A 71,537-nucleotide genomic window follows, 5' to 3' on the forward strand; every position below is an offset into this window, starting at 1 on the left:
AAGAGTTTAGAACTTCAAAATTTTGAAAAATGTACGTATTTTTATTTTTTGTTCAGAAATATGAAAAAAATCGTAAATTTTGAAAAATGTCTCCTTTTCAAATTTGTTTGCACATTAAAAAAATGTTGTTCTTTTCTAGATTTATTCATAAATTCAAAAAATGTTGGCGTTTTGAAAAAAAATGATTGTGGTTTCCATTTTGTTCCTTTTTTTAAAAAAGTTTGCATTTTCAAAAAATTGTTCACAATTTCAAGAAATGTTCTCGTTTTCATTTTTTTCCAAGAATTTGCACGTTTTCATTTTTCAGGAATTTCGAAAATGTGCATGTTTTCATTTTTTTCAGGTGTTTCAAAATTGTTCAGTTTCAAATTTTGTTCACAAATTTTAAAAATGTTCAGGCGGTTCAAAACATGTTCCTGTTATAAAAAATTGTTTGCAAATTTCAGAAATATGCACGTTTTTATTTTTTTAGGAGTTTCAGAATTGTTCAGTTTCAAATTTTGTTCACATATTCAAAAAATGTTATTGTTTTCACATTTTTAAAAATATGTGCATGTTTTCAAATTCTGTCTTGGAATTGCCAAAAATGTTCCCGTTTAAAAAATGTTCCTGATTTTCGAAAATATTTCTGTTTTAAAATTTTGTTCGCAAAATTAGCAATTTGTTTCTGTTTCACACATGCCTTCGTTTTTTTCAATAAAAATGATTTTGAAATTCAAGATATAATTTGGATCTGCGTTGCGGGTTGGTTCTTTAATCTTAGTGCTGCAATAGAACCTGTAATGACTACTAGCTCAACTGGTTTGCCATGTCAGGTATAGCATGACGTCCTGGTTTTGAAATCCCGCGACGACGGCTTTTTTTTTAGCTACAGCGCGCTGTCGTTTGCTATATTGACGGGCCGGCCCAGTAGGACACCCGCTTGTGCGAAACCGTGCCTTTTTGCCGCAGCGAGCGGTGAGTAGGAGCTCCCCGTTCCAAGGGCCATGGCGGCGAACGGAACCATACCAGCCGGCGGCGGCGTAACGATGTTTCTGGTTTGGGCTATGGGCCTTTCCCGTTCCCTCCTAGTGGCTTGAAGAAATGAAGATTTATTTAACGATGGGCGTGTGAGCAGGCCCAAACTCAATGTAATTTGTATGCTTATAGCCCAAACTATAGGTACATTGATTTGCCTCAGAGCTCCTATTCCTCCTATTCAGGGCCTTAAGCGCCAAAGTGCAAAAGTGTCATTCTAATCCTGAACTCAAACGCTCCAGCTATAATAGTAAAATGCAAAAAAATAGAAAATACTTCAAACAACTCTAATTTTTTGACAGAAAATATTGCTTAGTTTTATGCATACGTGCGAAGCGTTTTGATGAAATCAGCTCTCCGAATTTCTTTAAAAAGAGTCTTTTAGAGCATTGATTATTTTTTGCTCAAAGCTTTAGCAAACTTTTTTCTTGGCATAAATTTACAGGTATGTAGAACATTCAACAATGTCTCTTGTCAGAAACATCATTTCTTCTATATTTTTTGTTATTAATGTTCAATAGGGTGCATTTGAGCTTGGGATGAGAAACTCCATGTCAAAGTGCGAAAGTACCGTGTTGCTAGAAAGCGCAGAAAGAACTATAGAAATCACCCCAAATCTACTCCAATGGAGCCATAACTAGTAAACTCGAATTTGGTATAATATTTACCCTTGGGACTCTAAAACCATATGAACCATACCCTTGAGCGGTTTTGAAAATATTTGGTGGTTTTTACCATATATGGGGACATTTATGCCTTTTTAGTTATATATAATCCAGACGTTTCTGTTGAAAATCATAGCTCCTAGAGTTGAAAAAAAACAACTATTTTTTTCAAAATTTTAAAATATCTTGAACTGAGATGAAAATTCGTGAAATTCAAAAACATTTCATTTATTTCAAAACAAAAGTTCATGCATTTAAATTTCATAAATTTTATAAGATGTTTATGAATATTAAAAAATCATATATGGTAGCTTATAGAGAAAAGGAAGAAAAAAGCAAGTAAAAAATGAAATGCCTGTAATTTTGTCTAGGTCTATCCTTGCCCTGGCGCTATTGGGACGACCCGAGACTAAATTGCATGCAGGAGGCCAGAGCAGCGGGGCCCGTCGGGACCAAGCATTGGTCGAGAGGAGATGTGCGACACCGCAAATAGATTCGCTCGAGACGGAGGGTGCTATACTGTGCATCTTGCCTTCCCGCCGGTGTTGTGGGAGTATACGACAAGGAGGTGAATGTGGATGCCTGCGTGGTAAAGTTTAGTTTTAACGCGCGTCGGCTGGTTCCGCGCGCTCCAGCGGTGGCAGGAACTTACCGCGCGCGGGAGAAAGCGGCACGCGGCGCGGTAGATTTGGCGCGCCGCTTCGCGTGCGCCTATGAAATCCCGCGCTCGCCACGCGCCCTCCCCTTGCAACCTCGCCGCTTCGCCACCTCGCCGCTTCGCCGCTTTCCGCGCCACCACCGCGCCACCATGCTGCCGCGCCGCCGGGTTCTTCGGGCTACTGCGGCGTCCGCGAGCGCCCCAACGGCTGGTACTCCGCCGAGATCCGGTCCGGCGACGTCCGGCTCGGCCTCGGGTCGTTCTGGAGCGCGCACGAGGCGGCCCGCGCGTACGACGCGACGGCTTGGCGCTTGGAGAGGCCCCGGTCGCAGATGAACTTCCGGGACGTCTTCACGCGCGAGGAGGCGCAACGCGTCGCCCCTCCGCCGCGTCTCATCATCGAAATGGACCGTGCCGACCACGCTCGGCGGCAGCGCCGCCTCCTCATCGCCGAGGAGGACGAGCGAGCCATGGCGGAGTGGCGCCGTCGCCACCCGGAGGACGTCGCCGACGAGCGTGCTACTGGGCGGAGAGGACGGCAAGGCGCCGCGTGGAGCGGGCGGACCGACGTCGGCGGAAGGCATTGGCGAATGCGCAGTCCGATATCGTTGCAGCAGGTGGGAGGTCGATCTTCACGTCAGACGATGAACGTTGGGACGACATGTGGCTCGATACCTCGGACAACACCGACGAGGATGATGATGATGGTGATGATGGTAGCGACTTGGAGTAGTTTCTATCTATGTATGCCGTAGTAGTTTCTATCTAGTTGCACCGTAATTTTATCTATCTATGCTTTCGAACTATCTATCTAGTTGCACCGATGGAAAATACCTTTATATCTTTTTTATCTATGCAATTTAAAAAATGTTGTAGAATGAGCGCGCGTGCTGCATTTTTTGCGCGCTGCATTTTAGCACGGCTGCTGGAGCCAGCGCTGCGCGCTGCGCCAAACCAGGCGATAGGCGCGCGGCAAAGCAGTTTTTAGCGCGCGGCACGTTCGGCGCCTGTTGGAGATGCTCTAATCGACGATTGTTTCCTCTTTCCATGAGTGTGCGCCTAGTGCTGGTAAGCTCACTCATCAAGTTGTTGTTTTTTTCCATCAAACTTATTCATAGACTTGAGAACAACAATAATTGTACACATGCCATAGGTTTACACTTCAGCCCTGAATTGTACCCCGTAACTGACCATACATTTACTTATTTATTTATTATGGCATAAGAGTAACCCCAAAAGCTTCCTTAGAAAACTTCACGTAAAAATGGTTTTATGCTCATACTTTTGTCAGTTCCCGTAAACTTCTCCCTCTACATGCTTTTTAATATATATTTTAATTAAAATATAATATTATAGAAGCCGCCAGTTAGTGACACGCGTGACAGCGTCGGTGAGGGGCGGTGTGGTGGTTGCTGGCGCCAGGTGATGCGGCGGCGGGCGGCGGCATGGTCGCGTGACGGCCGCTGGCGTGGGATGGTGCAGGCGTGCCTTCGGTGGAGGCAGCAACGGCTCATGGCCACCCGTAACCAACCATAGGTTTGCACTTCAGTCTGTAACTACTACAGTACGAAAACAAAACAGTCTACAAGTGCACACGTAAGTGCTCATATGCTCATCTAAGTGAACGCATGTACACACATCATATCTCTATAAGGGTCTCCGAAAGACTGAGTCGACACATCGTTTTAAAATTAACAAAGTCGATACAGACGTCTTTATAGTCGACCGGAACATCTTGTCCCACTGAGTTAAATTGCAAAGGTTGCCAATGGCCAACATCGCCTCCAAGATAGCGCATCCGGCTCACGCGTTGTAATACTTAGGGTTTGGAAAACTGCACAACACCCGTTAAGGGTGTGGCTATCTCATATATATAAGGGGTACGGTACAATATACAAGACCTATACAGAGGCTACATGTAAATACAGTCTAACACCCTCCCTAAATCTTAACTATGTCCTGAAGTACAAAGTACGTTAAGATTGCGCCTGCAGCCTACAAACTGAGTTGTGAAAGAGGCTTCGTGAAGATGTCAGCAAGTTGATCTTTTGAAGAGATGAACTTGATGTGGAGTAGCTTCTGTGCAACACGTTCCTGCACAAAGTGATAGTCAACTTCAATGTGTTTTGTCCGAGCATGAAACACTGGATTAGATGATAGATATGTAGCACCAATGTTGTCACACCAAAGAACAGGTGGCTGAGTTTGAGAAACTCCCAATTCTCTCAATAAGGACTGTACACATATGATCTCGGCTGTAGCATTTGCAACTGCTTTGTATTCAGCTTCAGTGCTACTCCTGGACACTGTAGCTTGTTTACGAGCAGCCCAGGCGATCAAGTTAGGACCAAAGAAGACAACATGTCCCCTCGTGGATCGCCTGTCATCTGGATTACCAGCCCAGTCTGCATCTGAAAAAGCAGAAAGCGTAGGAGACGGTGCTGGCTGAAGGAGTAAACCATATGAGGCAGTAAAGCAAACATAGCGAAGAATGCGCTTCACCGTTGTCCAATGAGAAGTCCGAGGAGCATGAAGAAACTGACAGACACGATTGACTGCATATGAGATGTCAGGCCGAGTGATAGTCAGGTACTGTAGACCACCAACAACGCTACGATACTCAGTGGCATCATCAGAGGTGAGAGGATCTCCATCAAAAGCAGATAGACGATCAGTAGCAGACATAGGAGTCATGACATGTTTGCACTTCAGCATACCTGCCCGTCGCAACAAGTCCATCGAGTACTTATGCTGCGTGAGTGTCAAACCGACAGGAGAACGTGAAACTTCCAGGCCAAGGAAGTAATGCAATGCTCCTAAATCCTTCACCGCAAAATCACCACTCAAGGAAGAGATCAGACGACCAGCAGCAGCATCCGAGGAGCTAATGAGGATAATGTCATCAACATATACAAGAAGATACATCGTCACCTGAGGCCGATGCAGAAGGAAGAGCGAGGTGTCAGCAGTGGAGGGAACAAAACCAAGTGACCGAAGAACAGAGCCCAATCTGGCATGCCAAGCACGAGGAGCCTGCTTCAGCCCATAGAGCGCCTTGACCAGGCGACACAGATGATGAGGGCGAGCAGGATCAACGAACCCCGGGGGCTGACGCATGTAAACCTCCTCATCCAAAACACCATGAAGAAAAGCATTCTGAACATCCAGCTGACGAAGAAACCAGCCCCGAGTAACAGCCAAGGACAACAGAAGCCGTATAGTCGTCGGTTTGATCATCGGACTGAACGTATCCTTGTAGTCAAGACCATACCTTTGCTTGAACCCTTTCGCCACTAACCGTGCCTTATAGCGTTCAATAGAACCATCAGCATGCTTCTTAACTTTGAAGACCCACTTGGAATCAATAATATTGACACCAGAGACCGGGGAAACGAGCTGCCAAGTACCATTTGTCAACAATGCCTGATACTCTTGCTCCATAGCTTGACGCCAATGAGGAATCCCGAGAGCAACCTGGAAGTGACGCGGTTCAGCCAAAGGATCTTCCTCGACGTGAGCAACACAGGCCGCAAGCCAGGCCACCGTCCCATCTTTGCGTTGCTTGGGACACACAATACTGGATCGGCTGCGTGTATGCAGTCGAAGAGCAACAGAAGCAGGTGGTGCAGCAAGTGGCGACGGCACTGGCGATGAAGAAGCAGCCGACGAAGCAGCTGGTGACGGAGCATTTGCGCCAGGCGAGGACGAGGCCGACCTAGGCGAGGCCGAACCAGGCGAGGCAGCAATCGACCGGGCGGGCGAGCCAGTCGGCTCGAGGCCGACCAAGTCGCGGGAGGCCGGCCCAGGCGAGACCATCGGCTCAGGGGAGGCCGGCCCAGGCGAGATCGCCGACTCAGAGGAGGCCAGCTCAAGGGAGGCTGGCCCAGGCGAGACCGGCCCAGGCTCAGGGGAGGCCGGCGCAGGGAAGGCCGACACGGGCAAAGCCGATGCTGAAGAGCCCGGTCCAGACGTGCATGGCGCATGCACGAGACCGCTCCCAACGTCAGGTGCAGTCGACAGCTCCGGCTCCTCCAGCAACTCAAGGCGAGCTCCACGACCCGTTCCTGCAGCATGATTAGGCAACAACGCAGGAGAGTATGCAATATCAACAAATTGAGCAGGCAGTGGAGAGGTGGAATGCGAGGAGGAGACTGGAGGTGCGGGAGTTGTGGACAAAGACGAGAACGGGAATACACTCTCGTCAAACACAACATCACGCGAGATGTAGACACGGTTGGATGGAATATGAAGACATTTGTACCCTTTGTGAAGAGAGCTATACCCAAGAAAAACACAAAGTTTTGACCGAAGCTCAAGCTTACGCTTATTGTAAGGACGAAGATGAGGCCAGCATGCACAACCAAAAACTTTGAGAAATGTATAATCTATAACCTCATTAAGCAACAATTCAAGTGGTGTTTTCATCCCAAGGAGTCGTGTAGGAAGCCTATTTATGAGAAAACAGGCAGTGGAAAACGCATCACTCCAAAACCGAAAAGGTGCCGATGGATGAGCAAGTAAAGTGAGACCAGTTTCGACAATGTGACGATGCTTACGTTCAGCCGTGCCATTCTGCTGATGTGTATGAGGACAAGACACGCGGTGCGAAATCCCAAGCTTATTAAAAAAAGAATTAAGGTTGTGATATTCATCCCCCCAATCTGACTGTACATGGATAATCTTATGCTTAAGAAGACGCTCAATGTGAGCTTGAAATTGTAGAAACACATCGAACACATCAGATTTACGCTTGATAAGATAAAGCCAAGTAAACCGATTATAAGCATCAATAAAACTGACATAATAATTATGACCGCTCACAGAAGTTTGGGCATGCCCCCATACATCAGAAAAGAAAGCTCAAGTGGAGTTTTGATGACACGACTCGAATCTGAAAACGAAAGCTGATGACTCTTGCCTTGCTGACAGGCATCACAGACTGTGGCAGCATCTTTATTGGACACAACGGGAAGACTATGACGATGAAGAACACTACGAACTATGGGAGTGGCAGGATGACCAAGACGTGCATGCCAATGAGTAGGCGACACACGGACACCACTGGGCGCTTGAGGAGCAGAAGGCAGATCAAGTGCATATAGTCCATCGCGCAGGCAACCTCTAAGCAGAACGTCTCTCGTGGCCCGATCCTTGATAAAAAAATAAAAAGGATGAAACTCAGTGAAAACATTGTTATCACGAGTAAGCTGAGGAACAGACAATAAGCTACGAGTAGCAGAAGGAACTCTAAGGACATTACGAAGATGGAGAGATTTTTGTTTATGAGTTAACAGAGAGGCCTGACCAACATGTGATATGTGCATACCTGCTCCACTGGCGGTGTGAACCTGATCATGTCCACGGTATGGCTCCTGGACGGAGAGTTTGCCCATCTCGCCTGCCAGATGATTCGTAGCGCCCGTGTCCATATACCAAGTTGGATCAATGGGATATGATGGAGTGTGGCCTGCTTGACGAGCAGGCTCGTGAGTGGCCAAGGCAGCTTGTTTCTCGTTGCCTTTGCCATTGCTGCCGACGCCGAGAAAGTCCTGCTTGAAGCGGCGATGACAGCGGGAAGCAATGTGACCTGGAAGGCTGCACAGCTGGCAGGGAAGTTGGACGCCACATGAAGGGCAGCAGGCACACGAGCGGCCACCCCCGGTCGTGGGCAAGGAGGCAGCGACAGGCGACCGCTGAGCCTGTGAAGTCAGTGGTACTGATTTGCCACCTGCAGATGACTTGAAGGGCTTCCCTTTTCCATGAGTGGCAACATTGGCAGCAATAAAACTCGGGTTGGTACGGTGGGACTTGACGCGCTGTTCCGTGGCGAGGAGGCGGGCGTAGAGCTCACGAGGTTCAAGCGGAGTATCACGACCATTGATGTTCTCAGCAAGGTTATCATAGTCGTCGTCCAGGCCGTTCATGACGAAAGTGGTGAAGTCCTCTTTGCGAAGCGGTTGACACTGGGAGGCCAAAGTGTCTGCGAGACGCGTCATCTTGCCGAAGTAGTCGGTAATGCTGAGGTCAAGAAGCTTGGCCTCCCCCAGCTCCGTACGAAGAGTGTGAGCACGGGCCTGCTGCTGAGATGCGAAGCTGGTGTGAAGGGCAGACCATGCCTCCTGGGACGTGGCAGCGAAGAGGACCAAGGAGGACACCGCCTCGGTGAGTGACGACTGGATCGCAGAAAGGATGGCCTGATCCTGAGCCACCCACGCATGATACGCCGGGTGATGTGGTGGAGGACACGGCAAGGAACCGTCGACGTAGCCCTCCAGGTAGCGACTGCGGAGAAGTGGCAGCACCTGTGCACGCCACGACAGATAATTATCCGTCGTCAGTTTCACTGGGATGAGATGCGCGAAGTAGAACGGCACACTGGCCACGGCATGATCAGCGGCAAGAGGCGACGTGTAGTAGCTCATGTGGGATGAACCACCAGGTGCACCAGGACCCAGCGCTGTGGAGGAAGTAGCAGGCGGCGTAGAAGCTCCAGGATAGGGCGCAGTCATTGCCGGCAAGTAGTAGCCGCCGTAGGGCAACGGCGGTGGCGGGGTGCCGTAGGGCACGGCCGGCGCCCTGCCCGACCCGGCGGTCGCGGCGCCAAGTGCAGCCGCATAGGGTTGCGGGGTTGGAGCCGTGTAGGATGCCGCGGGGACGGTGGCATGTGGTGCAGCCGCAACGGCCGCGTAAGGCGAGGCGCCATACGCTGCGTTGTACGCGGAGGCAGGTGCAGGCGTCGCCCGTAGGGGCCTGCTGGCGGCGGAGGAGCAGCCCCGTAAGGCCCGTAGGACACCGAGTCGGCAGGAACAGGCGCCGCCCCGTAGGGGCCTGCTGGCGGCGGAGGAGCAGCCCCGTAGGGCGCCGATCCCATCCAGGAACCAGCGTACGAAGGATCTCCCAACGCAGGCGGAGGCGCGGCCGGTGATGGCGGCGGCGGCTGATCTGAGGAGGCTCCCACCATGGAGGACTGGCCGGTGTAGACCGAGACCAGGGGGCGCGAGGAGAGGAACGACGATGCAGGCGCCGTGATAGAGACCGGCGCGACGGCGGCGACGGAGGTCGATGCGATCGCGGCGGCGGCGGCAGCGGAAGACATAGGACCGGTTAGGGTTGATACCATGTAAGACTTAGAGTTTGGGAAACTGCACGACACCCATTAAGGATCTGGCTATCTCATATATATAAGGGGTACACAAAGGTGTACGGTACAATATACAAGACCTATACAGAGGCTACATGTAAATACAGTCTAACACGCGTTACCAGTCTAAGTACCCAACTAACTGAACCATGGCCGGACGACAAGAGCGTGCATGATCGACATGATGAGTCGGGCCTCATCAGTGGTCGACCGAGAGACCGAGGATGATGGAAATACGCGTTTGTGGACGATGGCTGCCCGGCCGTATGTGCAGCAGTCAAATGTTCCGGCCATAAGACTCGCTCACTGTACACTGAGACACTGACTCCCCTCCATCAGACCAAGCAAGATTTTTGGAGTCACCGGGAAATTGTGAAGTCGACGACAGTGATACTTTGACTGTGGACGGGTGACACGGACACTAGCGTCGCAGATTCTGCATGAAACAAAAGCTTCCAACGGCATGGTTACCTTATTGCCCCTTAGGGCATCTTCAACGGGGCCCGTAATTTTTTTAATGCATCTATTCATGAACAAGGGGACCAGTTCACCGACACGGAAAAGGCCATGTCGGAGGCCGCCATCCAACTATAGCCGCATGCATTTTAAATCCTTTTTCAACACACCGGATGGAATTCATACAAAAACGACCGGATTTCATATAAACATGACGATTTTTATGTAAACTGGACGAAAATGTTTACATTTGGGACATATTTTAACTAAAGTAAAACTATGTGCACGTACAGTCGCGCGGAGCTTCACTCCCACGACATGGATACACTACACTTGTCTATGGTCGCGGCGGATCCTTTTGTCTTCCCCATGCCTGGCAGCCCGCTCACCGGACTGCTGGGAGCCCCGGAGGTACCAAAGGGCGGCTCGCTTCCCCGCCGCTCATCGGAGTGGAACCACCGGTTAATGCTTCAGCCGGAGGGGAAGGGGGCGCCTCCGCTTTCGTGAAGCCTATACGGGGGCCGACGATGGTCTGCACTGAAGAAAGAACCGGGTAAGACACCGGCTATGTATGTCGGCGCCGCCTCGGCGGTGGCCTTCCCGGGACTTCAGCGGCGGTGGCATCCCGTGTTCTATTTTTTCTCGAAGTTGGCGGCGGACGCGGACGCGCTGGCCACTGACTCGGTGATCACTGCGTAGCCGGCTTCTTTCTCTACCTGCACGACGCAGTTACGCGCGCATTGACGGCAATGACGCGGTCGGAGGCACGGGAGTGGCGGTACGACGCGGCATCATCCACGACAGCGATGATGCCCGTGCCGCCGTGCTCCCCGTCGGGTCAGCCTGGAGAAACTTGCTACTCCTCCGCGAGCTGGCGTGATGCGGCGAGTTGTTGAACCACGCGCCGGCTTGGGGCGGCAATTTGCTCCATCGTGCTAGGCGAGGAAATTGGAGCAGCTAGATGTCTCGCTCGAATCTGGCGGGCCACCCAGCCGGCTTTTATGCCGGAGAACTGCTCTTCTGCTCGTCGGATGCCATCAAAAGGGTGAAAAAATGGTGAAAGGAGGAGATGGGGAGCGGCGGACCTAGTGGTGCGATTCTTGCCCTGTGTCTTGACTCATTTAAATAGAGGCCGGATGGGAGGAGTTCGTCCAGCGTTGTGTTTAATGTCGCCCCGCTTGTGAACGGACGTATGGCCGAAGTAGATTTCTTGGCTTTCATGCGGGTTTAATGGAGGCGTTCCAATGCGGCGAGGCCGTGTGTTCAGCCAGGCGTGCAGCGGGTGACACCCTCGGCCAGCGCGCCGCTTCAATGGCGGAGACAGTGAGAGGTTGCATCCGCCCTGAGCCGTCTACAATGTAGAGTGACACGCTCTACAGCGTCATGAATGCGGGCAGCTGGCGCCGAGCAGGAAGCACACACGGGATGAATGTGTGGCTTTGGGTGGGACAAGACGTTCAGAAGCGGGCGTGGGGACCGGTCCGGACTCCCGCAACCCCTGTTTGTCTTCGGTTTTTGAAAAAAAGTATATCCGGATCGCATCGCGGACCAATACAAAACAGTATTGAAATGGCTTTGGCCTTCCGGACAGCGCGATCAGACGCGTGTAGGAGGTTTTCGGGGGGCGTTGGGATGCCCTTATTCAGTTTGCACACTCCACTTGCAATACTCTGCTACTAGAACGTTGCAAGAAGATGGACCCGTTTCATTTCCCTGGACCTGCTGCAGCAGTCATGTTCCGCTCACCCATGCTCCTACTGCTCACCTTCCTCCTCTCTAGCACCACCACTATAGCTGCCGAAATCCCGCCGTCGTGCGAGCCAGCGTCGTGCGGCGACCTCCGCATCACGTACCCCTTCTGGCTCGGCGGCACGCACCCGCCCGAGTGTGGCTACCACGCCTTCCGGGTCACCTGCGACCACCGCGCCGGCAGCAAGGCCTTACTCCAGCACTCAGTTTCCACGTACCAGATCCTCGACATCTCCTATCAAGACAGCTCGTTGCGGATCAAAAACGTTGAGCTCTCGGACGGCATGTGCAACCCCAAGCTCCATGCGAACGCCTCCTCCAACCTCGGCCTCGCGCCCTTCGGCATCAGCGCCGCCAACCAGGAGCTCTTCTTCCTCTACAACTGCAGCGCCCTGCCGCCTCCGCCTACATGGGCGCCCATGTACTGCGCCACTGGATCCAAGCGGCCGCTCAACAATTCGTTTGCGTGGCTTGCTGGGGCATACAAGCTAGACGACATTTCGAGGCAGGTGCACTGGAACTGCACGGCGTCCATGATGCCAGTGCTCGGGTACAAGGGGGCGACCGGGGTGGACTACCAGCGGCTGATGGAGGGCGGGTTCCTTCTTGAGTACACGGCCGGCGACTGTGTGGCGTGCATGGAGAGCCGAGGAATTTGCCGGACTAATATCACCAACGATATCTTCGAGTGCCACTGCCCCGACGGAATTTCTTCGTCCAACATCTGCGGTGAGCTTCACAAATTTAATCAGTAAAAAACATGCACCGCTTTAGTTCTGTAGCCTAAGTACTCTTTGGTTTTGGACCACTAATTAAGTTATGGTATAGAGGAGTTCTACAAGAAAAATAAACATTGCCTGCTAATTACTACTACAATATGCATACTGAATTGTACACTAGTGCAATTTCAACAGAGCTACCGCTCTAGTACAGAATCGTGAGTAAGTACAGAGGACATTTGCAGAAAAAAAAAATAACAGAGCTAATTGCTATGTTGACCGAGATGTACCGTCCATTCAAGTGTCATTCAAACGCATACCTACAAATCACTGTTTATGCAATAGCTTACATTGGCTATCAAATCTACAGACATATAACTAATAAGTAGCCCTTCTGTAAAGAAATATAAGATCGTTTAGGGAGTATGTTTTAGTCAAACAGGTCTCTGAGTGAAATAGTTGCTCAATCAAAAGAAAGTAGCATATGTAGTCCATGTTCTATTGTTCGTCACTATCGTGCAATGTATTCCTTTTTGTATATTACACCCACAGAATATTGAAGGTTTATATATGATGCTTGTCTCTTTCCTTTGAAAAAACAACCGACGTAATACTATTGGACGGCATTGATTTTACTCACAAAACTTTATGTTATATTCCAGCTATCATGGAGACCGGCACGAAGATTGTACTAATAGGTATGCTAGAATATTTGTCATTTTTTCAGATGTAATATTTAAATATCAGTAATTCACTAACAGTGATTTTGTGTATGAAATGGTAACTTTAGAATTATCATGTCAGTAACAATTGAAATTTGATCTAAAATTAAAATCTGCAACAAACTCTCAGTTTGTTCATAATACAAGACCGTTAAATTTATCGTATTTACCCGTTGCTTGGTTTTGACACGGTGTAAAGGAAAAAAAACTATTAATGGCCTTGGAAATCATAATGACTGTAATATAGCTTGTATTTAAAGGAAGTAACATCTGCTTGCGTCTCAGTTTTGGCAGTAACAGCTGCAACCTTGATCTCCCTCTGTTTTTATCTGCTGAGGCATATAAAGGTAAGACTATGGATTCCCCTTAGCAAGAAGACTAGCAGCAACACCGAAAAGAATTATGAGGCCATGATTGCAGCATATGGATCCCTAGCTCCTACAAGATACATCTACTCGGAGGTAATGAAGATAACATATTCTTGTAAGAAACAACTTGGAAAAGGTGGTTATGGTGTGGTTTTCAAAGGAAGGCTACAGGATGGTCGTTTGGTTGCTGTGAAATTCTTGCATGATTGCAAAGGAAACGGAGAAGAGTTTGTGAATGAGGTTCTGAGCATTGGAAGGACCTCTCATGTTAATGTTGTTAGCTTATTTGGGTTTTGTTTCGAGGGATCAAAGCGAGCTCTTATATATGAGTATATGCCTAATGGTTCCTTGGATAAGTACATTTACTCACAAAACCCCAAAGAAATTTTAGGATGGGAGAGGCTCTATGTAATAGCAATCGGGATTGCTCGTGGCCTTGAGTACTTACACCATAGATGTAATACTCGTATTGTCCATTTCGATATGAAGCCTCAAAATATCCTTCTAGACAAGGATTTTAGCCCAAAGATTGCTGATTTTGGTCTAGCTAAATTATGTCATACAAAGGAGAGTGAGCTTTCAATGACCGGTACTAGAGGAACAATTGGGTTCATCGCTCCGGAAATCCACTCTCGAACCTTTGGAGTTGTTTCAACAAAATCAGATGTTTATAGTTATGTAATGATGTTGTTGGAGATGGTTGGAGGTAGGAGAAATGTCAAATCAATTGTGAACAAATCTAGCGAAAAGTATTTTCCAGATTGGATTTACGACCACTTTGCCCAAGATGAAGGATTAAAAGTATGTGAAGTTACAAGCGAAGTTGAGGAAATTGCGAGAAAGATGACCTTAATTGGCTTGTGGTGCATACAAGTATTACCTATATATCGCCCTACTATAACAAAAGTTCTAGAAATGTTTGAGAAAAGCTTGGATGATTTGGACATGCCACCAAAGCAGAGCTTCTATGAACTACTGTAAGATGTTTCTCCCATACTTTTTTCCTTTGTTTTTCTGTGCCATTATAATTATGCAATAACTTGACCTACACGGTTATCTATCTTTCCAGTGAGAGTCCAACTAATAATATGGAAGTACAAAGTGTATGGTCTGAGACTGAGGAGGTAAGGCTTGCGAATTCAAAAATCCTATAACGAGCTTGTGACTTCATCACTAGCAAAAAGAAATTGCTAAAGTTTTGTGCAGATAAGAATTGTTTTGATAGAGGGTTCCTACTCTTCGTCGAGTCAATTTAATACGAGACATCTTCTTTGCCCCCTACAGATTGAAACATTGGAGATACGCCATGTCAAGGGTATGCCCCCCACAAGGGATATTGCCTAGGAGGTGCCATGCGTCGAGGAGGGGCACACGATGAGGGTAAGCCCCGTGAAGAGGGTATGTTACTGTCACGGCTATGGAATATTTCACCTATGCAGCACCACCAACAAAGATTACTCGCCAGAGGATATTGTGTCAGGATAATCCTCTGTGAGTAGCTGTAAAGACCACAATTGCCCGCATAATCCACCCCCTCCATCCTCTCCATTTATCCAGTGGGTTCCCCCAAGTTTACAGTCTAGTCACGATTGTAAACACACGTTGTGAATCCACAAGTGGCACGGTGATTTCCAATTATTTAGCTGTACTACAGTACATCGGGAAATTAAACCAGCGCAACAGAATTCTACATTGTATCACAAAATATATTTGCATGACCTAGAGTTGAGGGCATCCGCATCAAAAAAAGAATATCAGTTTTGTGTTCTCAAGTTCTAGCCACTAATGGTAGACAAGCTACCAAGACCTTCAGAACTAGAAATTTTCTCGAGATCACAATAAACACAATTTTGACCCTAGTTGTGGCCCCTAATTTTTCAGATGTGAATAGTGTATATTGTTGGAAATATGCCCTGGAGGCAATAATATTTGTATTATTATATTTCCAAATTCATAATTATAGTGTTTATATTATACACTATAACTGATATGATCCTGGAATATGTGATTCAGTGGAAAACTCATATGCACGTGTGGAATGATAAACGGTTAAATAAAAGGTTCCTAGTTTTGCCTCTATAGGACTAGCTCAAGTGTTGTTGGTGATCATGTTTTCCGGATCTTAGGATATCATTGAGTGTAACGATAGTCATAAAAAACATTGAGATTATGACGTTGGAAGAACGATTATACTGAATCGACCAAAACTTGTCTGTTATAAATTGAGTTAATATTGTCTGTAACGAATTGTAATCACATGGAGTGTTAACGTGTGAATTTTCTCCTTAGAACATGAGAGTATTGTAGTCACTTCTTACAGTACAGTGGGCTTTGGGGTTTCTCAAACGTAACATGTAACAAGGTGATCATAACAATAACTTACAGGTTCATTAGAAAGTTTGACAAGGGACTAAATAGCTCGAGAGTGGGATTTGCTCCCCTCAGGATGGAGAGATATTCTTAGAGCCCTCTTAGTGTGACGGCATCCATCATCGTCTGGCCAGACACAGGTGACGTAAAATACTGGAATATATTAACGAGAAAGAAGAACAAAACCAGTAACAAGGATAACGGTATAACACTACTGGAATCAGCTAATTTGCCATCTGCCAGCTCTTTGCCGTCTGCTAGCTGACGGCAAAGAAGCTCTTTTCCATCAGCTACCCAAAAGCAGACGACAAAGAAATGGCAGACGGCAAAGAAGCTCTTTGCCATCTGCGAGCTCTTTGCCGTCCGCTGGCGGACGGCAAAGAGAGAGGTGGCCCCCACCCCCCGCCCAAAAGCAGACGGCAAAGAAAGGGCGGACGACAAAGAGAGGCGGACGGCAAAGAGGAGACTACCTAACGGCCCGTACCTCCCCGCCCGTTACTCTTTGTTCTCTCCTCGCCGACGCGCCCCGCCACCACTTCCCACCCCACCACCGCCGCCGCCGCCCGCCGTGCGCCGCCGGCCCCACCACTCGCCGCTGCCCGGTCGCCCCACCACCCCGCCGCCCCACCGCCCCCCGCCCCGTCGCCACTGCCGCCCGGCGCCGTCGCCCCACCACCCGTCGCCCCCGCCGCCCCGTCGCCCCCGCCGCCCCGGGGCCCCGCCGTCCCGCCGCCCCACCGCCCCGTCGCCCCGGCCCCCCGCCGCCCCGACGCCCCGCGCCCCACCGCCCCGGGCCCGGCGCCGCCGCCCCAGGCCGCCCCGCACCCCTCCTCCACCGGCCACCTCCTCCACCGCCCCGCCCCCTCCTCCACCGGCCACCTCCTCCACCGGCCCTGCCCCAGGTGAGCTCTACCTCCTCTTTTTTTCCTTTTTTTTTTCTGTTTTTTTAGTTTTAGGTTTATGTTTAGTTTAGTTTTAGTTTTAGTTTTAGTTTTAGTTTTAGGTTTAGTTTTAGTTTAGTTTTAGGTTTAGATTTAGTTTTTTCCTTTTTTTTCTGTTTTATTAGTTTTAGGTTTATGTTTAGTTTAGATTTAGTTTTAGTTTTAGTTTTAGTTTTAGATTTAGGTTTAGTTTTAGGTTTAGTTTAGTTTGAGGAAAGAAGAAGAAGAAGAGAAAAAGAGGAGAGGAGGAGAAGAAGAAGAGGAAAAAGGAAAGGAAGAAGAAGAAGAGGAGGAGGAGAAGAAAAAAGAAGAAGAGGAAGAAGAAGAAGAAAAAAGAGGAGAGGAGGATAAGAAGAAGAGGAAAAAGGAAAGGAGGAAGAAGAAGAAGAAGAAGAAGAAAAAGAAGGAAAAAAAGGAAGAATAGGAAGAAGAAGAAAAGGAAAAAAGAGGAAAAAACCCCGACCCGACACGGCACCCCAACCCCGACCCGGCACCCCGACACGACACCCCGACCCCTAGACCCCGAACACCACACCCCGACCCCGACCCCACCCCGACACCCCGACCCCGAGCCTGACCCGACACCCCGACCCCGACACCGACACGGCACCCCGACCCCGACCCGGCACCCCGACCCGACACCCCGACCCCGAGACCCCGACCCCGACACCGACACGACACCCCGACACCGACACCCTGACACCACACCCACCGTTACCCCGACACCGACACGGCACCCCGACCCCGACCCGACACCCCGACCCCGAGACCCCGACCCCGAGCCTGACCCGACACCCCGACCCCGACACCGACACGGCACCCCGACCCCGACCCGGCACCCCGACCCGACACCCGACCCCGAGACCCCGACCCCGACCCCGACCCCGACCCCGACACCCCGACCCCGAGCCTGACCCGACACCCCGACCCCGACACCGACACGGCACCCCGACCCCGACCCGACACCCCGACCCCGAGACCCCGACCCCGACACGGCACCCCGACACCGACACGACACCCCGACCCCCGACACCTCCCGAAAAGGTGTTCTTTGGCCTTCCAGAAGCCGACGGGGTCATATATTTGTGAATTATTAGTTAGGTCATATATTTTTCGATTTTGTTATGAAAAACATCATATATAATTGTGTTGATCGGGTAGTTTTAAATGTGCAGTTGTTTCATCGCTGCGAGGTTTGGTGTTCGACGACCTCGCCGTGCGTTTGACGAGCTCTGCCCCTTCGTTCGTGGCTGAGCACAAATGACATGTCCTCCTCCCCCATTAATTATTTGATCTATTCCGATGAAACTTGATAGCTAGCTATATATGTATCTTGAATCATCAGTATGTGTAACCAATATGTGTCTCCCGTTCGAAAGCGTCATAGTTATAAATATGCATGCATTTGCATATTTATAACCTTGATTCTTTCGAATTGTCCAACGCTATCCATGGACAGCCCGAGTATGTTTAGATTGGGTTCGTTTTCCCATATGCTTTGCTCCGGATCCGACGCATAAATTTCGTCAGTGCCTCCCCTGTTGTTCTCCGGATACACATCCTCTCTGTTTATTGCAGAGACGTGTATCAGGAGAACAGCGGGGAGGTGCTGCCGAAATTTTGCGTAGGATCCGGAGCATAGCATGGGAAAATGAACCCAATCTAAACATACTCGGGTGGGATTAGGACCTATCATTACCTATTAGAGTGTAGGTTGCATGGACGTAATAAAATTGACAAAGTAGATCAACTGATGAATATATACATGGTGAATTATATATATATATATATTTGTTGTGTGTCTAGTAGCACTGAAAGTCAAGATGAGTGATCGTGCGTGGATGTACACTGGTCACACTGGTCAGAACAAATGAAGCACTGAATGGTTCACAAAAACCAAGGGGTTTGTGCGAGCCGCATTTGCAAATGGCCAGAGGAAAACCTGGTGCCCCTGTTTACGGTGCGGCAATTGGGAAAAGAGGACAGAGGCTGAAATGGGCAAACACCTGCAGAAGAGTGGTTTTACGCCCGATTATACGGTGTGGACATTTCATGGTGAGTCTGCCCAACGTGACCGAGCTGAGGTGGATCGTCGTCGCACCGACGAGCATGGTACCGGGATGGAAAACATGGTGCAAGACTTTGATGATGCTCAGGATTCGGACGAGGAGATGGAGGAATCTGCAAAGGCCTTCAAGGAAATGTTGGAGTCTTCAAAACGTCCGCTCCATGAGCACATTGAGCTTTGTCAGTTGGATGCCATCTCACAAGTAATTGCTCTGAAGGCTCAGTTCAACTTGGGCAGAGAATGCTACGATGCAATGATGACAGTATTTGGACGCTTTCTACCCAAAGGCCATGTAATGCCTGCAAACCTGTACCAGTCGGACAAAATCCTCCGTGCACTGAAGATGCCCTATGATAAGATACATGCCTGTGAGAAAGGATGTGTCTTGTTTAGGCTTGACTATGCGGACTTGAACTATTGTCCCATTTGCAAGTCTTCCAGGTATGTTGTGGTAGACAACGGTATGGGTGAGAAGACACAGACCAAAATCCCCGTTAGTGTTCTTCGGTATATGCCAATCGTACCAAGACTTCAACGTCTTTTCATGGTCGAAGAGACGGCCAGACAGATGACATGGCACAAAACGGGCAAAAGAACCGAACTAGATGCAGATGGGAATCTGATGATTGTACACACATCGGATGGTGTTGCGTGGAAAAAGTTTGATGAATTACATGGTGACAAAGCGGCAGATCCGAGGCATCCTCGAGTCGGCATCAGCACGGATGGGTTCAGTGTGTTTGGTATGACGGCAGCCCAATACAGTTGTTGGCCCGTATTTGTCTTTCCACTCAATCTCCCCCCCGGACAGATTATGCAAAGAAAGAACATTTTCCTGACGTTGATAATTCCAGGGCCCAACTATCCGGGGAAAAATATGAATGTGTACATGCAACCGCTTAAGGACGAATTGCAAGAAGCCTGGGATAATGGGTTCAAGACATACGACGCCTATAGCAAACGGAACTTCATAATGCGTGTCTGGTACATGTACTCGACGCATGACTTGCCGGCGTATGCGCTATTCGTTGGCTGGTGTGTGCATGGAAGGTTCCCGTGCCCCACATGCAAGGGAGCTCTTGAGTTTCGTTGGCTTCAGGCCGGTCGCAAGTTTTCTTGCTTCGACATGCATAGACAGTTCCTGAATCCTCGCCATAAGTTCAGGAAAGACAAGAAGAACTTCATCAGAGGTAGAGTTGTCAAAAACTCTGCACCACCTGCATTGACAGGCCAACAGACCCTGGATCAGTTAAACGCTCTCGAGCCAGATCCAGAGCGTCCAGGGTACTTCAAGGGGTATAATTCTAAGCACGCCTGGACTCACAAAACATGCTTATGGGATCTGCCTTACTTCAAAGACCTCCTTTGCCCACACAACATCGACGTGATGCACACTGAGAAGAATATCGCCGAGGCACTTTTTGGTACATTGTTCGGCATAGATGGGAAGTCAAAGGATAATACTAAGGCTAGAGTCGATCTGGAGGCGCTATGTGATAGGCCGTTACAAAACATGAAAGAACCGAAAGGAAAGCAGAACTGGACGAAGCCAAAGGCATGGTTCAATCTTGGAAGGCCAGCTATGAGGGAAATTATCTTGTGGGTGAAAATGCAGTTGATGTTCCCCGATGGGTATGCAGCGAATCTACAGAGGGGAGCCAGTCTTGATAAATTGAAGATATTTGGTCTCAAGAGTCATGATTGGCACATATGGATTGAGCGGGTAATGCCGGTGATGTTGCGTGGCTTCATCCCTGAGGATGAATGGCTAGTACTGGCAGAACTCAGCTATTTCTTCCGTGTTCTTTGTGCGAAAGAACTATCGCCTGGCGTGCTAGAAGAAATGGAAGAGTTGGCGCCGGAGTTGATCTGCAAGTTAGAGAAGATCTTTCCACCGGGCTTCTTTAATCCAATGCAACATTTGATTTTGCATCTCCCGACCGAGGCAAGATTGGGGGGGCCGTGCAAAATCGTTGGTGCTACCCAACTGAGAGGATGCAGAAGACGCTTCGACAAAAATGTAAAAATAAACGTAGAATTGAAGCATCGATGGCTGAGGCATTCATCACTGAGGAGGCGGCAAACTTCGTGACAGCACACTACGAAGCCAAAAATCGTCATTTGCATAATCCGAAGCCTCGGTACAATGCTGACGACCCTAAAAAGGGTGGATCCAACCTCAGCCTATTCAAAGGGAATCTCGCACCAGCCAGTGTTTCAAATCTAGTATCTTTGGATAACGAACAATGGCGGACCATTTCGTTGTATATCTTCAACAACCTGATAGAAGTGCGGCCGTACATCGAGTAAGTTCTCGGTACATAGTTTCACAACTTCTATTTCCTTTGAACTGCTCTTATTCCTGGATATTTCATACAGTCGATACGTCGCCTTATTCTCGTATGGAGCGGTGATCCAAAAGGATTCTGTCGAAGAGTATGAGCTTCTCGCAAAGCAAGGAGGCGGCTATCCCGGTTTCATCTCTTGGTTCAAACAAACGGTAATTTCTATTAGACTTTAGGCTAATTTGTAGGCGGCTATCCCGGTTTCATTCGCTAATTTGTGCGTAATGCAACAATCCTTTCATATTAAACTTGTAGGCTAATTCAGAGTCTATGGACGCCGAATTGAGACAAGTCGCTAATGGTTTTGACTATAAGGTCCGTTCATTTGACAAATACGACATCAACGGGTATCGCTTTCGTACCTATGGCAAAGAGCTATCTATGGCCGACCGAAAGTCTACAAATTGTTGTGTATCTGCTATCGGCGAAGGAGGTACCGAGTATTATGGGAGAGTTGAAGCAATTTATGAACTTCTATTCTATGGTGAAAACCCACCGAATGTCGTAGTCTTCAAATGTTATTGGTTTCAGCCGAAGGAGACTAGAAGGACTCATGAACATATAGGGCTAGTTGAAATCAACCAAAGCACCCATTTAGATGTTCCTGATGTCTATATTACGGCTCAACAGGCGACCCAAGTATTCTATCTACCGTGGGCCTGCCAAACTAATCCAAATCTGAAAGGTTGGGATGTCGTTTATGAAGTGCCGCCACGTGCTAGACTATCTCCCCCAAAGGAAGAGGATTATGAACCTCACATTAACCCAGACACATATGAAGGAGAATTCTTCCAAGAGACACGTCTTTCCAAAAAGCGTTTCAAGAACCGCTATACTTCACCCCAAAACATTGAAGTAGACAGCGACAGTGAATCCGACATCACCCCAGAGGAGGAACAAGAAGAGCCGGAACAAGAAGAGGTTACTGCTGCGGATGACCTGTCATTGCTTGACCGATTACGTCAAGGTGGCCTTCCACATGTTGATGCCACTGAACCCTATGAGCCCGTCATTGATTATAGTGATGATGATGATTATGCATTTATTGATGATACTGATCGAGATTATTAGTAGTGTCAGGTATTAAATTTTTTTATGTTGTACTTGATGATGATACACTTAAGTGATACACATATTATTATTCATGTCGGTCTTTTTTTATGTTGTACTAATTTCGTTTACTGTTTGTCATGGCAGGTGTTGAAAGATGGTGGGCGCTGGTCGGGAGCGCGCCAAGGCCCCTTCTTCGTCGGCGCGTGGTCTGAGGTCTTCCATTCCAGACGCACCTCTCCGCCGAGCGTTGCTGGACAGTATGGCCACACCGCCGGGCCCTTCTTCGTCGACCGCGGTGCCCAGCAGGGGACGAGGTAGGAAGAGAGGAGGTGGGGCACGTGGTCGCGGGAGAGGAGGTAGGGTGACTGCTACGGCGCCTTCCTCGCCGCCACCCCCAGCTGTTTCACCCGAGCACGTGACTGCTAGGGTGGACTCGTCCGAGGAGGAGGCTACACGGACTCCGGTCCACGAGCCTCCGGTCCACGGGTCTTGGGCCCACGAGCCTCGGGTCGACTGGCCTTCGGCCCACGAGAGTTCGGCCCACGAGACCCCGGAGGAGCACACGTCCGGATGGGGTACCTGGCCGGATCAGCCCGAGGAGCCGAGTGGCCATGCTGATGATGGCGGGGAGCCGACTGATCTTGAGGAGGAGGGGGGCACCGTCTACCAGCGTGGTGCTACACGGCTCCCGTCCGTGCCGGCGACCCGCGAGCAGAGGTGGTTGATTTTCCCTGATGGGGAGAGGTACGTAAGTGCATTTAATATTTTTGTACCTTCTGCATTCACGTTTCTTCAAATAACTAATGCGTTGGCCTTGTCATGCTGCAGGGGTTGGGACCACCATCATAGTGTCCGCCGGCCCAACTCCGTCCTTGGAGTTCTTTGCCGGCAAAACTTCCCGGGGTTTGTCACGTTGCCTGGTGAGGGTCGGCTTCCAGAGCTTGGATTGAGCTGGGAGCACTACGTGGCTGCCCCGGCCCCGCCGGATGAGATTATCGACGGTGTCGTGTGCGACACGAGGGCAGACATGGTGATCAGAAAGTTCTGGGTAATTTCTCCTTTACACATTTAAAAATCTTCAACTAGCTAGTTATTAATTGTACTAATCAATATTGTCTCATTTGATTGCAGACATTCTACAGGTGTGAGGAGGGATACGAGGAGGACGCGGCACATGTTATCGAGAACGTCTGCAAGCGCCTACTCCAGAACTTACGGCACGAGGCTCGGGTGCAGGCTGTTCGAGACTACTACGCCTTGCGTGGTATCAAGAAGACCAAGCCGGCGTGCCGCGATAAGTTCCTGAGTAAGGAGCAGTACATGAAGGTAATTCTTAAGGCCTTCTACTTAAGTTCCTTCATTTAGTAATTCTTAGCCGTAGCGCTCAAGTTTCTATTTGCTAACTTAGGCGCCTCCGAGATGGTGTGCGGATCGGATGGATTGTTGGGAGGTGTTGGTCGATGAGTGGTGCTCAAAAGAATGGCTAGCCCTCCACAACGAGGCCAAGGACAAACGTGCCCAAATGGAAGGTGTGCCACACCATCAAGGCAGCTCCAACTTATATCAGTTCGGGCGCAACTGGGTATGTGGTTTGCTTCATGATTCATGCAATTCATTCATCATGCTAGCTTGAGCCCTTTAATTACTAATTTACATTGTTTCTCTCTTTCAGGCACGCCACAATAAGGTGGATAAGGTGCCAGAGGTGTACGACCTGTATGCCATGGCCCACACTGCCTCTTTCAAGAAAGTCAAGGCTTTCTCTCAGTCTGACCTCGATGATGCAAACAACTTCACCAACATCTCCTCCCACAACAAGCTCGTGAGATATAGAGATGAGGGGAAGGCGAGGAAAGGGGAGGACTTTAACCCGAGCCAGGGTCCCATTGATCCAGAGCTGGTGATGATATCTGGTGGCGGGAGGTCCCATGGCTCCATAGCCATTGGAGATGGACTTATCCGTTGTCCTAGCACTCTCCCGGAGATCAAGGCGCGCCAGTCGAGCTCCGCTCCTGAGATAAGGCCTCGTGAACGGCCAGTGCAACTCGCCATCAAGGTTAGTGATAGGTACTCAGTTATCTTTCTCCATTACATTGTGTGCGCTTCCATCAATGATTACAAATGGTCATGTGAGTGGTGTTGCAGGCTGCTATATAGAGTGAGAGAGATAGAACGGAGAAACTTCTGGCGGAGGCGGCGGAGAGGCAGCGGGAGTTGGAGGAGAGGACGACAAAGATGATGGAGGAGGAGAGGGCACGGAATGACATGCAGGCAAGGGCCATGTACGAGCTCCTTGTGGTAAGTTTCTTCTGTAGATTAGGCAAAACATTCATGTAGTGTTTTTCTCATTACTAACTAGTATGACTGAGTCGTCAAAACCAAATGTGCAGTCTATGTGCGAGAAGACCGGTCAGACCGCTCCGCCGATGCCAGTGATTGCTCCTGGGGCCATGGTGAGTTTAATTTGAATGGACATTACTTGCTAGTCTTAACATTTGAGTGTCATCATGCTAACAAGACATTGGAAATGATCTTTGGTGCAGCGTAACTCCAGACAAGCATCGCACGATCCTTCTCCAGCTACCGACACGAGCCAGCCCGCTCCTACACCTCCTGGATCTTGGTAAGTTTATCTAGTGTTTTGCTTAACACATGCATAAAGACCTAGACTTAGCTTTATTTCCTCCAATGCTTACCATAATGACCTAGACTTAGCTTCTTCTCCTCCAAAATGACTTAATAAGCTTACTGACCTCCAAAACCATCCATTTTACCTAAGTTAGCTCTAAAACGATCTGTACTTAGCTTACTTATGTCAAAAATTGCATAATTAGCTTAGTTAGCTCATAAACGATCCATTCTACCTAAGTTAGCTCTAAAATGACCCATTTTACCTAGGTTAGCTTATAAATGATCCAGTTCATCCAAGTGAGCTAAAAAATGACCCATTTTACCTAGATTAGCTCCTAAATGATCCATTTTACCTACGTTAGCTTTAAAATGACCCATTTCACCTAGGTTAACTCCAAAATGACACATCTTACCTAGGTTATCTCATAAACGATCCATTTCAACTAATTTAGCTCATAAACGATCCATTTCACCAAGTTAGCTAAAAAAGATCCATTTCACCTAAATTAGCTCTTAAATGATCCATTTCACCTAAGTTAGCTCAAAAAGATCCATTTCAACTAAATTAGCTCATAAATGATCCATTTCACCTAAGTTAGCTAAAAAACGATCCATTTCAACTAAGTTAGCTCATAAATGATCCATTTCACCTAAGTGAGCTAAAAAACGATCCATTTCACCTTAGTTACCTAAAAAACGATCCATTTGACCTTAGTTAGCTCATAAACGACCCATTTCAACTAAGTTAGCTCATAAATGATCCATTTCACCTTAGCTAGCTCATAAACGACCCATTTCAACTTAGTTAGCTCATATATGATCCATTTCACGTAAGTTAGCTCATAAATGACATACTCTTCTTGTTCTAGTCTTCTTCTTGTTCTACTCTTCTTGTTCTAGTCTTCTTCTTGTTCTACTCTTCTTGTTCCAGTCTTCTTATTCTAGTCACCTATTTCTAACTTTCTTATTTTTCATTTTGCAGATTTCATTCACTTGACGAAAGCTTGCATAGATGGAGTGCTCCTTATCCCTTTCTCTGTTTCTTTTGTATCGTTGAACTATGCATGTATCGTTGGATGAAACTATTGTAATATATATGGTTGGATGCCTCTATGTTGAACTTGCTATGTATGATGGAACTATGCATGTAATATATTTGGTTGGATGGAACTATGCATGTATGATGAAGTTATGTGTTGGATATCTTATATGTTTGCTCTGTAATTGCCTTGTGAAATATATCTATATATGTCATATATATTTGCTGTGAAAATTGTTGGATTTAATAAAAAAAGAAAAAAGAGCCAATATGCAGGCTCTTTGCCGTCTGCCACCGACGGCAACGGGCTCTTTGCCGTCTGCCGCGGACGGCAAAGAAGACACGTGGCATCCAGCTGTGCTTCCTGGGAGCTGACCCATTTGGTCAGTTTGCCTACAGTGGCAGACGGCAAAGAGTAAACGAGTTTGCCATCAGCGGCGGACGGCAAAGGCCTGCCATGTAGTGACGTGTAGATGACATCATACGGCGGACGGCAAAGACACTAGAAAGTTTGCCGTCCGCGGCGGACGGCAAAGGCCTGCCGTTAGCCACTTAACGGACTGAGAGCACAATTATTGCCGTCCGCTCTCTTTGCCGTCCGCGGCAGACGGCAAAGGGCCTTTGCCGTCAGCCGCCAGGAAGCAGACGACAAAGTAGCTGTTTACCGTAGCCTACTTTGCCGGAGCCTTTTGCCGTCCGCCGTTCATGCCTTTGCCGTCCGCCGTGTAGCTGATTCGTGTAGTGTAATGAGCATAGTGATGACTCAGTAGGATACCGATGCGTCCTGGGTTTTGTGAAGTATCGTGAAGGAAAGGGAACATCACATGGTAACCATAGGTTCACTCAAAAGTCATTCATGTGCTCATAGGGATCGATATGGACGTCCACGGTCCAGCTGTTGGTCATTGAACGAAAGGTTTTGTTCATGTCTATGAATTATCGAACCTATGGGGTCACAAGCTTAAGGAAATCACAGTCTGCTAAGTGTTAGTAGGATGGGAGTGATGAGGATATATTTTTGGAATTGCTTCATTAATATTCGGAATAGTTCTGGGAGGATCCGGAAGAGTTTCGGGGTCACTCCAAGGGTTTCAGAGAGTATCGGGTAATATCGGGTATTACTGATAAATAAATAAATAAATAAATAAATAAATAAATAAATATATATATAGGTGAAAAATGTTTCCAAGGATGTTAAATTAAATATATAATGGTCTGAAAGTATTTAGAACAATTTTATATTTAATTTAATATCAGTTGGCCTAAAAAGGCCAAGTGGAGGAAGGCAACTTGGGCCACAAAGGCCCAAGTGGGGAGGCGCCCCCTCCCCCTATAGAAGGAGGCCGAATTGGGGAAGGGGGGGACTCACCTTCCCTCTTTGGCCGACACAAGGGGAGGGGAGTCCTTCTCCTCCTCTTGTCAGCCCTCTCTCTCCTCTAACCTATATATACTTGAGGATTTATGCTCTTTTGAACACACAAGATATGGAGCCTCCTCTAGTTTTCTCGTTCTAATTCTAGTTGGTGCTAGTTGACTAATTAGAGCTGGACTAATCCTATAATTCTCATAATTAGATTCTGCATGTGGTTGTAATCTCCTCCCTCTAATTTTTCAGCAATGATTAGCTCTCGACGGCGAAGGGTTGCCGGATCGCGAAGGCCGCACGCTTGCAACCAAGTAGACAGGTCGTGCTTTCAGACTTCAGTTTGAGGGACTGTTCGTGGGTGGTTCCTGGGATTGTTGCTTTGCTCCCCAAAAGCATTAACGCCATCTGCACTTAAACAAAACCATACGTTCCTTGCGTCACCTGCAAAGTCCCCCCACTTTCTCTCGATTTTCTCCACTGCGACCCGTCAGCGGGTGCTCTCAACTTCCCGTCTTTCTTACGGTCTTCTTTGTGCCATCACAACAACTTGGCATGCTCTTTGTTTCTGAACAAATGTTTCAACCATGGTATTATAAGAGAATACCACATCACCTTGGCAGGAACCCTCTTCCTGGGGCGCTCGCCCTCAACATCGCCAGGGTCATCTCGTCTGATCTTATACCACAATGCACAGCATACCGGGCATGCGTTCAATTCCTCGTACTCACCGATGTAGAGGATGCAATCGTTAGGGCATGCATGTATCTTCTGCACCTCCAATCCTAGAGGGAAGAGAACCTTCTTTGCTTCGTACGTACTGTCGGGCAATTCATTATCCTTTGGAAGCTTCTTCCTCATTATTTTCAGTAGCGTGCCAAATCCCTTGTCAGATACACCATTGTCTGCCTTCTATTGCAGCAATTTCGGTGTGGTACCGAGTTTTGTGTTGTTATCTTTGTAATTTTGGTACAACCCTTTTTTGTGATCCTCTAACATGCGATCAAATTTCAACTTCTCCCTTTCACTTTCGCATTCTCTCTGTGCATCAACAATGACACGGCGAAGATCGTCATCGGGCACATTGTCTGGTGCCTCTTGATTGAAGCTTCCCCCGTTGCAGTATCACCGTATTCAGGGAATATAGGATAGTTGTCATCATCCTCTTCTTCTTCGTTGTCTTTCATCATAATCCCTCTTTCTCCGTGCTTGGTCCAAACATTATAGTGTAGCATTAAGCCCTTCTCAAGCAAGTGCAAGTGAAGGGTTTTCGAGTTAGAGTAATCCTTCGTATTCTCACAGACAATACATGGACAATGCATAAAACCATTCTACTTGTTTGCCTCAGGCACTTCGAAAAATTTATGCAGGCCCTCAATGTACTCGGAGGTGCGTCAGTCACTGTACATCCATTGTCGGTTCATCTGCGTGCATTATATAATTAAGTGTATCAAAAAACTATTACAGAATATCATGAATAGAGAAGTGACCAAATTAATACAAGTTCATCATCACATTAAAATCAAAGTACAGTGGTGATCAAATGTTATTACTGAAAAATAGATACTTAAAGTTCATACATATAGTTCTCATAGAACAACATATAGCTCTCTAGAGCATCTAATTAAAACATACATTGAAACTAATATACAACTATGTAAAACATTTAAATGCAACAATAAATGTGATCAAAATTGCAACTAAGGTAACAATTGATCCGACAGCATAATGATACCAATCCTCATTATCAATAGCATATTTTCTAATCTGGCTAATCTTCACGCGCATTGCATCCATCTGGATCTTGTGATTATCGACGACATCGATAACATGCAACTCCAATTTCATCTTCTCCTTTTCAATTCTTTTCAATTGTTCTTTCAAATATTTATTTTCTTTTTCAACCAAATTTAACCACTCGACAACAGGGTCGGTTGAAATTTCTGGTTCACATACCTCCTTGATAAAAACATCTATGTCACGTTGGTCGGCATAATTGTCATAAACACTAAACAAAACAAATAGTTATAAAAGATAATATATCACATCCGAATCATAGACCGATCGAGGGCCGACGGGGGCGGATACCAAAACCATGGCACTATATAATAACAAACAATAATAAAAAGTAAGAAAATTATACAAGTAGCTATCTGCATCATAAAATTAAGAATTATTTTTTTTAAAGAAGATAAGAACAAGAGGCTCACCACGGTGGTGCCGACGATGAGATCAGCGCGGGCAATCGATGACGGTGAGGATGGGAACGGGACGGCACCCTACACATGTGCAGACTCTAAGAAGTTAATTTAAGCTCAAATTGTGCATCTGAATTAAAAGAATTCCCACGTAAACTCGTACACTAAAACCCACAAACCACTCTACTTCTAGAGCATTTGAAATGAGCTAAACTAGCAGTGAGAGATGAAAGGATGAAGTTGCTAACCCTTTAGAACACTTGTGTAGTTGGTGCACCGCCAAATCTAGACAAATCTTGGGGAAAATGGAGCTTGGAGGTCGATCTTGGAGAGGAGAAAGCTTAAATGTGGCTCGGGCATTTCATCGAACACCGCATGTGCATAGGAGGTGAGAGCAGAGCAGCACACAACTCCCACACGCCGGCCGACCAAAAAACAGAGGAGTGAGCGGGCAGGGGCGAGCATATATATAGGCATCTCTTTAGTCCCGGTTTGTGGCTAGAACCGGGACAGAAAACTGACCTTGTGTCCCGGTTCCAGCCACCAACCGGGACTAAAGGGGTTGCGCCAGGAGCGAGGACCTTTAGTCCCGATAAAGGGGCTGCGCCAGGTGCGAGGGTCATTAGTCCTGATTCTTGTCTAGAACCGAGACTTAAAGGGGTCAGACGAACCGGGACTGATGCCTGCCGTGGCCCGGCTTGCGTCCTGGCCTCACGAACCGGGACTAATGCACCCACGAAGACTAATGCACTGATATAGTCTGAACCAAAGCCCTGTTTTCTACTAGTGGTCATAACCACATAGGCGTTGACCTTTTGTCCATCGGCGACAACAAGAGGAGGAGACAACTGGCTATGGCCTGGATCGCCACCCAAGTCGGCCTAGAGCAATGCGGCCATGCAAGGATCAACTAAATATACCAATATACCCTACATACTAACCGTTGGATCAACTAAATACTACCCACTATTTTGAGTAGTATGATGTACCGTAAAAAAATCTCTTAACTAGATGGGTGCGTGATAAAACAAATGTTCCCGAAACTCTTTAGTTTTGATTGAAGTCAATCTTTTCCAAGTTGCACAGCCCCTATCATTGTCATTCTTTATATATATATCTGGCAATGCAACGCAAAAATCACGTAGAGGATGGCGCTAGCTAAATATGCTAGACATAAATATAGATTTGTATGTATTGATGTTACGTGCTGACTTGTCATGGTTTTACTCGTCTAATTAACTGTCTGTTGTTTTCCTATCTTCCTCCCAAGACAGAAAAAGCGATCTAGCTTTCCGCTGCCAGGGACTCGCGCTCCTTCCCCGTTCCCCGGCGGATCCCCTCCGCCGATGACCTCGGTCGTCGTTGGTGAGCGGGGTCGTGGATCCATACATGTGGATAGTTTTAGGCGAAAGTAGCTTAGTATTTTAGGTTGCTCATCGTCTTGGCTTCGCTGGCGGCGATGGCGGCGCTGAATAAAATTTCTTCAGATCCTAGTCCGATGAGACGATTGGTCCTATCGATGGGGGTGTATTTGAAATCCAGTATTTTCAAGCAAGGATGATGTGGGACGGCCACATCCTCGTGGTGGACATGTGTCCTCGGGCTCCTCCGTTGCGACGACGTCTGCTCCAGCGTTGGCGCGGAGCTTGAGAGGTAGTCCAGGAGCGGTTGCAGATTGTGGTCTGCATCGACGACATCTGCAACAAGGAATGTGTGCTGGGTTCATGGTTGATGGATGGCAGGTGTGGTCTCCTCCGTCGGCGTCTTAGTCGTGGTGGGGTGCCAGACCAGGAGTTCGATGCCGTGTCCGGGGTATTGCCCCGGTCTTATTCGTTCAACGGCAATGGCTTCACTTTTCGGGAGCCACCTTGAAGGTCCGCAAAGCTGCATATCAGCGATGTTGCCGCGCCGAGCTCGGGTGAGGAGGTGATCCGTCATTCTATTCTTCGGTGGCTGTTGTGGTGGTGCCGGAGGCAAGTGCTAGACGTTGGTGTCAAACTCAGAGATGTTCCGCTATCTTTTCAGTTTTGTCATGTCGGTCCTTATGTGACTTGTATTTTGATTTTTATCATATGAATGAGACACGTATTATGATGTAAAAAATAATTAACCGTCCGTTCCCCTCCTCTTTTTTTTGTGTCGAATTCAGGAACTTTATTAACGTAAGTTCATAGTGTTACAATCCGCCCGCAGGCAAGAAAACAGAAACTCAGGGCTTGCATCAAGCCAACTCTCGGTGGCATCAAGTGTGTTGGCTAGACGAGCACACTGATGCGCCGGAATATTAACTTCCCTATTGACATGAGTAACAGAAAGTGAAGCAAAGGTATCACCGATTTCCTCTAATTCGTCCAAGATAGGCGCTGCAACTGATCGAGTGTTGCTGCACGATTTTCATAGATTAACTAGCTCCAAGCAGTCAATCTCCATGATCATATGTGAGAAACCACAAAGTTGCGGCAGGTTGCCCGTAGGTGTACGTGTAGCATCACTCCGGTGGTAGCTAACCAACACTCACGCACAAAGTAAAAACAAACTCACCCGCAAAAAAAAAAGTAAAAACAAACCCAGTAGTCTCACACACGGAAACATAGACAAGTCCACGAAATAAAGTGACAGCGCGACACCCAAACACCATCCGTGTGTTCTTCCACGCAATGTACGCAACACGCAATGTACGTCGCCATGCACCCCTCGTTGCTACGAGCACTCCTCTACGTCCTGGCAAAGCTTCGTACTGCTGCACCACACGACGACGGCGGCGGCAGCCGTGGCGACTTGCGCGCCCAAGGCGTGTGATGTACGTCGCCATTGAGTAGCTGTTCTAGTTCGGCGGCCTACCTAGAGCCACGCCTTACTTCGAGGTGACGGAAGTATATATGCATCTGCCCCGCAGTTCACGGCACCAAGACTGAGGCTATTCAAGACCATTCCATAATCAATGTTTTAAATAGCCGGCTATAGCTCCGCTATAGCCCGCTATATAGCCTTTTCAGCAAGGTGCCGCTAAATAATCCTATGTACAAATAGCCCGCTATAGCCTGCTATAGCCCGTCATAGCTCCGCTATAGCTGATTTTGACCTCCGCCGCTATTTGACAATAGCCCGCTATTTAAAACATTGTCCACAATATCCACTTGTCTGAAAAGTCCTGCACCCACTTGATCTGCGCCCACCCACTAATAATTTGTCCAAGGTCTTTCCTCGCCCCGTCAACTGGGTAATATGCATTGGCGTATGACGATTGCCAAAGACTCAACTGCTCCGTCCATATAGTATCATTCATTCGTAACCAGGCAAGGTCACTAATTCCGTTTGCCCCTCTGTTTGTTGCTGCAACAAATTTCCAAGGCTTATTCTCCTATGGCTACGGGCTGCTGGTTCTTAGCCTTCTTCTGGGTTTGGTCGCTGCTTCGTGCTCATTCTGGCGGCTGAGGAGCAGCAAAGGGGTGGCTGCTCGGCAAACAGCTGCGGCAATCTCACCATCTCCTACCCATTCTGGCTCCCCGACATGGAGACTACAAGATCGTGTGGTCCCTTGGATTTTGAGGTCAGTTGCATCGACGGCAGTGTTCCTGTTCTACGGAGCTCTGGATTCAATGACTTTACGATCATGGACGTCTCCTACGAGGAACGCAGTATGCATGTCGTTGATGTAAAGATAGAAGAAGACTTCAACGTCTCGAAGAGCTGCCATTTCCCGAGATGGAACACCTCTGGCAAACTGGCACTTCCGTTTAAGGTCAACCCAGCCAACATGAACCTCATCTTCTATAACTGCACCAAGACGATGGCGCATCAGGGCCGGGCGCTGGCGGAGATGAGATGTGTGAACACGAGTAACACATTTGTTCGCTCGGGAGTGCGTTATGATGCAATCGGGGACTACGCCGACTATGCTTTGGAGGGCTGTGATGCTATCGTCATGCCGGTGATGGGCTCGTTCGGCGAGGCGAACAGGAGCGATTACGAGCGGCTCATCAGCGATGGCTTCCTCTTGACATGGGATCTCCCTCTCCCTACTCCTGCACCTGCACGTAAGTTCACCTGCCAAATTATCTTTAAACAATGCTTTGTAGTAAGTTCAATCGTCAAAAAATCCTCTTGACATGGGAGAGTAGAGGACACCTGCTGGTGGTAATATCACTCGTCAAATTGTTTTTCTTTTCTATCAAACTTATTTATCGTTTTGAGAAGAGCGTCTTTAATGAGCAACTTCTATAAGCTTCTTAGCTTTAGGAATCAAATCATGATCTTCTTTTTCTTCTCCCACATCCCCTCTCTTTGCTTTGAAGCGTTGAACTGTTATCCACGGTATAGCTCAATCAGGACTAATTAAAGCCCCCCTCGCATGCACTGGGAGTACCTATGTACCTCTGATACTCTTAGAAGAAAGGACACCGATTTAGGTGCCTTTTGTTGTTTCGAGTTTGAGATCAGGAATGCGCTTCCCTCTTGGATCTATCATGTGTCTGCGAGTTTCCACAGAACATGTTCTAGATTTTATTGCACAGTACTATAATGTATCGATGGCCGCTGGGTGTGCTTGTCCTTCCTAAGAAGTCATGGCATACAAATAAACTGCCATTGACAAAATAATAAATTTGTCATGTCTGCGATACATACATACCATCCACGGTCTAATAAAACTTGAAGTTTTGTCGTGTGGCTAATAAACTAATGGCAAAAAACAGAGAAAAAAACATAGTGCAAGCAGGCATGGCAAAAACAATGGTATGGCAGAAGTTTTGGTACAAAGAAATTTGAAAATATTAATGTGACATTGAACAAATCACATGACATATTCAATGACATGATGGTGAAAAAAATTCCATGGTAGATAGAATGGAATAAAAATTGCCATGATATAATAACTAAATTTTCCATGATGTGTGAAGTAGATTTGCCATGATGTCAGAACAAAAATTGTCATGAGAGCATAATTTTTTTAAAACAATTTGATTTTTTTTAAAGATGGCATGGCAAAATTGCCATGATCCAATATAAACACTTTCATAGTAGATAAAATGGAATAAAAATTTCCATGATGTAATAACTAAATTTAACATGATGTGTGATGTAGATTTGCCATGATGTGAGGACAAAAATAGCCATGCCGATACACTAAATTTGCCGTGTTGCATGAGAGCATTATTTTTTTAAACAATTTTGAAAAATTGTTTTGAAAGATGGAAATTTTGCCATGGCAAAATTGCCATGATCCAATATAAAAATTCCATGGTAGATAAAATGGAATAAAAATTTCCATGATGTAATAACTAAACATGCCATGATGTGTGAAGTAGATTTGCCATGATGTGTGAGCAAAAGATTGCCATGCCCATACACTAAATTTTCCATGTTCCATGAGAGCATTATTTTTTAAATAATTTGAAAAAAATGTTTTGAAAGACCTGAATTTTGCCATTGCAAATTTTACTTTTAATGACATGGCAATTTTTACTCTGTTTTCGCCATGGCAATTTTCACTTTTTTAATATAGGCCGAAGCATGAAATAGATCTGTACAACATGACATTCATTATCATTCTCTACCATGGCAAAAAAAAATTATGGATCATGGCAATTCACACATCATGGCAAAGTTCTTACTATTTTTTGCCATGGCAAATTTCACTCCATTTTCGCCACAGCAATTTCACTTTTAATTACAACGGGAAATTTTGCTTTTTTTTTGCCATGGTCCATCTGATATATTTGCCACGTCAATATAGGTAAATTTTCCATGGCAAAAATTCTGAAAGTTTCTACAACATGGCAATCTTGCCATCCTTTAAATAGTTTGCCACCATTTTCTTCAAAAATATTTTAGTTTTTATCTCTAACATGGCAAAATTAATTGATGGACCATGGCAAGTTTAAGTTAAGTACCATGGAAAAATTCTTTTGTCATATCACGGCTATATTTGTTTACATAAATGACAGTTTTATTTATAGATTTTACATTGCAAGTTTAACTCAAGTATCATGACTAACTTTTTGCCATGTTTTATAGAACTCTAAGATTGTCATGACAAAACGATTACTAAAACATGGCAAAATCTGAAAGTTTTTGAATCATGGCAAACTTGCCATCTTTCAAATAGATACCACCATTTTTCTTCAATTGTAAGTTACCATGGTCCATATAGACATGGCAAATTTGCCATATTTTATTGTAGAAATCTTTTTTTTTGTTCTATCCAAACAACTGGCCATGTGATTGTTTGCAAAACTGCCATGATTGAGGGACACAAATTAGTGTCAAAAATTGCCATGGGATTGAATAAAACTTATACTGGAGTTGCCATGCCCCATCTACAATCATATGTCGCCATCGGCCTACTGTGTGCATTTAAATTGCAAAAAAAATCACATGCGTACACCGTTCGCCGTGGACGATTCCTCCTCCTAAAGCTTACCCGTCGCTGGCTATGGAGGGTAGGAACCAACAGAAGAAGAAAAGTAGGAGGGGCGTGCGCTGGCCTCACCAGTGTGCGGCGGCGAAAAGCATCGACTGCAAGGGTTGGAGCCGAGCGGCAGCTCGGACGTGGCTGCGGGACCGGTCGGCGTGGACTTGGAAATCGGCAGCCTGGTGCTCGTCGTCGCCGACAAGCGAGAGCGCCACCGCGCCGCCCGCGTTGGAGGCCCGGAGGCCTCCATGGTCGCTGACCCCAGGCCGAAGGCCATGGACGCCATGCCGCCGTAGGCCACCAACATGGGGAAGAAGATAAGATGAGGGGAACGAGTGGTGACAGGGTGAGGGAAGGCGTTCGGGCCGTGATCCGAAAGCTGACGAGGCAAAAAACATGCTCCGTGATTCGTGCAGAGATCTGACGTCCCAAAGAGCGTTCGGGCCGAGATCTTGAAAAACTGGTCGTTCGGGTGTTATCGTTTCCGAAAAAATAACTATGGGCGGTCACATCATTGGTCCCCTGGATCTCTTAGAAATGTTGATTACTCGACCAGTCAAAGTCTTTTGAAGAACAGTCAAAGTCTTTTCGTCCTCCCACGACGTGTGGATTTACTAGCACTGCCCATATAGGCTACCATTCATTCTCTGGCTAGTGTTCTCTCTTAGATCAATCTCCCCACAGCCTTACACCTACAGATTCCAATTCCTACGCCGCTATGCATGGCTGGTTCATGATCTTTGTCTGGGCCTGGTGTCTACCGCTGATGCTTGCGGTAACGGCGGCTGACGAGCAGCAAGGGAGTGGCTGCTCGGCCAGGTGCGGCAACGTCGCCGTCTCCGACCCATTTTGGCTCACTGATTAGGAGACGGGAAGATCATGTGGTTCGCCTGGACCCCCGGACTTCGAGCTGACATGCTTGAACAATGGTTATCCTGTTCTACGGAGCTTTGTGCCCTTCATGCCCGGCTTTTCAATCTCCAACATCTCGTACGAAGAACGCAGCTTACACGTCGTTGATTTGGAACACATGCCTGCCGATCTGGAACTATTGCACGACGCCTCCAACATATGCCTGCCGATCTGGAACACATGCCTGTCGTACGTTTCGGATTGACCCCATCAACCAGAACGTCATCTTCTATAACTGCACGGAGGAGGCCGCGGCGGCGGCTACGGCACGCCGGGAAAAAGAGCTGGTGCATGAGACGAATATGAGGTGCGTGAATGCGAGCAATGCGTTTATTCGCGCGGGGTGCGTTAGAGCATCTCTAATAGGCGCACAAAAATTTCGCGCCCTAAATAATTTTAGCGCGCCACCGTAGCACAAATTTGCAGTCTTTGATAGCGTTTTTCAATGCGCGCCCAACCCTTTTTTGTGCGCGCACTGTTTTACAGCTTCTGTTGGAGCTGTCCGGCACCCAAAAAACTCAGATTTTTGCATGCGTCCCAGTTTTTGAGCGCCTGTTGAAGATGCTCTTACGACACCATCGGGAACTACTCTGGCTATGCTTTGGAGGGCTGCAATTCTATCGTCGTGCCGATGCATGGCTCGTCCGCGGGCGAGACATTCACAAATCCGACCGACTACGAGCAGCTCATCAAAGATGGCTTCCTCTTGACATGGGATCCGCCACAACCTCTCACGACGCATGTACCTGCAGGTAAGTTCACCCACCGAATCATCTCTTAATCTAAGTTGGTAGCTAAGCTAGGACGTGTGGTGCCTTTATTTGGATAGCTCGTACCGAACCAAGCAAACCAATCATGTCACTCCCTTGTTACTGGTAATAGCTAAAACCAACAGGTGCACATGATTTGCATTAGTAGTACTAACAAGCTATCATGTCAAGAAACTTGAATTACCAATTCTTAGACCTAAAACGCTGAAAGAGAAATATAGGACAGGAACCTACCACAGCGCTGCTGTCTGCGAGCACACACGTTCAGATCCTTGGGTGGTGTTTGGTTCTCTAGTCCTAGGACTTTTTCTAGTCCTAGGACTTTTTGAAAAAGACTCTCAATGAGGTGCTTCTAAGGACTTTTAGCAAAAAATCCTAAAAAAGTCCCATCCTGTTTGGTTTGTTAGGGACTTTTTTTAGTTTCAACATAAAAAAGTCCCTGGAACCAAACACCCCCTTAGTCCACGGTCCGCAACTACAGCACCTCCTTGGTCAAGCCTGCCCCTTTGGGTTCTGCTGAACTGGTTTATTTTCCTCTGAAAAATCGTTGCTGAACCAGTCGATTCCTTTGGACTTCGTCTCCAACGGTCTGACCGTCGTGGTTTGGTGGCTGCCGCTGATGCTCGTGGCGGCTGAGAGCAGCAAGGAGAAGGCGGCATGGGCTCTCCCAAGACATGCGGGAACCTGACCACCTTCGTCCCATTATGGCTCGCTGACACGGAGACGGGAAGACCATGTGGTTCCTCAGACCTTGAGGTCACTGGCTCTAGCAACACTCCAGTTCTATGCAGCTCTATAACCTCGGGTTTTGGCTTTGCTATCATCGATATCTCTTACGAGGAACTCAGCTTGCGAGTCGTTGATAGAGGCAAGCTGAACTTACTCCAGGCCTCCAAAAACTGCTGCTCATGATTTGCATTAGTAAAATTATTATCAGAAAAATCTCTTTAATGAAATGATATTTAGAAATTATTTTGAGATCGTAAAAAATGTTTCATATAATTTCGAAAATTGTTGGTATGGTTTGGGGAGGTTTGTTGTGTATAGCTAAAAATGGTTGACACAATCACAGAAATAGTTTTTGATGGCTTCCACCTGACATGGCAACTGCTATATGTTAGGGGTAAGCGCACTCGTCAGATTGCTTTCTCTAATCAAACTTACTTATGGCTTGATAAGAGCATCTTCAATGGGCAACTTCTATAAGCTAGTTCTAAAAATCAGCACCTTCTTTCTCACCCCTTCTCTTTGCTTTGAAGTGTTGACCTAATTATCCACGGTAATAGCTCAACTACGACTAACTAAATGTCTACTGGCACTCGTGATTCGAAAAGCTTTACTACTAACAAGTTAGCATGCAAGAAACTAGAAATACCAATTCTTAAAAGCAAAATGCTGAGAGAAATATAGAACAGGAAAGTACCATGGCACCGCTCTGCAAGCACAGATAGTCCATCTTTAGTCCACAATCGGCAGTCACATCGCATCACCCTCAATGGTCTAAGACTTGTCCCTTGGGTTCCACTGAACTGTTATTCTTCTTATGAAAAATCATTTCTTAACCAGTCAATTCCGTCAGACTCTACTTGCCCTCCCTCCACTGTATTTGTCTTTGCATACATCGCCCAAACAATTCAGTCACCATATCTTATCTCCTACCATTCCGATGTACATCGTCCACGCAATTCAGTCACCATATCTATATTGTACCGTTCCAATGTCCCAATTAGCTTGCCGTTGCCGCTGTTCCAAATTTGTTGCCTTACAGTTCACATACTTTAGTTTTGTAGGCCGATAAAGATCCTAGAGGAAGATGTAAATTCCCAGCCCCAAAATATACAGCAAAGAGCCCGTCGAGGGGTGAACGGAATTGACTGGTTTATATATGTTGTGGAAAAAAAGAATGAAAAACTATAGAAAGACCGACATGAGTTATATTCCACACAAAACGACAAAGTTTTCAACAAGTAATGAATTCCCTTTTTCCACTGTCAAGCTTTAGTCTACTGGCCGCAGTTACATCGCATCGCACTCCCTTTGGCTGAGAGACTCCTCTTATACCTCCCTTTCACTCTGCTAGCTGGACGACTTGTTTTCTCTTCTCAAAGTTCCATCTTCCGCTGAATAATCAAAATCCCTCAAAGTCCTTTGTTTCCCCTCCTCGCGTCCATTTACGAAACTACTCCTTTCCCGATATTTATGCCCGCTCTGTGCACGACGTGCAAATCCAGCGGCTAGTGCCCTTCTCATTACATGCATGTCTGGCTGGATTCAATCTCCGTCTGTGAATTGTGCAAAAAAAAATCAAGTGTACAGCATGATTCCTCCGTTTATTCGTATTGGTATATCATCTACGCAATTCATCGCCAGATCTCAGATGTCTCCAACCAGTTTGTTGCTGCCTCTATGTGTATGTTTCGTTTGCATCGCAGCAATTAGACCAGGCATGCAAGCACAAGCATACTGCGAGCCTAAGCAATGTGGCAACCTGACTGTCTCATCCCCGTTTGGCATCTCCTCGGGGTCGCATGAGAGCAGGTGCCAAGAGCTTGATTTCTAGGTCCACTGCACCGATGGCATCCCGTACCTCAGGTACTACGAGCCTGGGTTAAGGCTTCAAATCCTCAACCAGGGTTAAAAATTTCAACGAAATTTCAGTGAAATTTCACATATTTCAGTGGGGTCGGAAATATGTTTGACCCCGAACCCAGTGCGATTTTGGGGATCCAATTGTGGTCCTAAAATTTCAGAATCGAGATGCATAAAGTGTATACCCATCTAAAAATGGTGATGATATTTGCCAATTTGTAGCACCCAGATTGATTAACAATCGAAAAGAGAGGCGCATAGAGGATACTTACTTGGTCCTCTCAAGCAAATAGCGCCCCGCTTTGGCTTCACGCACGAACAAACCTCGCCGGTGACCACCGCTATTCCAATTTTGACTCTCCTCTGGCGAACCGAGGGCTTCTCGGGCAACATCACTTTCGCCAAGGGCGCATGCTAGTGACTCTTTTCTGCGTGGGTCAGGACGGCAGTCGCACGCTGCTGGGAATCGGGGTCATTGCCGGTCGGATGTTGGGCTAGTCTTCCCCAAGGCCCGAGTCCTCTAAAGCCTAGTAGAAAAACTCAAGCCCATCATCGAAGGCCGCAAGTAACATGGCCTGCGGCGTGCGACCCAGGAGGCATCAACCATTGCCTCAGAAAAAAGGAGGCATCAACCATGTAGCCCAGTTTGTTTTGACAGCCCAGTCCTACCCATCACTTTCCTTTCCCTGTTTTCTCTGGTTGGAAGATCCTTTTCCTCACCCATTTTGATTGAAGCCGCGCACTCACCTTCAGTCCTCGAATCATATGGAAGAACTGGGCACCACCGAAGGTCAGATTTTTTTTGCTTGGTTGGACCTTCAAGATAGAATTTGTACTGCCGACAGACTTGACAAACAAGGATGGGGAAATTGTGATTTATGCCAGCTTTGCAAACGAGAGCCCAAGCCAGGCCACATATCTTCTGGAAGTGTCGGTACACCATTAGACTATGAGCATGGTGGTTGCGAAACTTGGTCCCGTACATGTGGATAAATCTTCATGGCACTTGGCGGGATCCGTTGAAGAGTGGTGGGATAGTACAACCAGCATGGATATTCCATCACGCAAGGCCATGACCTCTCTCATCATGCTTGTCTTTTGGGCAATTTGAAATGAAAGGAATGCCCATGTCTTCCGACACAAGATTGCGCCGCCCCGATCATCCTCAACATCATATTTGCGGAGGCGAGGCTGTGGGTCGCCGGGATGCAAAGAAACTATGGGAAATTATATTGTCGTGCGGTGTTGTATGGGAGGTTTGTAAGATTCTATTCTCCTCTTAATTAATATATGAGGCAAATCTTATGCCTCCACTTAAGAAGAGAGCGGGGGGAGGGTAATGCACGCACGCACGAACGAAATCAAATCAGCTCAATCTAGGATGATCATGCTCCAATAATAATACCCAAATAATGACACGAAGCAATGACGTTTTTTACAGCTTAGAGCATCTTCAGCCGTTGGCCCCCCAGAGGGCGCCTAAAATCGCCGCCTGGGGGTGAGCCGGCGTAAAAATTGGGCCTGGGGGCGAGTTGGTCCTCAGCTGCCGGCCCCAGGGCCGCCCCCAGGCGCGTTCAAAAAATAAAAGTATATATCAAATTTTGGCAAAGTTCGGCGAAGTTCGGCTAAACACAACAAATTTCGGCCAACTTGGGCATGTATTTCGACAAAATTCGCAGATTTTCATTACATAGCAAATATATAAACTAATCTAAAAAAGAAACTGGCTGAACGCCGAGTAGTCGCCGTCGTCACCGCCATCCTCACTGCCGTCGCCATCGTCGGCCTTCTCCTCCTTGACGCGGGCGCCCCTGCTGGACCCGGCGTCGCCATGGCGGACTGGTGGCGGCGGCGGCGCGTCGTCGTCGTCGCTGTCGTCGATGACGACGACTCCTCCTTCGTCGCGGCCCCGTCAGCGCTCCGCGAAGCGCCACTGGGCGGCGCACTGGCGCTCCCTCGCCATCTTCAGGGAGTCCTGGCGTGCCCATTCAAGGGTCGCGTCGTCGTCGAGCTCGACCTCGCCGTGCTCCGTCTTCATGGCGGGGAGACCCGGCTCCGCCTTCAACGGCGTGAGCCCCGGCTCCGTCTTTGGCTTGACGAAGAAGCGCGGAGGAGGAGTCGACGAGGAGGCGCGCCGGCCGCCCTCGTTGATGACGATGCCGGCGCGGCGAGTGCGCCGGCCGAGCGGCGTCTCCGTCGCGGGCTCGGCCTTGACGCCGAGCAGGGCCGGAGTGCCGGAGGAGTGCGAGGAAGAGCGCGAGGAGGGGGAAGAAGAGGAGGAGCCGAACCTCCTTGGCGCCCCCCAGCCTTGCCATTGATTCCCCGCGGGAACCATGGCGTTGGGGGAAGACGAGGCGCGGTGTCGCTGACGCGGCTGGCCCGCGGCTTTTTCGCGCCAAAACCGCTCACCCCGGCGCCCCCGGGCGCCCCCAGCGCGCCGGGTTCGGCCTGGGTCCGCCGGCGCTGATTTACCGAAAAAGGGTTTCCCCCCGCTTTGTATTCCAAAGCAACCAACACCGATACAAGGATCGCTGGGGCGAACAGCACAGCAAGCCCAAAAGAAAAGGAAGAAGAAACAAATGCCAACAACGGCAGCTCGACAAAGAGCGGATGACCCGCCATCGCTACGCCCTCCAGAAGCAAACCACCACAACCCGAGGCTCCGAACCGCCGCGTACCAAGCAGCACCTTCAAGAAGGAATGCGACGCCGACGACGCTGCTGCCCGGACATGTCCTAGAGTTTCCCCCGGCACGCGGAGGGAGGTGGGGGATGGATATCACCGACACCCTCCAGGGAGGAATGGCGTGGCACCCGCAGGTGTCACCGCATCGGAGCCGAAGAATCGGCAAGGATTTCTCCCGCACTCCATCCCCACCGCCCAACAGACCGGCGCCGACCAGCCAGACCACCGCTCACCACCATGCGTCATCGCGGTTGCGCCGCCACCCACGCCGCCTCACTGTGGACACCAACACGAGGCCAAGAGGACCGTAGAGAAGCGCCCTGCGGAGGGAGAAGCAACACCGAAGCCGAACGGGAGGAACCACCTCCACCGTCGTCGTGCGGGAGGCCAGAACCTCCGGCACCGTCGCGGTAGCCGTCCGGACGCGGCAGCAGGGCATGCCAGGCAACCCCTGGCCCGGCCAGGCCCGAAACGGGCCCGCTAAGCCCCGCCGCCACGCTGCAGCAAGCCGGCAATGGCGCCGCCAGCACCCTGTCGTTCTTCGTCTCTCCCCCGCCTCCTGGAGGACGCGCCGCAGCCGCACCCCACCGCCAGCCCGCCCAGGCCCAGATCTAGGCCGAGCGGGTGCCGCCAGATCGCGCCGCCGCGCTACCCCACCGCCAACGGCGACGCCACCGCCCAGCCATCCGCCCCGCGCAGCGCCAGGACCCCGCCGCCTAGGGACACCCCCCAGCCCGCTCCGTCCCGCGCCAGAGGAGAGCCGAGAGGGGAATTGCGCGGGGGGAGGGGGGGCGTCGTCGCCAGCGGCGCCCGGGCCAGGCCCGACAGCGAGCGCCGACAACGGCAGCAGGGAGGGAAGGAGGGGGGAGGGGCTGGAGAAGAGGGTCACGGCGCGGCCGGTCGCCCGCGGGGGCGACGCGGTCGCGAGAGCCCGTGGGGGGGAGTCCGCCGGTGCTGATTTCGGCCCAGGCTGGCGAAAATCGGGCTCCTGGGGGCGCGACTGGGCCGTTTTTTCGACACCGGCGCGAAAAAATAGCCTGAGGAGGCCTTCCTGGGGCGCGGCTGGAGATGCTCTTAAGTTGCCATCCGAAAAGAAAAAACGAAATCAAAAAAACTGTAACATGACTGTTAAACTTACAAAATTACATAACACACAGCTAGTTGATAACATTTTTTTTTGTTATTGGCTAGCTGAAAAAACTGAATACATCTAATAGACAAGAAACAAGCAATGCTCCACTTGCTTCAAAAATCGTATGGGACTGTACCGCCATTGATAACGCTCTGTGCCTCCGATACTGTTGTAGTTGGGCACAGCACACAATCCTTGGCCGTCCATGTCGCTACTGTCTGTAGAGCTGCAGAGCAGACTCAGTCCTTGAGTCCATCTTTACTCCACAGTTGGTGGTCACATCGCATCACACCATCTCATTAGTCAAGACTTATCCCATGGGTTCTGCAGAACATATTATTTTCTTTTGAAAAATCATCGCTCAGCCAATCGATTCCTTCGGATTTTGGCTGTCCCCCACCTCCATCTCATTGCTATATATTGACCACCTAATTCATCACCAGATCTCCAACCTTTCCAGATGTACCCGACCAGCTTGTTGCTGCTCCTGTCTGTATGTTTGGCTTGCATCGCAGACATTAGTTCAGGCGTGCAAGCACAAGCAGCCTGCCAGCCTGAGCGATGCCGCAACCTGACCGTCTGTCATTGCTAGTAGCAATATGGCACCGTCTGGATTGGGCGGGCACTACGTGCGTCTCTAGCATCAGCCAGTCCCGCCACGGAGTTCGCGTGCCTCTGCCCCTATGGCATGCTGCGGTCGACATGTGCCGGTAAGCCTCCGAATTAATATTCATCATCATCCTAAAATTTAAATTCCATAACATGGTAATAAACTAGTGAAAAATGTGGTAGTTATATTCAATGATCAATACAGTTGGTCAAGCTTTAGTCCACGGGCGGCAGTCACATCGCGTCCCATCCCTTGTGGACAATTTCCTCTTTTGAAAATCCCATCTGCTGTTGAATAATCAACGCGTTGATTTACGCAAGATTTTTGCCTGACGCTGGCCTCAAGTCCCCAGTCTCAACCAAGCTAGAGTATTACTTCAAAACATGGTTTGAAATGATATACATTTAAAGTCATAAGTGATAAATGGATTCCCCCAAAGAAGAGAAGTGAGAGATGCCAGACCTTCACCGTCGGTCAATGCTAGTGGGAAAATGGCACGGTCTTTCCAATCTGTGCACTCCACACAAAAAATATTAGACCAATCAAGGTTTTGGAGTCATCAAAAGTAAAAGACAATTATACTTTGACCGTGGAGGGGTACATAGGCCGTGTGAAACTAGTATCATAGATTCTGAGTGGGTTTTCTACGTTCGCGTTCCGTATGCAGCGCCAATTCGAGCCGGCCATCACGCATGCTGTCCAATCAATTATGCCCACCGTTGTGTCATCCATGCACCAGCCACAGGCTAGTAGATTCGTTTCTCTAGCTAGGTCCTATGCATGCTCTGTGCACTTTTCCCTCCCATGCTCCTGTTTAGTGGCAGACCAACCTCATAATTATATCTGGCGTGGATAATTAACGTCGCTAGTTACTTTTTTCGCAGGATAATGTCACTTGTTACTGTGGGATTATTACAAGTTAACCCACAGCCTCAATTAAAAATCACGTGCGTGCAATTTCTATGAAGGCTTTGTCAGACTTTATGAAGGATGTGCCTGAACTTTGCCATGAAAAGCAGAAGGACTTTTGAAAAACCAATAAAAATGAAAAGTGCTTTGAGTTTTGGCGACAAAGTTCCAAAAATACGGTTAAAACGTTCTCTACCTATTTTTCAAAAATTGCAAGCTATGCTAGAGTTTTCCAAAAGTTCTTCTATTTGTCATGGCAAAGTTCAGATACCAGTTTAACAAAGTTTGGTTCTATTTTTTTTGCGGGATAAAGTTTGTTTCAACTTAAAACTATTTAAAGAACATTCTTTGAGAACAATTTCAATAACAGGATATTTTAATTTTGTGATGTTTAAACTATTTCCAACAACATAGGCTAGGGAGATAATCACAGAGATTAATTCCACAGCCGGAGGGGTAAAGCGAATCTAGCAACAGCGTCACCTACTACTGGACAAGACTAGCCTGGGTCCTAGCGGGGCCCTTCTCAGCTTTCTCACCCGCATCATGGGTAGATTTGGGTGGTGGAGATACACGCTGTGAAACGGAACGCGAATGTAATGCCTTTTCCCCTCCTTGTCCGCACGCTTGTAATACTCCGCTACTGGCACGTGCAAGAGCAAGACGATGGATCCGTTCCACGTCTCTGTAGCTGCCATGTTCTGCAAAGCACACTCAGTCCTCCGGTCCATCTTTAGTCCACAGTCAACGCATCGCACCATATTGCTCAAGACTTGTCCCTTGGGTTCTGCTTAAGTATTTATTTTGTTTTGAAAAAATCATCATCCACGCAATTCTGACTCTAGCTGTCTTCCACCTCCATTTATTTGTCTTTTGAAAACCTATCGCCCGCGCAAGTCGCAAATTGATGGCAGGTCTTTCTCGAACCGTTGCGATGTCCACAACCAACTTGTGGTTGTTGCTCTTCCAAATTTCTTGGCCCCAAAGTCACATGTCTATTGAACACACAGAATTAGACAACATGCTGCTAGTTGAAAACCTGAAGTGCATCTACTAGACCCGACACGAGCAGTGGTGGCGCTACGAGTTAGATGTCGTGATGTCAAAACTAGAAATTTAGCTTATACGTGCACAAACTATACCCAAAACTATTGAAGCCGCCCGTGGACTCGAGCAGTGCTCCACTTGCTTACAAAATGTGTATTGGGACTACAAGAACATAACTACACATTCTATGGTGGGAATACGTTCGCGATAAAACTGTGGAACACTGCACCAACTAAATATGGGTCAAGACATGTGGATGTTGACTCTCTCTAGTGGGTGTGGAAAAGTAAATGCGTCCACAGAACCAGTCAAAGGAGTTGGCTAATACGGCTTGTATTACCTTCTCCCTCATCTTTGTCCTTCCATATCATCTGTCGAGTTTGCGCCATCCTTCCCTGTTACCAAATCAGGCTCCTCCATTCAGACTGCTGCCATGCATCCAACCTCACTGCTCTTCACCTTGGCCTCACTGTTCCTCTTCCATCAACGGGTACATGCCGAGTGTGAGCCGATGGCGTGCGGGAACTTCACCATCAAGTACCCGTTCTGGCTCGGCGCGCCTAGCCGCCCCGCGCCGGAGCCCTCCTGCGGCCACCCAGCCTTCGAGCTCTGGTGCAGCGGCAGCAACACCTCCGCTTCCATGCGTGGCTCCGCCATCCAGGTCCTCAGCATCGACTATGGCGCCAGCTCCTTCGTCGCCTCCCATAGCAGATTCTCCGGGAGCGAGGACGGTGTGTGCCGCGCCGATTTCAACATGTCCTCCAGCCTAGCTCTTAGTTCGTTCAAGCTCAGCCCCAGCAATATGGCCCTGTGCCTCCTCTTCAATTGCAACGGCACAGAGCCACGGGGACCCGCCTACGTGAACGCCACCCACGGGGACCCGCCTGCGTCGCTAGCGGCGGCGAGTGCCGGTACAGCAGCTCCACCGCAGAATTCGCATGCCTCTGCCGGTCTGCCCCGGCCGGTGGCATGCTGCATGGGCCAACATGTGCCGGTAAGCCTCCAAATCAATTTGTATCATCGTTCTGAATTTAAATTCTAGAATATGGAAATAAACTACATAGTAAAAGTGTGATAGTTGTCTTATTATCAATCCTACCGGTTCTGTGTGGAGTGGGGTAGTCAAGCTTTAGTCCACGGGCAGCAGTCACTTCGCGTCCCAGGCCCTGTCGCTGAGAGACTCTTATAACTCATATCAGTTCCTCTGGATGATTTATAATCTTTTGAAAACCCTATCTGCTGCTGAATAATAAACCTGTTGGTTTATTCAAGAATTGTGCTCACTTAGATGATCGAAATCGTCCGCCGCTGGCCTCTCAAGTTCGCAGTTTGAACCAAGCTGGAGCATACTTCAAAACTTGATTGCATTTGAAATAATTAGTCAGATATGGATTGGTCAAAAAAGAAGAGAGGTGAAAGATGCGAGACCTGTCACTATTGGTCATTGGTAGTGGCAAAATGGCACGGTCCTTCCGATCTGTGCGCTCCATAAAAAAAATATTTGACCAATCAATATTTTGTAGAAAATTAACTAGTGGTGTCCTTTTTTTATCTTAAATATTTACATGCAGCCATCCTGTATAGTTCGGAAAAACAAAATCTGGAAACTAACTCTGCACACTGAATTTCATCCCTAGTCAATTCCTACTCCGCTGAACATGCGAAGCAAACAATGGTAATCGTATGAAATAAATTTGAAGTGCCGAAATGTTGGTATATAGGACTCCTCTATTAAGCTCCAAATTCACATACCTGTAGAACTCAAAATTAGGTGAACTGAGCAGTGCCCCACTTACACTTCAAAAATTAGGTGACCAACAATGACGACACTCCGAGCCTCAGTTCCCTTGCTCCAAACATAACAATGCATTTTATGGTGGGAATGCGTTCGTGATTGAACTGTGGAAGACTGTACCAACTAAATATAGATCGAGACATTTGGATGTTGACTCTCTATAGTGGGTATGGAGAAGTAAATGCGTCCACATAACTAGTCAAACTCGTTGGCTAACAAACACCACTATTTATATCTTCTCCCTTTTCTTCATCCTTCAATATTATCTCTTGAGCTTGACCCATTCTTTCGCTACCAAATTAAACAGCTGGCCACAGGCATGTATCCAACCTCACTGCTATCCATCTTGGTCTCACTGTTCCTCTTCTATCATCGCGTTCATGCCGTATACTCGATCGGTAAAGCTTTAGTCCACCGGCAGCAGTTACACCGTGTCCCCTTTGGTGGACACGGTCATTCCGATTCCTGCACCATAAAAAAATATAGACAAATCAAGATTTTGAAGTCACCGGAAATTGGCAAGTGCATGATAGTGATACTTTGACAAACTCCTGATTGGTTTCCTTCTCGTCTCTCATCTAGTTTGCATACCTTTTTTGGTGAGGAAAAGGAATTTTTTCCTATGGTTTGCACACTTTTAATACATGCTACACTGTTGGGTTTAGTCCCACATCGGTTGTGGGAGGAGGCAGAACACGATTTATAAGGGCGGGGGTGTCCCCTCCTAACAGGCTAGTCTTTTGGGGGAAGAGGGCCCAAGGTCTGTCATAAGTCGGTGTTGCTCTTCGGTTAGGCCTGGTTGACGCATGTGGGTCGGAAACGCTGGTGATAGCGGACCCGGGATTGCGTAACATACACAGTTCAAGATGGGTCCGTTTCACATCTGCCATGTTCTGCTCAGCCATGCTTCTGCTCACCCTCCTATCTAGCACCACGAGCCAGCCACATGTAGTGGCCTCCCCGCCGTGTACCCGGCGGCACAACTCCGCCTGAGTGTGGCTACCGGACCTTCCAGGTCACCTGTGACGACACCGGGAAGGCTTTCCTCAAGAACTCATTCTGGAACAACCAGATGATCCTGGATATCTCTTACAAAGACAGTTCGTTCCGCCTTCCCGGACACCAACATCGAGCTCTACGACGGCACCTGCAATCGAGCTCCAAGTAAACGTCTCTTCTGACCTCGGCCTCGCGCCCTTTGGCATCAGCCCCGCCAACAAGGAGCTCTTCTTCCTCTTCAACTGCACCGACCTGCACATACAGCCGCTGCTGCCTGCATGGGCACCCATGAACTGCACGAATGGATCCAACGTGCCAACGTTCAACTCATGGCAAATTTTACGTGCCTCACCGGTGGGTACAAGCCCGATGAAAAATGGAGTCCGGTGCCTAGGAGCTGCATGGCGTCGATGATGCCGGTGCTGGGTACGAGGGCACAATAGGGATACTACAACATGTTGATGAAGGGTGGGTTTCTTCTTACTATACGCCGGGTGATTGCATGGTGTGCCAGGAAAGTGGAGGGCTTTGCCGGGTTAATAGTACCTACAATATCTTAAAGTGCCACTGCTCTGACTCCGACTGCATGTGTCTCCGTCCACACCATCTGCGGTGAGCTTCGCACACGTATAATAGTGACAGTGAGTTTGACCTATGCAAAATGAGGACGGTTTTTTTTTTTGAATTTTCAAGAGGGGGGGGATCCCTTCCACCACCTGTATATATTGCGTAAATGGGGCAAAAGCTACCAGAGAATTCAGTCATTATAAGAGGGGCGAGAGCTGAGTGCAACTCTCAGGATCCGCAAGCCTCACAGGCTCATCTAAGAACAGACAACCAAACGTCGATGTGGGACTGATCGTCGGTCTTCATCTGGCCACGCCAAAGCACTGCATCATCCCGACAGGCTTTGAGTGTAGCAGCAAGGGACATCGTGTCACCCTGAAAAACAATGGCGTTTCGACGCTTCCATAGCCGCCAGCAGCAGAGAAGGACGAAGCCCACAGGAGAGTTGGCGCCGACGGCCGGGGACGCGTCGAAGCGATGAAGCGCACGAACCGAACCTGCAGCAGGGGGCAGCCCGATCCTACGCCAAAACTGCACCGCGAACGGGCACCCGAAGATGAGGTGGTCGGCCGTCTCAAGCTCCGCCTCGCAGCAGGGGCACCCGGCCTCTGCCGCAGTGAGGATGGTCTTGCGCAGCAGCACGTCCCGTGTATGCACACGAGACTGAGTGAGCAGCCACCCGAAGAACTTGACTCGCGATGGGGCACGGGAAGACCAAAGGAAGGAAGCCGCAGGCGCGCCCACACCGTAGTAGTGGTACAGGGCGTAGGCGCCCCGTGAAGAGAACCCACCACCAGGTCCCGCACAGAGCGCGACAGACTGGGCGTCGGGCTCGCCGGAGGGGGCACGCCGCAACCAGCAGCTGAACCGCATCAAGTTCCTGGGCCGCCCGCGGGGTGAGCCGGGGCACCAGCAGCGCGCGCACCCCGCGGCGGCGCGCCTCCCAGACCGTGACCTCGGAGCAGGTGGCATGCGTGAACAAGGCAGGAAAGGTCGTCCGGAGCATCCCACAGGGGAGCCAGCGGTCATGCCAGAAGGAGGTCGCACGCCCATCCCCGGCCTCCACCTTGGTGAGAGCTCTGTACACCGGAAGCAGCCGCAGGAGGGCCGACCAGTGCTCACCCTCAAGGGGGGAGCGGCCGGCTCCAAGGAGGGACTGCCCCGCCAACTGGTCCCAGACCCAGGAAGCCCATCTGGACGGCGTGTGGGAGTGGAGGCGGTGCAGCAGTTTGAGGAGGAGGCAGTCATTTTGCACACCCAGGGCCCGAACACCGAGGCCACCCCCCGCCTTCGACCGGCAGACCCGATCCCAAGCAACCAGGCACTGGGCGCCTGATGCTCTGTCCGCAACATTACAAAGGAACGCGCGTCGTAGCCCATCGAGCTTATGCAGGACCGCAGGGGGCAGCCGCATGGCGGCCATGGCATAGGTGGGGAGCGAGTCGAGGACCGCGTTGATGAGCACCAGGCGCCCCGCAGGCGACAACAGCCTCGCCCACCACCCTGCAAGGTAGCGGTCGACCTTGGCGATCATCGGGACGAAGTCATCAATTTTTAGCTTGTCGCAGGATAGCGGCAGCCCCAGATAGGTCTGGGGAAAGGAGTCGACTGAGCACTCGAAGGACGCGACGACGGCCGTCAGCACCTCCGGGGCGACGTGCATGGGAACAAGAGTGCTCTTGGCGAAGTTGATGACCAGCCAGGTAGCTTTGGCGAAGAGGTCGAGGACGATCCGCAACCGGGCCGCGCCCTCAGGGGCCGCACAAATGATGATAAGCGTGTCGTCAGCATACTGCAGCACCACCGGGGGCGCGCCATCGACCAGGGGGTGCTGCAGTCCGCCGTCGGAGCGGATCATGCGCTGAAGCACATCGGCGACCAGGAGGAAGAGGTACGGGGATATGGGGTCGCCCTGGCGCAGCCCCTTGCGGACGGCGAACCAGCGCCCGAGCACCCCGTTAAGGAGGACCGCCGCAGTGGAGGACGAGAGGATGAGGTCCATCCAGTCACACCACACAGCGGGGAACCCCCTCACCTCCATGATCCGGCGAAGACTAGGCCAGGCAATGGAGTCGAAGGCCTTGGCGAAGTCGAGCTTGAACACCAGCGTCGGCGCCCCCCTCTTCTTACAGCATTGGACAAGTTCCGCCGCATAGACGAAGTTCTCTGAGATGCTTCGCCCAGACAGGAACCCAGATTGATCCACATCGATCAGGAGACCGATCTGCCGTTGAAGCCGAGTGGTGAGCCCCCGACAGAGGATCTTCACGTCACCGTTCTGGAGAGAGACGGGACGGAAGTCACCGGGGCCCGGAGTCCCCTCCTTCTTAGGGAGGAGAGCGATGAGGGCGCGGTTGATCCCGCCGAGTCGCGCAGTGCCGTTGTGGACGGCGTCGAAGAAGGCGAGCAGGTCGTCGACGACCACGCTCTAGGGGGCCTGGTAGAAGGCCGGGCCGAGCCCGTCCGGCCTCGGCGCGCTGGTCCTGTCGAGAGCGAAGACAGCCTCCCGGACCTCGGAGCGGGAGAACGGCGCAACCAGCGGAGCACCATCGACCACCGGGGCGCCCCGCGTAGAGCGTCGGCAGGTCGAACCCCCACGACGTGTGGGGGACCCGGCCCAGCAAGTTGGCGTAGAGGCGTCTCAGGGCGGCCTCCTTTCGTTGTGGGAGACGAGCTCGTCCCCTTCCACCGCAAGCACCCTGATGGTATTGCAACGACGGCGGTGCGACGCGCGGGCGTGGAAGTAGCCGGTATTTTCGTCACCTTCCACCACAGCTCGACACTTCCCACGCTGTCTCTAGAAAGCAGCCTGGCGAGCCACCGAGTTGGCAAGGGCCAGGCGGGCATCGCCTCGCAGCGCAAGCTCAGCGACTGAGAGCCGGCGGTGCTCCTCTAGGAAGTCAAACAGATCCACCAAAAATTTGCAGTTGTTATAAAAACGGGAATGTATTTGTGGTGTCGTTTCCATACCTTGCCAGCGGACCTGATACCTTTCTTTTGGCGGGCAAGACGGGACGCGGCACATGGGGAACGGGGCACACGCGACCAAGCAGGTAAGACCGCGGGGAGAAAGCTAGGATCCAGCAACCACGAGTTTTCGAAGAAGAAACGCCCCGCCTGAGGGAGGCGAGTGGAGATAGAAGCGACGAGGGGAAAGTGATCCGAGGTGGTACGGGGACGCGAGGCTAGAGAAGAATCAGGAAAGAGCACATCCCAAAGCGAGTTGAAGAAAACTCGGTCAAGCCTAGCGAGCGTGGGGGGATCCCGTTTATTCGACCAGGTGAACAACCTGTCGGAGAGGGGCAGCTCGTGCCACCCCACTGTGTTGATCAACGAGTTAAAAGTGGACACACGACGCACGTCAAAGCGATTATTGTTCTTTTCGTGCGCCCAACGAATGAGGTTAAAATTCCCAACCACCAACCACGCCCCCTGGACGGAGGGCGCGAGGGCAAGCATGTCGTCTACGAAAGCCGCGGTGAGGGATGAGAACGGTTTTTTCTAGCTGGGCTACACGGTACCCCTTATCTCAGCCTTTCAATCGTGCCCATGTTTCATCGAGACATGTGCACACAGCAGTTGGTGTCAGACGCTTAATCCTTAATCATCTGCATGTGAGGGAATTGTTCATGACATGACGTCGCATGTGCCTCTGACTCTCTCGTTCTTCCCGTGCATGCAACTCTTCTCTCTCTTCCTTTATGCTCTCTTTCATGCTACTCTCTCTTCTCTTACATTTTTTTAAACTCATGTCATGAACAGTACAACATCCATACCCTGGCAGTCACACCTTTTCATGAGAGAGAGTTGTGAGAGAGGGACGCTGAGGAGAGAGAGTATGCTTGTGCATGCATGTCAGACACCACGAGAGAGATAAAGCTTCTCTTGTGCATGCGCATGCAAAAATATTTTATGAGAGGGCGGGAGAGAGAGATATGTCCAGCAGCATGTGCATGCATATTATTTTATGAGAGGACGAGACATGACATGAGGAGAGAAAGCAATGTCCATAAAAAATTACTGTTCATGCAGAGAAGGTGAGGCAGCTACAGTCTGCTAATTGTCTGACCCTGCCGCTGAGCATTGCATATATCTCGAAGTGAACTGACGCTGGAGATAGTGGGTACCATGTAGCTCGGGCTAGGAAGGAACTTTCCGATGCAAAATATGTGCACCGGTTTAGTTCTATAGACTAAGTACTCTTCGGTTTTGGCAAACTAAGTAAGTTCTACAAGCTATATAGGAGATTTACGGGAAAAATGAACGCAACATAGCATGTAAAAACGTCTTACATAATGAGACGGAGGGAGTACATTATGCCACGAAAATGTACTGCTTAGCAATTTCAATAGAGCACATGCTCATTCGCAAAAAAAAACAAAAAACAAAAAACAGAGCGCATGCTACTGGTCTAGGTCTGTACCCTATAGTACTCTTCGGTTTTGGTGCACTGTTGATCATGCTGGTACAACGGACATTTGCACAAACAAATAACAGAGCACCCATGTTCCTGCTAATTGCTATGCGGACTGAGATGTACGTTCCTTCTAATATACAGTTTATGCAATCTGTTATATTGGCTATCAAATCTACACAGGCCTATGATAAATATATTTTTGTCAAACCGATATTTGAGCGACATAGTTGCTCAATCAAAAGAAAGTCATCTCTATTGCTCTTCCTTATCTTGCAATGTTCTTTTTCTGGTATACTTTGCAGAGAATATTGAATATTCATTTACGATGCTTGTCTCTTTCTTTTGGAAAGACAGTGAACGTGTAGTACTATTGGGTGATATTGTTTTTACTCATAAATGGCATGTTACATTCCAGGTGGCGAGAAGAGAGGGAAGAAGATTATGCTAATAGGTATGCTAATGTTTTTGCCATCTTTTTCATATGTAATGATTTAAATATCATTAGCTCACTAATAGTGATTTTCTATGATAAAATTGGAACTTCAAATTTATCATGTCCATAATAATTGGAAATACATTGTAAAGTAAAATCTGAAACAAGTAACTCTAAGTTTGTGCATAATAACAAGACTGATCAATTTATGGCATTCAGCATCTTGCTACTTTTACCAGCGTGCACAAGAGAACTCTAAACTACAGATGGTCTGGAAATAATAATGACGGTATTACAACTTCTGCTTTACAAAAGGAAATAACATCTCCTTCCATCTCAGGTATGACATCAGCAGCTGCAACCTTTCTCTTTGCAAGTCTTTATGTGCTAATAATGCATAGAAAGGGAAAGAGACTATGGTTTCTCCTTTGCAAGAAGACTAGCAGCAACATTGAAAAAAATTACGAGGCCATGATAGTATCATATGGATCCCTAGCTCCAAAAAGATTCATGTATTCAGAGGTAATGAAGATAACGTCTTCACGCAATAATCAGCTTGGAAAAGGTGGTTATGGTGTGGTTTTCAAAGGAAGACTACACGATGGTCGTCTGGTTGCTGTAAAATTCTTGCATGACTGCAAAGGAAATGGGGACGAGTTTGTGAATGAGGTTATGAGTATTGGCAGGACCTCTCATGTTAACGTAGTTAGCTTATTTGGGTTTTGTTTGGAGGGATCAAAACGAGCTCTTATATATGAGTACATGCCCAACGGTTCCCTGGATAAGTACATTTACTCAGAGAACCCCAAAGAAATTTTGGGATGGGAGAGTCTCTATGGAATAGCAATCGGGATTGCTCGCGGCCTCGAATACTTGCACCATAGTTGTAATACACGTATCGTCCATTTTGATATCAAGCCCCAAAATATCCTTCTAGACAAAGATTTTAACCCAAAGATTGCTGATTTTGGTCTAGCTAAATTGTGCCATACAAAGGAGAGCAATCTTTCAATGACTGGAGCTAGAGGAACAATTGGGTTCATCGCTCCAGAAGTTCACTCTCGAACCTTCGGGGTGGTTTCAACAAAGTCAGATGTTTATAGTTATGGAATGATGCTATTGGAAATGGTTGGAGGCAGGAGAAATGTAAAATCAATTGTTGCAAAATCCAGCGAAAAGTATTTTCCAGACTGGATTTATGACCACTTTGCGCAAGATGATGGATTACAAGCATGTGAAGTCACAGGAGAAACTGAGGAAATCGCAAGAAAGATGACATTAATTGGCTTGTGGTGCGTACATATATTGCCTGCATATCGCCCTACCATAACCAAAGTCCTAGAAATGTTCGAGAGAAGCTCAGATGACATGGACATGCCACCGAAGCAAAACTTCTCTGGATTGCTGTAAGATATACTCCCATATTTTTTGTTCCTTTGTTTTTCTGTGCAATTATGATAATGTAATAAATTGACCTGCACGCTTATCTCTGATTCCAGTGAAAGTTCAGCTCACAATATGGATGTACAAAGTTCAAGTTTTACCAGATCTGAGGAGATCAGCCTTGTGAATTCAAAAATCCTACAAAAATCGCCAACTCTTTGAGCAGATAGCTAGGCCTTGTGAATCAAGACTGTGAGAAGGTGGCCTGTACTAGAGTACATTCAGAAATTGAACAAGCGCAGCGAAATTCAGCATTGTAGTTGAACATATTCCATGTATGCATGACCTAGAGTCAAGAGCATCCACAGGCCAGCGTCCTAAGGTACCGACTACAGAAGGAATATACAATTTAATTTGATGAGTTTTGTGCTCCAACTGCTAAAAGGCATCGGAGGCAGACAACCACCAAGGCCTTCTTGGCTGTAACTACAGCCCCTCAAATTTCAGAATCCGGAGGCATACAATGTATATCCATCTAAGCATTGTAACATTATATGCCAATTCATAGCAAACAGATTATATAATTGTAAAAGCGGAACGATTATACTTACTTGGTCCCCTTCATAGATTGTATCCACTCAATCAAACAGAGCCATGCTTTTCCTAGACTCACGCGCAACCTCGCCGGCGACCATATTACTCTCCCTCCGCTGGCGAGCCGAGAGTTTGCGCCGCTTCTCAAGCAACATCGCTTCCGCGGCCCCTCGTTCGCCGCTGTAGCCGCCGCCAATGCCGAGCGGGTCCACAGCGGTTGGTCGGAGATCCACGCGCCTGAAGACGCCGCGGCGAGAGGCCTCGGCAAGGGAGCGACCGCGGTGGGAGATGGTGCGGCGAATTGGGGTCACACACCGGCCAGCCAGCAGCAGTGCAACGCGCAACTGCGTTTGAGGTTTTGGGCTATAGGCCTTCTCGAAGAAGAACCTGACCTACGCAATTATCTCTCATTCCAGTGAAAGTTCAGCTCACAATATGGATGTACAAAGTGGAAGTTCTACCAGATGGGAGGAGACAAGCCTCGTGAATTCAAAAATCCTACAACGACTGTCAACTCTTTGAGCAGATAAGCCTTTTGAATCAAAAAGACTTACATTGACTCCCAACACTGTGAGAAGGTGGCATTTAGTACAGTGCATTCAGAAATTAAACAAGCGCGAGGAAATTCGGCTTTGTAGTAGAACATATTCCATGTATTCATGGCCTAGAGTCTAGCATCCGCATGCTAATGTCCTAAGTTACCAACCACGGAGGGAATAAAAATTGGTCTGACGACTTTTGTGTTCCAAGTTCCATCTGCTAAAGGGCACTGGATCTTATGCCAGAGGCAGACAACTACAAGACCTTGTTGACTGCAATGTTCCCCCAAAACTCAATAAACGCAATCTAGGTAGCGAGCAGAATTTCAGAATTTCCTGACAATTGTAGGTGTATGCACATCTAAATAAACTCGATAAATGCGATCTAAGCATTGGATCTAGGCTCTAACTACAGCCCCTAAAATCTGAGAATCCATCTGAACATTGTGACGCACAGGTGCCAATTAGTAGCAAGCAAATTAATCGTGTACGCGGGAGGAGGATGGATCATACTTACTTGGTCCTCTCGGTAGGTGACACTCTCCCTTCGCTGGCGGGCTGTGGCGCTTCTCAGCCTCTCAAGCGACACAGTTTCCGCGGCCCCTCACTGGCCGCCATAGCCACCGCCGATGAAGAGCGGGTCCGTGGGGTTGGACCAGGCTAGTGGTCGGACGGCGGGAGACGCGACGACGAGAGGCTAGTCTCTCTTCTGCTGGAGTTACCGGTCAGGACGGCAGCCACATGCACGCTGTAGCTGCGCCGGCGTGCAATCGGGGGCACTACTGGACAGCCAGCGGCGGTGTGACCCGGCCCAATCCCCCCACACCGATCAACGTTGGGCCATAGGCCTTCTCGTTGCCCGAGTCTATGCAAGCTCAAACAAAGATGGAAGAGGCGAGTAACATGGCAGGCCAGGTGGGACATTGGGAGCAACCATGCCGCCCAGTTTGTTTGTTTTCCTCGTTGATCGATCGATCGATACTCAAACTCCGCAAACTGCGACAAATGGCAACCTGGGAGTTTCTTTTTTTCGTAGATCCGTTTATTCAAAACGTTTTATCTCTTAAATCGTGCGTCCAAATCTCGAACTGCTTTTACCGTTGGATTTCTCGCGTCGAGATCTTCAAAACTAAATCCAATGTTGATAGGTTTTGATGAACTATTTTTTCAAGAAAAAAACCGGACACAAAAACCATACCGGGAGCATGAGTTTTTTCCCTTTCCGAAAGAGGCACGGGAGTAGTGCCTCTCATGAAATCACAACCGTGCCTCTCGCAGAAGCAAAACCGTGACTCTCGCGAAAAAAAGAGAAAAACACGTTTTTTTCCTGTTTCTGAGGAGGCACAGCCGTGACTCTCGCGAAAGCACAATCGTGCTTCTCGCGGAAGCAAAACCGTGACTCTCGTGAAAGGAGAAAAAAAACAAAAAACACATTTTTTTCCGTTTTCGACAGGCACGGCCGTGACAATCGCGAAAGCAAAACCATGCCTCTCGCGGAAGCAAAACCGTGACTCTCGCGAAAGGAAAAAAACGCGTTTTTTTCGTTACCGAGAGGCACGGCGTGACTCTTGCTAAAGCATAACCGTGTTTCTAGCAGAAGCAAAACCGTGACTCTCGTGAAAGAAAAAAAACAAAAAACGTTTTTTTCGTTTGCGAGAGGCACGGCCGGGACTGTGACACCCCAAAATTTTGGCCTTGTTTTATTGATTTAAATTTTTTCCAGGAAATAAAACTTTTCCATTTGTCAAGATTTACCCTTTTGTTATTGTGGATTTTTACTTCAAGTGGAAAACTTTCAAAAGATATTGTTGGACTTGAATACTCTCTATGATAAAGCAATTCTTTATCAGTGGATTTAAATTTGCTAGATTTGTTTTCTCAGAGCCTTATTCTTTTAAAAATGATTTCTTTTAATTTTGGAGCCTGTTTTGCACTACAACCATTTGACAAATGCATTTAAAATTTCCACCAAAATTTGGGAATGTCATGTGATGTTTCCACATCACTTTTATGCAAAAATACCTTTTGGCCATTGGAGATTTTGAGCTCTACACCAACTTTTTCAATCTGGTCCAGTAGGCACTTTTGCACTAGAACCCATTTAAATATTTCTTTAAAAATTCTTCCAAGTGTTTGGAGATGTCAGTGGATGCATACAATTCAACTCTATGCAAAAAAACCAGTGATGTTCTTTGAAAAATTTAAGTGAATCAACCTCTTTTTCATTCTGGTCCAGTTTGGTGATTTGAACTGCAACCCTATTTTATTTTGATCTGGTGCCCATGACCCTTTTTCCTACTTGTAGCCCTCCCTTCAAAACCCTTAAGTCCAGGAGATTGGACCCATTGGAGAATTTTAAGTGCTTGAAATGAGCTCTGACTCTTCCTGTCCAAAGCTGGAGTTTTGCAAGACTTGCACTAGCAAGTTTCTGATTTTGCCCAAATGAGCGTGCCATCATCATCCACACCTGAAGAGACTCTGATCTGGAGAGTTTGACCAATCCAAGAGTTGCCTAAGTGCACTTGGCATTCTGTCGAACACTTGGTGAGCACAGTCAGTTTTGGGCATGTTTCCTAGTTTGCACTGTGATCTTGCTCCAATGACCCAGCAACCTTGTCCACTAAACTCCCAGCTATCTTTAGCCTAGTCCTGTTAATTGCCAGCTCCACCCTCGCGCGCTAGATCGCCTTGGCATTTCGTCGAGCAGGTTCCGTGCGTGCTCTGGGCACCCAGAGCGCACGTTTTGCACGCGCGTGCACTGAGCCGCCGCGCCGCACTGCCACACTCGACGCGACCCGTCCCTAGCCCCTGCTCACCCGCTGAACCGCGCACTAGCTCGCCCACTCTCCACGCCACCGCTGGCGCCCTACAGCGCCGCTGGCAGAGCATTTGGCGGCACGCCGGCGTCGGCAGCGAGCCTCTGCCATGGACGGCGCCGCCCAAACCACACCAGCGCGCCTGCTGCCCCCGTGAACAGCTCAGTCTTATCCCGAAGCTCGTCGGCACGCGCTCGTCGCCGCCACGTCTCCCTGCAGCTACAGCACGGCTGTCGCCGGCGATCTTATCCTCAGCCGCCGCGGTCCAACCCCGACCGCGTGCCAGACCTCAAGCGACCTCATACCTCCCCCCTGGTTCTTCCCTAGCCGTAGATTGACCGGACAGGGCCATCTTCCCCAACTCCGGCCAGTTCAGCCACCGCTGCGCTCCGGTGCAATACGCCGTAGCCAGAACCTCCCCCGCCCAACCAACGCCACCAGTAGCTTCCCCTTGCCCTTGCGGAGCTGCCCAGCTACCCAACCTCGATCGGAGACCACCTGAGCCCAAATCGCACTTCTCACCCGTAGCCCCCTCCGCCGCGGAGCTCGCCGCCGGCGACTCCTTCCACCTCCGACGACCCAGCGACCACCAAGAGGACTACCCCAGTCTGGCCGTTCCATCCCCGCCTCGGGTGCCCGTGAGGAGCTGCCGTTCGTCGACGGCCATCGCCGGAGTCCCGCCCCCGTCGGGCAGAGGAGAGGAGGGAGAGGGAAGAACGGTCAAACCTGACCAGTGGGCCCTCTGGACCCACTGTCAGTGACCCGCGCGCCGTCTTCTCTGTTTTAAGTGAAGGCGCATAAGTCCCGAGTACATCTCCTCTGCTGCGAAAGCGTATTTCTCCCGAAACGTTTTCTTTTCTGGTTTTATTTAAAAACAGAGATTTGACCAAACTTTGACTGGCTATAACTTTTAAAATAAAACTCCAAATGAGTTGATTCTTTTTCCTACCTCTCCCAAATTCCATCTAGTTTATTTTAAGATTTATTTCAAAAATATTTGAGACAACTTTTTGTACTGTGTTTGTAATATTTGTTATTTGGATATTTCTCAAATAGGAATTTTGGAGAGGAGGGAAAGCTTTAAAAAAAAGTGCATCTCTTGCATACCCTTGAAGGCAAGCATTTCTGAACTCTGGCATAATATTCTGTTGTGGTGTTTTGATACGTTTACAACACCATTCGACTTGGAGTATGCGTTTTCTTTATGTAACGATAAAGTCTCGTGCATGAGTACTTTTGGAGATATTTTGTGGTCAGCAATGGATACACTAGGGATTTAGATCATCCCCGTGAGCTCCTCATGCATACTGGAAGGAAGCCGGGAAAGTCGTGGTCTTGGGTAGACACGAGCTTGTCCGTAGTCCCTCGTCGAGACGAGTATGTCCGGTATGGCATGGTGAGGCTTGATGAGTGGTGATTTATCCCCTAATGGTAATATTGTTGGAGGATACTTGGACCACCTGAGTCGGTCATAGGTCGAGTCTTGGTCAGTAGCTTCCCTATGTTGGTACCACCACTTGTCCCTGTCGCAGACGGGGTATGGTTCAGTAAGTTGTCAACCCCTTACCAAAGCACACACCGTACAGAGAGGCCATAGTGGAAGATACCGGAGGCCTCCGGTAGGCATGCCACTTGGTCCGGGGGGCATGGGTGTTTCCGGTTGGGACCGAGAGGGGGGCACCCCTTAGAGCGCGCATATAGAAATTTGATCCCATGCTACGTCGAGGTTGTAGCCTCCCCACTTAGAGTTTTTCTTGGCAGGTGTCGTGGGTGATTCCAGACATCGGTGAGTTAAGCTGGTGTGTGCAGGTCAGGCGTGTTTTCAATTAAAAGGCCGTAGGCGGAATTAGTCCCGATGGACTAAGTAAATCCGTTACTCGTGGGAAAATAGTGCTCCCTCTGCAGAGGATATATCCTGCTGGATAGCCATGTTCTTGAGTAAGGACCACAGTCTGAGTTGAATCTTAGTAACGGTTTTCGGATGGAGACACGGCTAACTGGATCATAGTAACGGTATTCGGATGAAGAACGATTTAACTAGAACTTAGTAACGGTTTTCGGATGGAGACACGGCTAACTGGATCATAGTAACGGTATTCGGATGGAGAACGAATCAGCTAGAACTCAGTAACGGTCTTCGGATGGAGAAACGGCTGGACGCGATTTTTGTTTATGACCTGTGACATCTGGGGATCGTGTTTTAATTTTGTTATTATTGTGGACTAACCATTTACATTATGTATTTTATTGAGTATCCCTGGGATGGTTCTACCTCCTGGATACTCACTGTGATTATTCTTTTATAAAACTTTATGTGGTGTCGCTCAGACGCCCGACTGCGGCATGCTTGTTATTTATTTATCTTTTATAAGCCCTTTATGTGGTGTAGCTCAGACGCCCGACTGCGGCATGGTTACTCTTGCATTTTCCTCTCGAGGAGTCATTCAGACACTCGCTTGGCCCTCAGTATTTTACTTTGGGATTTCGGGAGGACTACCGCCCGACTTCTCTTTTGTTTCCCATGCATCATTATCTCTATGTCTGATTGCACTTGTTAATCTGTTCTCATGCATCGTGTTTACAATTGTTATCTCTTATGTTTGAACTATCTTGCGAGTACTTTCATAGTACTCACCCACGTACTGCATGTTCACATTATCTCTGCATGCGAGCAACACAGACTTTCGTGGCAGATGTTGTGATCATAATTACTTCGGAGCAGGATTGTCCCTTATTATATTATACCTATGTTCTTAATGTTTGCGAGTACATTCAAACGTACTCACTGGCTTGTCCTTGGCTATTGTCTTGGCCAGATTTTCGCGCATGGAGATAAGCATCGCGGTGACAACCTCGGAGCCTACGTGTTGACGATAGCAGCCTCGCGAAGATAGGAGTTATCCTGGTCAGCTGTTCTTGTGGGAAATGGAGTCCCGTAGACGCAGATGTACCCAAACGCTTCCGCCGTCAACCTTTAGAAACCAAGTGTTGTACTCCTAGGCCTCAATGGTCTTGTACTGCATATTTTTGTACCTTGCTTGGAATTCTTGTATCAAGTTGGTGCCTCATCAGCTAACAGTAATCCTGGGGCTGGTGAGCACAAAGGCCGTTTTTCTGGGGAATTATTATCCCAAAAATCCGGTCGTGACAGTGACTCTCGAGAAAGCACACCCGTGCCTCTCGCGGAAGCAAAACCGTGACTCTCGCGGAAGGAAAAAAGAGAAAACATGTTTTTTTTCGTTTCCGAGAGGCACGGTCGTGACTCTCGCAAAAGCAAAACCGTGCCACTCGCGGAAACAAAACCACGACTCTCGCGAATGGAAAAAAACGCGTTTTTTCGTCCAAATTTTTTGTTGCAAATTTTTTTCATCGAAAATCTAAGGAAGACCGATGGAAAACCAAAACGTCAAAAAACCCAAAAATACCGTTTAAAAAGCCGAAAATGCGTCCGAAAAAATAAAAAAAATTAAATCCGGAGGGAGCGCCCAGAGTGTGACACGTGGCAAATGGCTGAGAGTGCGCCAAGTGGCGCTGATCGTTGCTAGGCTCCCGAAGGAGCGCTCGTTAACTAGTTGCTCTCTTGATCGATTGTGACGGAGATGCGGGGAGCTCCTATAAGCCGCTCGTTGCGGCAAAGTGACGACCCTTCACAAAGGAGGGGCTAGACTGGGCCAGCCCATTCGAAAAAAAAATTCTGAATTTTCGAACAAATTTTGTAAAACATGAACATTTTGATGATGTGAACAATTTTGGAAATAGGGAACATTTCGTCAATTTTTGAGCAAGAAAATAAAAATGTTTACATTTTCTTAAACTTCCAGAACAGTTTTTGAATTTGTGAACAAAATTTGAAAACATGAACTATTATTGAATTTACGAACAAATTTGGAAAGTTGGAAGTTGTTTTACAATTCCCAAATATTTTTTGAATTTATAAACAAAATTTGACATTTCAGAAACATTGAATTTGTGAAAAAAAAATTCAAACTTTTTTGAATTTAACAAGAAAATTACAAAATACGAACAATTTTTTAATTTTTGAACAAAACTTGTAGAAAGGAAAAAATTAAATGACGAATTTTTTTGAATTTTTTGGAACAAAATTTGAATCATGGAAAAAATAAATGAACAAAAATTTGAAAATAAGAACTTTTTTGAAAATTTGTGATCAATTTTCTAAAACGGGAATATTTTTTGAATATATGAATAATTTTTTAAAAAACTTCCTTTTTTGTGAAACTGAACATTTTCCAAAAGCATGAACATTTTTTTACAAAATTCCGAACAATTTTGAAACATCAACTTTTAGAAGGAAGAGGAGAAACGCAAAAAAATATAAAAGAAATTAAATAATGAATAAAAAGGAACAGAAAAGGAAGAGGAAAAGAAAAAAAGAAAGAAGAAAATTTAACAAAAAAAGGAAAAGTAGGAAAAAGTCGTCAAAAACCAAAAACAAACAATTAAACCGGTAAAAGAAAAAAACGTTCAGGGAATCTTCTAGAAGGTTCCCAAAACCTGGAACGCTTAAACGGGCCGGCCCAAACGGAGTGATCGTTAGAGCTCCTGTGCGAAGTAGCGTCATCTTGACGCAGAATGCGTTGAATAGGAATTTCCGGAGATGCGTGCTCACCCGATGTCCCAATCCCCCGATGCCATCACGTAAAGCATGGCCCTGATCAGGGCGCACACACGAAATATCTCAATTTCACACAGAAAATGGAAGAAGAAGTACCTGCCGCACTTTTATTATGAGAAAAAATCTTGTGAAAACCGACTTATGTGAAAACGCCGAAAACAATGAACAAATATAGGTTTCAAAGAATTTTGAGAGGACTATTATTGGAAGATTAGAATTTTTTTAAACATGTCCAATTTGAATTTAAACTCAAATTGATTCATAAAGTTTCCAATTTTTGGGTCGGGGTTCTCTTTTCCAAGCCAATCTTTGATCATGCACCAAATCCTTTTTGTGTACTGGCATTGGAAAACAAGGTGAGTTTCCGCCTTCGGGTGACATTTGATAGAGGCAGACAACTATATCGAGGAAAAGAAGCAAAAGAAGGTGGTCGACAGAAAAGAAGGAGAGTTGATGTGCCGACGGACCTTGAGCTTGGTGGCCTTGATATCGTACACCTCAACAAAATTGGTTTTGATGAGTTTTATCTTGTGTGACAATTGAAAAGAAAGTGAGCTGCCGTCTCCGGTTACATACCACAGAAGGAATAAATTTTTGCTGATGAGTTTTGTGTTCCAAATCCCAACGGCTAAGAGGCATTGGATCATATGCCAGAGGCAGAAAACTACCAAGACTTTCAAGACTACAACTTTCCACCGCCCCTAATAGTCTTGAACTCCGATAGCTCCGGCCTGCTGGTTCTTGGCCTTCGTCTGGGTTTGGTGGCTGCCACTGATGCTAGTGGCGGCTGAGGAGCAGCAACGAGAGGGCTGCTCGAGCTCGGCCAAGATATGCGGCAACCTGACCATCTTCGACCCATTCTGGCTCGCCAACATGGAGACGGGAAGACCGTGTGGTTCTTCGGACATTGAGGTCACTTGCTCTAGCAACACTCCAGTTCTACGGAGATCTGCACCCTCGGGTTTAGCTTTGAAATCATCAACATCCCTTACAGGGAAGACACTCTGCATGTTGGTTGATCTAGGCAAGCTGAACTTCTTGCACGCCTCCGGCCTCCAGCACGTGCCAACTAGTGATGTGGAACACCTCTGTCAAAGTGGGCATGTCGTTATGATCGACCCCAGCAACAAGAACCTCATCTTGTACAATTGCACCGAAGATGCCGCCGCCGCAGAAAGTCAGGACAGAGAGCTTGTGGAGAGGAGGATGAGGTGCGGGAAAGAGAGCAAGGTGCTTGTCCGCACGAGAGTGCGTTACGACGAGACAAGCAAGAAGCAACTAAGGGCTGCGACGCTACCGTCATCCCAGTGCTGGGCACGTCCTCCGGTGAGGCACCGGCGGAGGACGCATTATGTAAAAAACTATCCCATTGATTAGTAATTAATCACCCGCAAACCCTGCCATAACCTCGCTCCCTGATTCCTCCCGATTCTAATCGCCGTCAATCGCATGGATCGCCCCGAGCTCTCCCTCCGGCACGCACGCACCGGCGGAGCTCGCGTCGCCGAGATCCCCTTCTGACCCTGCCTCACCCGCACCTGCCTTCTTCTTTCCTCGTCGTCGAGCAGCACGACCACCTCACCGGCCAGTTCCGTCGCTCTGCTCGTCACCACTACATCGTCCTCCCGGCCGATGCGACCCTCGGGCGACATGGCAAGTGGGCCATCCTGGCACTAGGGGGTCGACAGTCCATCATCATCTGTGGTTCGTGCTTCGCCAGGTTATCTATCATCTGAATCGGCTGCTGGAGTACCACCCGTCTGCGGAATAACCAACTGCGGGATTATTATTTGATATCTTTGTTCATATCTTCCCCCTTAAAAAACAATAAATATATGTTCAGATCTTGGTTTTCATTCCCTGTTGGGTGAGAATTTGTACTGTCATTGTGTATTACTCCCTCCGTTCCGAATTACTTGTCGCAGGTATGAATGTATCTATATGTATTTTAGTTCTAGATACATCCGTTTCTACGACGAGTAATTTGGAACGGAGGGAGTAGATCACTAAATCATCAACCAACTGTTGAGAATTTGGTATGTATATCACACAAACATGCATCCCCATCTAGGCGACAATATGTTTACTCTGGTTTTAAATTTCAACAGTTCCAAGCAACACTAGTTATGTTCCTAGAGCACTCTTTCTCATGCTACTTATCCATGGTACTTTGCACTACATATATGCTTCTTCAAGCTAGAGAATTTGCTTCCATACGTCAATTTTCCTTGTTGGTGTCACAAAACAAACGGCCCATGTTGGCCGCAATCTTGGTTTGTTTCCGTTTCCAATGTTCTATGCTTCCAATTAAGGTGAGTCATGTTGAGATATCATATTTTTCATGCTTCCTATGTGCGACTGTACATACAGATCGACTTCAATGTCCTGCCATGCTTCCTAGGTGTAGATATCATTTCTTAATAGCATCCATGCTTCCTAAGGTGATTCTTCAGTACAAATGCTTCCTAGGTGATTACAAACGCTTCTTCCATATATCTGATATATAGATGGAACTTCAATCTTTTGACATGTTTCCTACGTGTACAAATGCTTCGGAGCATGTGGATAACTATTTTATTTTTAAACAAACATGCTTTGTATACTTCTTATTTATACAGTAAAGGATCTAGGTTATCACTGTAACTTCTGTTCTTGCAATGGCCACTTCAGGTTGTGCAATTAGTCTTTTCATTCTAGTAGTACTGCATACATTCAACGGTTGATGCCACAGTGTGTCGTGCTTGCATGTTCAATTTTCATCCCATATCTCTCCTTGGGTGCTCTCTCAATCTCTGCTTGTAATCTATGCTTTCATGCTTAACAAAATTAGGGATGATTACCACTTGCTAGTGTACGTAACTGTATGCTTCCATTCTTCTTTCTTATTGCTTCAAAATTGTTATTGTGCTATCTTTCATATGTTGCAGAAGCAAATTCTCTGGTCAATGGAAACAAAATTATACAATGTGGTGACCTTAACGCGTCTTCCTCCCCATGACGCCGAAAGAAAGGAATTGAGTGCCTATGAACAATTGTTCTATGTAAAGCATGTGTAGGGGAACATACAACTTAGTAGACGGAAGCAATGTCATCGGATATGGAAAGCACAAACTTGAGCATAGGAAGCAGTGTAATATTTTTGCAACATGAAGGAATCAAATGTATTGGTAGTCGAACACAAGTTACATGAGTGGATGAAGCACATAAATTTCAGCGACTTGAACGAAGAAATATATATGTTGTTGGAAACATGGTATATGAACACGGGAAGCATGATAACTCTGGCCAAGTAGTTGCATTAGAAAAAGTGTGCAGCAACAAATTTCTACCGGATAGAAACAAATTTTAGTTGTAGTGCAAGCAAATTCAATGATTGACTGAATATTTGTACTGGTATTTGAATAGATAAAGTGATGTCGAGATAAAAAGAATTGTTGAGGGTAGAAGCAATTTTGTACAGTTAGAAACATAAGTTTCTCTAGATGGAAGCAAATATTATCGCTCACATGGGGTATATTACATGGAGAAAAAAGTTCATTTGTGTTGGAAGCAAATTCTTTGTCCATGATACTTTCCTAAAAATAAGAGAAATACGAATGGGGAATAAGTTGAACCATAATTTGATGTTCACGTGATTTTGGGTTGCAGTCAATTATGGGATGCAAATTAAATAAAAATCCTGAGAAGCAGCCATATGGAAGCTAGCAATCAGGAAGGCCCACGTTTGGAAGCAGTTAATCCCACGTAACTAGCGGCCCGTTATTTATGGAAGCATCCAATTACACACGCAAAACAACTCCCAGATTTGTTTTAGTGGACTCCCAGATTTGTTTTAGTGGGTGAATCGGACGTATCCAATTATACCAATCGTACGGCTGGTTACTAGTCTGATAAAAGCAGGATATCAGTAGTCTGATTCCTATTTCTGCCAGAGATAGTATTGCATCAACTAAACATGGATCGAGTCATTCGGATGTTTACTCTCTCTAGTGGGTATGGAGAAGTAAATACATTGACAGTGCCACTCAAAGTAGTTGGCTAACACCATTCATTAGGCTCTTCATAATATCTTCTCCCTTGTCTTCGTGCTTCAATATTATCCCTTGTGCTTGAGCCATACAGCCACCAGCTACCCACGGATCGATCGATGGAACGACGCGATGCATCCCCCGTTGCTACAAGAGCCCTCCTCACCGTCCATGCAACATGCTTCATGCTGCTGAGCCACACGACCACGACAATGCCGACGTGCGTACATCTAATAGACCCAAGGACTAAACATAACAGTGCATTTCATGGTGTGAACGTTCCTGATAAAACTGTGGAACATACCGCACCAACTAAATATGGATCGAGACATTTGGATGTTAACTCTCACTAGTTTTTTTTTAAATTAACTCTCTCTAGTGTGTATGGAGAAGTAAATGCGTCGACAGAACCATTCAAAGTCGTTGGCTAACATCACTTGTATTATCTTCTCCCATATCTTCGTTCTTCAATACTACTGCATTTCTTGAGCTTCACATATCAGAAATTGGCATGTATCCACCCTCACTTCTCTCCATCTTGGTCTCACTGTTCCTCCTGCTTCACCGTGTGCACGCCGAGTGTGAGCCGGTGGCATGCGGAAACTTCACTATCAAGTACCCGTTCTGGCTCGGTGCTCCTAGCCACTCCCCGCCGGAGCCCGCCTGCGGCCGCCCGGCCTTCGAGCTCTGGCGCACCAACAGCAACACCACGGCTTCAATTTCCATGCGTGGCTCCGCCATCCAAGTCCTCAACATCGACTACAGCGCCAGCTCCTTCGTTGTGTCTCACAGCAGATTCTCCGCGAACGAGAATGGTGTATGCCTCGCCGACTTCAACATGTCGTCCAGCCTAGCTCTCAGCCCGTTCAAGACTAGCCCGAGCAACGTGGCCCTGTGCTTCCTCTTCGACTGCAACGGGACGGAGCCACGGGGACCTGGCTACACGAACGCCACCGCCGGCTGCGATAAGCCCATCTACGCGTACCTGGGCGGGATCTACGACCGGGACACGCCGCCGGCGATCCCCACCGGAAACTGCACGTACACCTACCTCCCGGTGCATGGGGCGGAGGCGGCGGCCGTCGACTACAGCCAGCTGCTGAAGGCTGGGTTCGTCCTGGACTGGGAGGGCACAGGGGTCGGGGAATGCCCCGCTTGCATTGCTAGCGGCGGCCAGTGCCGATACAACACCTCCAACGCGAAGTTCGTGTGCCTCTGCCCCGGTGGCATGCTGCACGGGTCGACATGTGCCGGTAAGCTTCCAAATTAATTTAAATAGTTTTAAGTCAAAATAACACCACAAGCTACTTGCTGAAAACCTAAATAGACTAACTAGACATGATCTGATTTATAGAATAGAAACTTTTTCATTGGGTCTAGGGCTCCAGGTTAATATTCTTTTTCTTTGAAGTTCCTATTCAACATAGGGATAGGAATTCATTCTTACAAACCAAAGGAATTCATAAAAATCCTTCAAATAAAACACCTATCCTTTAGAATTCCTACAAAATTTATGTAAACCAATGGAGTCCTTAGTAGCTCCAGAACAAGCAAATGCATCTGATAATAAGAAATGCGATAGTTGTCATGCATGGTTAATCCATCATACCGGTTCTATGCACTCGGTCAAGCAGTGAGCAGTAACATGACATCATATGGGTCATTGCTAGTGGGAAAATGGCATGGTCTTTCCGATACGTGCACCACACAAAAATATAGCCTAATCAAAGACTTTGATGTCACTGGAAAATTGACAACTCGACGACAATGATACTTTGACCAACTCCTCAATGATAGTACTTTGCACGCTCTTTTTTTGAGATATTTTACGGTACATCATACTACTGAATTCAGTGTGTAGTATATAAGTTGATCCAATTATTGAGATGGTTCCACTCATAGTTGGTTCAAGGATAGATTCGTAATTTCCTACAGGCTAATATTTGACCTTGGTTAATATATTTGGGACTTTTCCCGTGTTCTTCTGATGCCTCTGAGCGCTGGATAGACTCAATGCCCTGATCAATGGTGACGGAGAAAAATCAATCGATTGCCTCCGCCGCACTTTTTTTTTTGGAAAAGGAGGATAACCTCCGGCCCCTACATCAGAATTATGCATGCAGCCATATTATTAAATAATGTGCGGAACAAAGTCTGGGGTTCAAATCTGGCTCACAAACGGAGCTTCACAAAAAGGAAAATAAAAGATGCCACGACCGACGAATATAGCAACAGCCTATGATGCCTATATACCTAGCCTATTATTAACTCGCCATTCAAATCGGTTGAAGATAACCCGTGCTAGCGTCTTCCGACGGTGGCACCCAGTAACCAAAATCCCCCTGGAGTCCGCATGAGTGAGTAACGACCACATACGGATCCAAGCAGTAGCTCTGTAGATAACCTGCAAAATGTTGATTAATTTTTTTCAGTTAAAGATTATATCATTTCTGTTGTTCCATATAGCCCAAAGAAGTGCACATATCCTTATCCGAATATGTCTCGTCATATTTGGATACACTCCATCTAGACATGTCCCAAATAACGTGTTAATGCAAGTTAGAGGGCTAATGTTGAAAGCTATATGTATTGTGCGCCATAGTAATTTTGCCAACGGGCACTCGAAAAAGAGGTGTTGTATAGTTTCATCCTGGTCACAAAAACAACATCTGGAGCTACCTACCCATATTTGTTTTACCAAATTATCTTTCGTCAAGATCACTCCCTTGTGTACAAACCACATGAAGACTTCAGTTCTAAG

General features: G+C 47.8%; 2 protein-coding genes, 1 long non-coding RNA gene and 1 pseudogene across 11 annotated transcripts; 3 read left to right on the forward strand and 1 right to left on the reverse strand.

Annotated features, from left to right (window-relative positions):
- The first annotated feature begins 11,632 nt into the window (after positions 1-11,632).
- On the forward strand, positions 11,633-15,344 carry LOC123076962 (LEAF RUST 10 DISEASE-RESISTANCE LOCUS RECEPTOR-LIKE PROTEIN KINASE-like 2.1). Its single transcript, XM_044499133.1, has 5 exons — positions 11,633-12,415; positions 13,068-13,103; positions 13,413-14,472; positions 14,565-14,619; positions 14,780-15,344. The coding sequence occupies exons 1-5, from the start codon at positions 11,671-11,673 to the stop codon at positions 14,837-14,839; spliced, it is 1,956 nt and encodes a 651-aa protein (XP_044355068.1). The 5' UTR covers positions 11,633-11,670; the 3' UTR covers positions 14,840-15,344.
- Positions 15,345-32,866: 17,522 nt separating this feature from the next.
- On the forward strand, positions 32,867-33,611 carry LOC123076064 (uncharacterized; annotated as a pseudogene).
- A 27-nt stretch (positions 33,612-33,638) lies between these two features.
- On the reverse strand, positions 33,639-36,272 carry LOC123076966 (uncharacterized). Its single transcript, XR_006436300.1, has 2 exons — positions 35,994-36,272; positions 33,639-34,084 (listed from the first exon to the last, which is right to left on the reverse strand). It is a non-coding gene; the product is annotated as an uncharacterized lncRNA (long non-coding RNA).
- Positions 36,273-44,340: 8,068 nt separating this feature from the next.
- LOC123076963 (LEAF RUST 10 DISEASE-RESISTANCE LOCUS RECEPTOR-LIKE PROTEIN KINASE-like 2.4) lies at positions 44,341-57,317 on the forward strand. 9 transcript variants are annotated; one of them, XM_044499141.1, is made up of 5 exons: positions 44,441-44,713; positions 54,763-54,798; positions 55,020-55,120; positions 55,757-56,186; positions 56,280-56,773. In XM_044499141.1, the coding sequence occupies exons 1-5, from the start codon at positions 44,565-44,567 to the stop codon at positions 56,383-56,385; spliced, it is 822 nt and encodes a 273-aa protein (XP_044355076.1). In that variant the 5' UTR covers positions 44,441-44,564; the 3' UTR covers positions 56,386-56,773. The 9 variants fall into 9 exon arrangements, with proteins under 9 accessions (XP_044355070.1, XP_044355076.1, XP_044355069.1 ...); XM_044499142.1 differs by lacking the exon at positions 44,441-44,713 and adding an exon at positions 45,119-47,563; XM_044499135.1 differs by lacking the exon at positions 56,280-56,773 and adding an exon at positions 57,174-57,317 and having other exon boundaries at positions 44,341-44,713; positions 55,020-56,186.
- The last annotated feature ends 14,220 nt before the right edge of the window (positions 57,318-71,537 follow it).

The sequence above is a fragment of the Triticum aestivum genome, chromosome 3D (assembly GCF_018294505.1).
Source record: "Triticum aestivum cultivar Chinese Spring chromosome 3D, IWGSC CS RefSeq v2.1, whole genome shotgun sequence".
Taxonomy (NCBI): Eukaryota; Viridiplantae; Streptophyta; class Magnoliopsida; order Poales; family Poaceae; genus Triticum; species Triticum aestivum.

What these genes read in the sequence shown, in the direction of transcription:
- LOC123076963 (XM_044499135.1), top strand. Translation starts at nt 44,565, where the DNA reads ATGCCGCAACCTGACCGTCTGTCATTGCTAGTAGCAATATGGCACCGT. An exon ending in GCTGCGGTCGACATGTGCCG is followed by an intron (nt 44,714 to 54,762) that starts GTAAGCCTCCGA and finishes GTTACATTCCAG; the next exon opens with GTGGCGAGAAGAGAGGGAAG. An exon ending in CAAAACTTCTCTGGATTGCT is followed by an intron (nt 56,187 to 57,173) that starts GTAAGATATACT and finishes CTCTCATTCCAG; the next exon opens with TGAAAGTTCAGCTCACAATA.
- LOC123076962 (XM_044499133.1), top strand. Translation starts at nt 11,671, where the DNA reads ATGTTCCGCTCACCCATGCTCCTACTGCTCACCTTCCTCCTCTCTAGC. An exon ending in CAGAGCTTCTATGAACTACT is followed by an intron (nt 14,473 to 14,564) that starts GTAAGATGTTTC and finishes CTATCTTTCCAG; the next exon opens with TGAGAGTCCAACTAATAATA. An exon ending in TATGGTCTGAGACTGAGGAG is followed by an intron (nt 14,620 to 14,779) that starts GTAAGGCTTGCG and finishes TGCCCCCTACAG; the next exon opens with ATTGAAACATTGGAGATACG.